General features: G+C 39.6%; 1 protein-coding gene across 1 annotated transcript; it reads left to right on the top strand.

The window, feature by feature from the left end:
• The first annotated feature begins 13,993 nt into the window (after positions 1-13,993).
• Positions 13,994-51,534, top strand: LOC126481423 (3-ketoacyl-CoA thiolase, mitochondrial-like). The gene is made up of 8 exons (XM_050105164.1): positions 13,994-14,165; positions 35,799-35,965; positions 39,508-39,639; positions 42,799-43,063; positions 46,363-46,538; positions 47,665-47,865; positions 48,033-48,187; positions 51,060-51,534. The coding sequence occupies exons 1-8, from the start codon at positions 14,147-14,149 to the stop codon at positions 51,142-51,144; spliced, it is 1,200 nt and encodes a 399-aa protein (XP_049961121.1). The 5' UTR covers positions 13,994-14,146; the 3' UTR covers positions 51,145-51,534.
• Positions 51,535-52,770: the final 1,236 nt, after the last annotated feature.

The following is a 52,770-nucleotide window of genomic DNA, read 5'->3' as shown; positions in this document are numbered from 1 at the left end:
GAAGCAAATAAAATAGATGATTTTATAGGTGTTCTTCTTCTTTTTTCTTTGATATAAAAATATGTGTGGTTGATGTAGCTCAGTCAGTTGGTAATGGGGCACTTTGTTCCTCTTTTTTGTGTGAGTACCTGACTTAGCTGCTATGATAGTGCATCTTTATGTACTCTTTATAGTGTACATATCATGGAAGCCAGTGATAGATATGTAAGCCTATGCAGGAACATCCATTTATTGCATTGTAAACATCTGCAGCCTGGTACTTATGAGTGTCTTCTTGAAAAGTGAGAGAAAATTGTAATGAATTACTCCAAAACTGGAAAAGCGTTGTAAGTTGGTATGCTTGCAGGGTATGCACATTGGCAGTGGTTCTTAAGCATTTAATGACCTGTATCTACATTTGTATTCTGGAAAAGTGGTGTAAATTTGCAGAATTTTAACAAATAGCCCCAAAACTGTAAACTGCATCCCACAGCAACTGAAAATGGCGAAAGTAATACCCCTATATAAAAAAGGTGATCAGCAATGTATGGTAACTATTGGATTGTGTCTCTACTGTAAGGGCTTTCAAAAATTATTGAAAAAGTGTTCCTTTCACAACTAACTACATTCTTTGACAAGAATAATACTGTTTCTGGATGTCAACATGGCTTCAGACAACAGTGATCAACTGAAACAGCCACTTTCAACCTGATAAACCGTGTCTTAAATGCAGTGGACAACCAGAGAAATATCTCAGGATTATTCTTGGACCTAACAAAAGCTTTTGATGTGATTGATCATTCTGTGCTCCTGAGGAAGCTTGAATGGTGTGGTGTAAGATGTGTGCTAGATCAGTGGATAGAATCATATTTGGAATATTGTTTTCAGGTAACTGAAATTAAGTATATGGAAGGAAGGAAACTCCAGGTACATCTTTCAGAACCATGTGGACTAAGTCATGTTCTTCCACCACACTCTATTTTATGTCCCTTTCTTTTTTGGTACACATTAATGATTTCCTATCACACTTTAGGGATTCTGAACCAATACTGTTTGCAGATGATACCAGTCTATTGACTGAGGGAAATAAAGAAGAAAATCTTACTGCATCTGCAAAAGACATTACAGAAGAAGTGTCTGAATGCTAATAGTTAATCCCCAAAAATCAATACTCATGAATTTTCACACAGATCATAATAAAAATGTGGCACAAACCCTAATATGTATAGATAACCAAAACATTAGTTCTGACAATGAAACTAAATTTCTTGGCATTCATATTTTGGAAAATCTTAAATGGAGCACTCATATTACATCCCTAAATTCAAAATTAGCAAAAATGAGCTATGTAATAAGAATTCTTTGCAAGAATACTAGTGGCCTGTATACTTCACTCGTGTACATTCACTGCTGAAGTACGGACCATTTTCTGGGGAAATGTACACCAGGCCATAACAGTGTTTAGGAAACAAAAGACAATTATAAGAATAATGAAACAAGTGGGCAGCAGAAAACCATGCAAAACATTCTTTAAAGATCTAACGATCTTACCCCTTCCCTGCATTTTTATACTGGAAGTAGTCGCGCATGTCAAAAATGTATACTGAGAAAAGAAAACCTTTTTCCTCAAAACAAAAGTTTCCATGATTACAGTACCAGGTCAGACAGTGACATACATGTTAATCATTGTAACACCACATTATGCCAAAAAGGTGTATATCATGTAGGAACAAAACCATACAACAGACTATCAAGACATAAAATCTCTTCCTGAACTATGGAGCTTCAGCCTACCTTCTGAAAAACTACTACTATTCAATCTAACAATATCTTGAGCAAGAAAAAATGTAATTAGTATCTTTAATTGTAGAAATGACTTAAAAATATACAGTATTTAAAATGTAATTATTAACTGCATACATCCAATATGTTATAAAAATTTGAATAATGTATGTTTGATGTTTGAAAAGCCAATAGATAAAAAGGTTTGCTGTCCAATATCCTGTGTACAATATATGTACTGAAAAAGAGATTTATATGGACAAATAAATAAATAAATAAAAATATTACAGAAAATACCATTGGGCACAATTATCCTACTGGAAATTTTGAATACCACCTGAATTTGCTGCTGCTGCTGCTGCATTTAATCAACCAAGGTCCAGAGCACAAATGCTAAGTCCTGTCTCATGAAGCTGAATACCTAAGGAGTATTGGTGTTGGGGGCCTATTGGTGTGGGAGGTTATACTGACAGTTTTGGGTCATAAATTATTGTCATTAAGATTAGGCTTGTGGCGACAGTCAACTGCCAGTAACTTCACTGGTGAAGTGCAGAGTAAATGGTCTTTGGAGACTGGAGTTCTTTGGGTAGTCCTGTCTACTACTTGACTGAGTGATACACGTGTCAGGAATTTCTGCAATGTTTTCCTTGTGTTCTCTGTAATCATATGAACCTTAATAAAAGTGTCTTACCACAATAAGTTGGAGTTTTCTGTGCGTGGCCCGTCACTATAGCCAAAAAAGCCACATTGGTGACCCCGAGTCGTGAAAATATGTTGCCATCGCTCGCTGTGTATGACCGGTTTCGCACCAGTAGACAATGTCGCAGCCTCCAGTTTTTCCGGCAGTGCAGGACGCCGCAACCGCAGAATGGACATTCGACTGTGAAGCGCAACGCTTTACTCCGTGTGCTACTAATACACCTGGAATGTTCATATCTCCGGTGTTTGCCACGCCTGGCCAGACGACTCTAACCTCTGCCGGCATACCACACCGGGCGCTGTATACATCGTCGCGGATACCTTCTATGGCATTCTACACTCGACAGAATGCTCCTCCAGCACAAGACCCTGGAAACCCCGAGTTTCTACTGCACAACATGTACCACGCGGCTGTCCAGTTTGTGGGTCCACTTGCACGGCCGCCCCCTCCTCAGTGCGGCCCACCATTTAACATGTCCCCGTCTGCAACGGTTGAAGGGATACTCGCGCCAACTGCGCCGGGCCATTTATATGCCTATCCATCCTGCCACCACATCCACACCTCAGGCGACACACCCGCCGTGGTTCTGCCCCGTCACTCAGCGCTCAATCGCGATCTTATGCCTCTGCTCGAGATTTCGGCTGCATCGGCAGTTGATCCTACCACACCTGCCGCGCGGTGTGGCCGTACAGATCCCGTGCCTACAAGGACTTGATACTACGTCTCGCCTACACAGTTAACGGATGTTCAACGCAACACATCGCCCATCACTGAGGCACAGTTCGCACCAGCGAACACCATGCAGAATCCCTGTATGTTTTGTGCCTTTCCTACAGCCCCACAAGCACTGCCCCTGGTCGTTTTCCGAAGCTGCAGCCGTTACAACTGGACAACCTAGTGATGTGATTTACCTTGATGGACAACATGTTGGACATACACAGTATGGCGGATGACAACACTCGATTTGTGTGTCTAGTGAACCGCCTGCACAACCACCCTGATCTCATCAGTGACTTGTTGCTGAACCCACCCAAGAGCAACAAATATGTCTCTGCTCATGCATTACTCATTGAACGCCTCTCTCGTCCACCAGCTGATACGATTCACAACATAATTTACGACGAGACTTTAGGCAACATAACACCCTCACAGCTGTGGCGACGCTTGAGTGCCCAGGTCAGCACTGAGATCTTGCCGAGCTTAGCGCTCTGGGCATTGTGGTTGGTGAAGCTGCCGCAAGAACTACAGTTACATTTGCTTCCACATACCACAGCATCATTCGAGGATAAACTACTGCTGGCAGACCAGGCATATGCCATTATTCAACACAGCCACCTCCCTCTGCGCAGCACAGTGCCTAATACTGCCGAGGTTGATAATCCGGTGATTATACTTCCACTGTCGGGCGATAGAGGCCGGGCGTGTGCGTATCACGGACAGTACATGCAACAGGAGCCATCTAGCGGTCAAGACCCAGAACCGCCAGCAGGTCAGCAACAGCCTCTCTCCATCCCAACCGGGCTAGCACCTGCTCGCCCCGCCTTTCCCTCGCCTGACGCTGTGGCTGGCGGGACGAGTACAGCTGACTCACGCATATGCTGGTTCCATTCCACTTTCAGGGATGCCGCTCGCAACTGCCGTCCACCCTGTGTGTTCCCAAATGCCGCACACAGGCCGCAGTAGGCGCCACAGCCCGCGGATACATGCAGGGGCGCCCACAGACGTTGCATTCCGTCAGATCCCCCACCTCACGAGGACGTCTGTACGCCTTGGATTTAGGTTTGCGCTGGTATCTTCTCATCGATACTGGAGCAGACATTAGTGTCATATCTCCCGCATTTTCTGTAAAGGACACGACACCAACCAAACTGTCCCTTCAAGTAGCAAATAAGTCGCTACTTTGTGTCGATGGTTTGGCCAAGTTACCTATTGAACTCATACCTGGCAAACAGTTCACTTGTTCCTTCTACGTGGCTCACGTCAAAGATCCAGCATTAGGCATTGACTTCCTTTTCCACTTCGGATGTCTCCAGATCTTCAGTCGGCTGCATTATTGCACCACGCCTCGTCCACTCATATTGCATGTTCAGTCACCTCTTCAGCTCCCCCTCCCCTTCAGCTTCTCGACAACTTCGACACAGCTCCCATCGAGTGCTCTTCAGTGGCGGTCAGCCTCACAACTTCCATTGCCCAGCTCCAGCCCGAACGCTCTGCAGTCGACGATCTCCATGCTCACAACACTGAACTGAACTGGGCCTTATTGTCGGCTACACAAGCCCTCACCGAGACATGATGCCTCGTACAACACCTGTCAAGCCACCACCATCTGACACCAGAGATGCAACTCATGGCACTTGGTCGCCACCGATGCAGACAGCTTCCCCGGCACATCAGGTCAGTGACTCTTGTGTGCTACCAATTCCCATTCACAACGGGCCCCGAGCGAGTTCGCCAGCCGAGCTGAACGCTATCACGAATGGCACAACACATAAAATTGTCACGACAGATGGGCCACCAGTGCGTCATAAAGCACGCCGACTGCCACAGCATAAACTACGCCTTGCTAAAGCCGCAGTGGAGGAACTCCTACGGGCAGGTATTGTTCATCCATTGGACAGCAACTGGTCCTCGCCCATACATTTAGTCCCCAAAAAGGATGGCACAGTGCACCTCTGCGGTGACTATCCTCGCCTCAATGCGCGGATGGTATTAGACAATTATCCTATACCTCACATACAGGACTTTGTGCAAGTACTTAGCGGAGCACGCATCTTCAGTGTCTTGGACTGCTGCAAGGCATATTTACAGGTACCAATGGAACAGAGTGACATACCAAAGACAGCAGTGATCACACCTTTTGGTCTGTACAAATTTTGTTACATGCATTATGCTCTCAAAAACGCGCCCCAAACTTGGCAGCGTTTTATAGACTCACTTCTGTTTAACTGCACATATTGCTACGCATACCTCGATGACGTATTAATTTTCTCCCCCTCCGACAGGGAACATGAACTCCACCTGGCCACGATACAGGACTTATTGACACGTAACAGAGTCGAGATCAATAATGACAAGTCACAACTCCGCTGCACCGCTGTCACTTTTCTGGGGTACACTGTCTCCTTGGATGGTATATGCCCCCCGCAGGAGTGGGTTGACTGCATTCGCAATCTACCTCTCCCAGTGTTGTTTTGCAAATTACGCCAGTTTTTAGGAACTGTCAATTTCTACCATCATAACCTGCCGATGGCGGCAGCAATTCAAGCCTCTTTGATTGATGCATTGGCCGGGAAACAAACCTCTGGCAGTCACCGAGCACAGTGGTCTGACAACATGGTGAGAGCTTTTGAAGACCTTAAATCAGCGTTAGCATGTGGTGTCACTCTCGCTCACCCTTTGCCAGATGCCTGCAACTCTATCACAGCGGATGCAAGTGATTTTGCAATCGATGCAGTCCTCCAACAGCATGTCAATGACATGACACAACCACTCCGGTTTTTTTCCAAAAAACTATCTACAGCTCAATGTAAATGGTCAGCATTTGACAGAATTGCGTGCAGTTTATGAAGCTGTAAAATATTTCTGCACAGACATCAAAGGAAGGAATATAACAACTATCACAGACCATCGCCCCCTCGTGTAGGCTATCTGTAACTCCGCTGCTGACCTTCCCCCACTTAGGTTTCGGCAAATGGACCTAATTTTCCAATACACAACAGACATCTGTTACATTCGGGGTTCAGAAAATGTGGTGGCTGACTACGTATCACTGCAATTTCGTCCCCCATTAATTTCGACGAAAGGGCCCACTTACAGGACAGTGACACCAAATTGCACAACCTCCAACAGGACCCAAATACTTCCCTTCAGATCGTTTCATGCAACCTACCGGGCTCGGCCAGGCCACTGTGGTGCGATACATCCATGGGCACTGCCCGGTCTATTGTTCCACCTGCGCTGCGTCGTCAAGTGTTCACTAATTTACATAACTTGGCACATCCTGGTGTTAAGGCTACTATGTGCCTGGTTACAGAACACTTTGTGTGGCCAGGTGTGGAGAGGGATTGTCGTACTTGGGCTCGTGCTTGTTTACAGTGCCAGCGCAGCAAAGTCGGCAGGCACACACAACCCAGTCTAGTTAAATTCGACACCCCGAAAGGCCGCTTCCGACATGTACATGTGGACCTCATAGGACCGTTACCCATGTCTAATGGTTTCAGGTATATCTTGCGCCTCATTGACTGCATTACATGTTGGGTGGAGGCAATACCCCTGCAGGACATCACAGTGGATTCTGTAGCATGCGCATTCGTATCCTCCTGGATATCTCGATTTGGCTGCCCTACATCCATCACCACCGACCAGGGAGGACAGTTTGAATCCCTGCTGTTTAACAAACTCTGCGTCCTCTGTGGGGTGGATAGATTCTGCACACTACGGCTTACCACCCTCAGAGCAATGCGCTGGTTGAGCAGTGGCACAGGACTCTTAAAGCGGCACTCACGTGCCATGGTGGTGAATGGTGCGACACCCTTCCCTGGGTTATGCTAGGAATATGCATGGCTTACAAGACAGACCTCCAGGTTTCACTCGCAGAGCTCCTGTATAACGAGACCCTAGTTCTCCCTGCAGAGTTCGTCAATGACGAAGCAATCGCCAACCTATCTGACCTCCCCACGCTAGCTGAGCACGTCCAGACACACATAGCTGCAATCCACACCCCTCCTCCATGACCACATACCCACCCTCGGGTGTTCCTACATTGGGCACTGGACTCTTGCAAGTTCGTTATGTTACGGGATGACACAGTCAAACCGGCATTACAGCCACCTTACTCTGGCCTGCATCGAGTAGTGGCTCACATGGACAATACTATGGACACTCTCGTCAGTGGCTGCTGGCAGACAGTTTCCCTCCAACGTGTGAAACCAGCCTGGATGATTGAGGAATCTGTAACACACACCCCCGAGTTGAGTGTTCTTCCATCAGGTGACGACCCTGATCTCACACAGACTGCCCACTCCCCTGCGCCCCACCATGACTGTATGTGCACTGAGCCTACACCTGTGGGCAACTCAGTGGTTGTGTGTGATGATACTCTACCCTCATTTGACACAGGCACTGCGTGTGACAATCCACAACCTCAGGCTCAACCACATGTTGTGTGTGACATTACCCCGTCCCAAGTGTTGGCACCCAATACCCCAACAGAGTGTTCCAGTGTTTCTCCTGAACTATGTTACTTTTCCCCCCTCCCACCCCCCCCCCCACCCCCACCCCCAGTGCCCCCTACATCCACTGTCGACGAAATTTGCATCGCAATCAACGCCTCTGAGTGCCCACATGATGAGCTTTCCTTGCAGCTCCACGAGAGATCCATCTTTGTCCTCCACATAGGGGCCACTTCACGTGGGTCCACACCCACGTCACATATCACCATTCTGCGCACAGTCCCTATCCCAAATGGGGTGGATACGGCTGATATAGCTGCAATGTTCAGCATCGACGGGATGCTCAAGATTCGTATCCCCCTCTCTGCCAGTACTGCAACGACAACATTTTCTGTGCCAGTCCAGTTCAGGTCGGCCAGTCTGCACCCCCCCCCCCCCCCCCACTAGATACTAAATAGACAAAAGAAGAGCTCAAGTGAGTGGTTTGTTTATACAGGGGTCATTAACCCTTCATCTACCATCAGGCCTCAGAGGCCTGTCCGTGATGTTTAATATCTTCTCTATTCCTGACTATACATTTCACTTAAACAAAATTTTAAGACTTTTCCTAATTTTGTCAAGTTAGTCATAATTCTGGAAAAAATGATTATGAAAATTTACCTACGACTTTGTGTCAAAGTGTTGCTGCATGTTTCCTCCCATATGGGCCTCACAGGCCCATACATTTATAAGCAGTTTTTCAACAACCAGATGTCTTTCTGTGCAGCATCTGTTATGTCACTTGCCATTGCTGACTCGTGCGTTATTCTTTCAGTGTTCAACATTTCTCCTTGTGATATGCACATGTTTATTTTGATGCATTGTTTCATAACAGTTGTCTGTGCTAAAAACTGAAAATTGTATCGAGAAGAGGACTATCAGATGAGGAGGTAAGGGAATTGCTGGAGCAGTCTTCTGATTCTGGAAACACATCTAGTGAATGTGAATCTTCCAGTGATGATGCTAATGAGGCAGATGTTGCGGAAAACTCAGAACTACACAAAGATGATGATCATGAAGAATCCCTTTACAAAGCTGCATAAGAACAATTTAGTGATAATTCTGTTGAGTGTGACTTATTGTTTTCTTGTAATGGGAATGAAATATGGGTTACAGTTCCTCAAGCTGGAGTTTCTGGTAGATGGAACAAAAAGGGTGTACTGAAAGAAAAGCAGAGACCTACAACATATTCGATTAGGAACTGTGATAATGAAGAATCTTGTTTTCTTCATTCTTCCATGTACCGCATATTGACAAAATGTGTATGCAAACCAACAGGGAAGGTTGAATCATTCAGGAGATTGGGTGGATACAGATATGCATGAACTGAAAAAGTTTCTTGGTGTTCTGAACCTGACTGGATTTTACAAGTCAATAAATGAATATATCAGTCAGCATCAGAGTGCTGAGAATGGCCAACCACTGTTCAATGAAATTATGGCTCACAACTGCTTCCATGCTATTCTTAGGGTATTGCACTTTGTCAATGCAGCAGCCCGACTTGAACATACGTCAAGTGACAAATTGGAATGAATCAGAGAAGTTTTTGAGATATGGGAAATTACCATTAGGGATGCCTATATTCCAGGATCGTGCATGACTGTGGATAATAATTGGTCACATTTCGAGTTCAGTTTCCATTTTGACAATACATCCCACCAAAACCTGGTAGATATGGAATAAAGTTCTGGGCAATTTGTGACAGTGCAACAACCTATTGCTATAAGTTGAAAATGTGTTTGGGGAAGGAGGAAGAAACCAGAGCCATGCAACCTGCAGAGATTTTTGTGAAACCCAGGTGACTGAATTTGGAAAGTCTGGAACTAAGATCACCTGTGATCTCTTTTTTATATCTCTCGATTTAGCTCATTATTTATTATCAAAAGATCTGACACTAGTCAGTACTATCCAAAAAGACAAAGGTGTACTGCCTGCCGATTTTAGTACACCTACAGGATGTGGAGTATACTTCACATTATTTGTTTTTCAACCAGATGTGATGACAGCCTCTTATGTTCCTAAGAAAAACAAAGTTTTTACCATCCTTAGCTCTCTTCATAACCAACCAACGGTGATGTCATCACAAGTAAAGAAGCCTTAAGTGATAATGACATAAAGTGCCATAAAAGGTCAGCATTGGCACTATGGACCAGAAAACACTATGCTACAATGTGATAAGAAAAACGAGGCACTGACCATTGGTGCTTTGTTTGACATGATCAATATAGGTATAATGAATGCATACGTAATTTGGAAAATGTGACATCAGACTTTCATCGTCAATCTGGCAAAGCAACTAGCAGGGGTAAAGAAGGCAATGAATTCATTAGTAGCACCAGACCCAGGAATGGCAGTGAAACCACCAGCTAAGAAAAGGAGAAGATGTGTGTATTATATAAAGAAAAAGATAGAAAAAGTCAAAGTATGGGGTAAGAGTGTACCAAACCTGTATTTTTGGAACATTCTACTATTGTCTGTAGACCCTGCACAAGTTTGCTATAAGAATAAAAGTCATAAGTAAAAGTATAAAAACTGTGTTTTTTAAAATATAAACTTTAAAGAAATAAGATTATTTTAAAAGTATTTATACCTCAAAAGTCGTTCGCATCATAAGTAGTGAAAGTAGTGTCAATTTATGTCAATTTAAACAACATGGACCTGAGAGACCCAACTGGTCGGCAATGCTATACAGATTTTCTGGTCACCAAAGGGTTAAATTAGAGCACGGCAAGTGGCCGGTCTGTTTGTATAAGAGAACAATGGACCCTTCTGATGTCGAATTAGCTTTGCTCTACTACTCACACACAAGACATGTTCAGAAAGTATGTGTACTAGATTTTTATATATATATATATATACATATATATATATATATTTTTTTTTTTTGGAAAAAATGTATTTGAAAAAAATACAGGAAATTGTTGACATAATTGTTGGATAGTTTCCCACACAATCGTCATCCCATCCAATGTATGTGATGAGCTGTAGTATAAGCTTCTTCATATCCCCTTCTAAGAACTCTCCCATCAGCTCCTTCCTCCATCCTCCACATCAGAACTTCTTTCTGCACCTGCTCATCAGTTGAAAATTTAACTCCACTCATGTGTGCCGTCAGGGAGATTAAAAGATATTAATCTGAAGGCACAAATTCGGGGGAATAGGGGGTGACACAAAACATCCCAGCCAAATGAGTCCAAGAGAGCCTTGGTGCCTGAAGTTGTGTGAAGGCGGGTGTTGACGTATAACAACCGCATTCCTCTTGTTAGCATTACCCTCCTTTTGTTTTGAATGCTCCTTTTGAGTTTTTAGGGGCTCACATATCATTGTGAATTTACAGAGGCAAAAATTAGACAAAAATGATACTTTTTAGTCACAAAACACTGAGGCCATGATTTTTCTTTTTGTGCTCGAAATTGTGTTTTTGAAATTCTTAGCAGATCAGGAATTAGTGTGATGCAACTGTGACAAAAGTACTTTTGTCTCAGGTGTGCAATGTGCCACCCACATTTCATCTTCAGTCGCAATAGAGCACAGAAAATCCTCAACTTACAATTCAAGTCGCTCAAGAAACTCGCAGGCAGTATTGACCAGATTTTTCTTCTTCTTCTGTCAGCAGTTTTGAGACCCATATTGTGCAGTTTCTGGTATTCCAGCGTTTCTGAGAGTGTGTTTTATAAGAGAGTTCTGGAGAGTTGTGGAAACATTGTAGGAATTTCATCCACTGTCTGCTGGTGGTGATCATGAACAGTTTCCTCAATTTTTTGCCCCAACTCATCAGTCAAAATGGAAGGACTTCCATTCATCTACATCTAATTGATTGCTGTTCACAATAAAGTGCCTGGCAGAGGGTTCAATGAACCACCTTCAAGCTGTCTCTCTACCGTTCCACTCTCGAACGTCGGGCGGGAAAAATGAGCACTTAATTTTTTCTGATTTCTCATATTTTATCGTGATGATCATTTCTACCTACGTAGGTGGGTGCCAACAGATCGTTTTCGCAATTGGAGGAGAAAACTGGTGATTGAAATTTCATGAGAAGATCCCGTCACAACGAAAAACGCCTTTGTTTTAATGACTGCCCTCCAATTCACGTATCATGTGTGTGACACTATCTCCCCTTCTTTCTACTTTTTCGATGTCATCCGTCAGTCCCACCTGATGCGGATCCTACACCGCACAGCAATACTCCAGAATAAGGCGGGCAAGTGTGGTGTAAGCAGTCTCTTTAGTAGACCTGTTGCACCTTCTAAGTGTTCTGCCAATGAATCGCAGTCTTTGGTTTGCTCTACCCACAATATTGTCTATGAGATAGTTCCAATTTAGGTTATTTGTAATTGCAATCCCTGAGTATTTAGTTGAATTTACAGCCTTCAGATTTGTGTGACCTATCTCGTAATCGAAATTTAGCTGATTTCTTTTAGTACTGATGCGAATAACTTCACACTTTTCTTTATTCAGGGTCAACTGCCACTTTTCGCACCATACAGGTATCTTATCTAAATCATTTTGCAATTGGTTTGGTTATCTGATGACTTTACAGGACGGGAAATGACAGCATCATCTGCAAACAATCTAAGACGGCTACTCAGATTGTCTCCTATGTCGTTAATAGAGATCAGGAATAGTAGAGGGACTATAACACTTCCTTGGGGAACGCCGAATATTACTTCTGTTTTCCTCGATGACTTTTCGTCTACTGCTACGAATTGTAACCTTTCTGACAGGAAATCACGAATCCAGATGCACAACTGAGGCGATACTCCGTAGGCATGCAGTTTGGTTAGAAGACGCTTGTGAGGAACGGTGTCGAAAGCCTTCTCCAAATCTAAAAATATGGAATCAATTTGACATCCTCTGTGGATAGCACTTATTACTTCATGAGTATAAAGAGCTAGTTGTGTTTCACAAGAACGATATTTTCTGATTCCTTGCTGACTATGTGTCAATAAATCGTATTCTTTGAGGCACTTCATAATGTTCGAATAAAGTATACATTCCAAAACCCTACTGCAAATCGACGTTAGTGATATAGGCTTGTAATTCAGCGGATTACTCCTACTTCCCTTTGTGGGTATTGGTGTGACTTGAGAGATTTTCCAGTCCTTAGGTACGGATCTTTCTGTGAGCGAGTGGTTGTTTTTAATTGCTAAATATGGAGCTATTTTATCAGCATACTCTGAGAGGTACCTGACTGGTATACAATCCGGACCGGAGGCCTTGCCTTTCTTTATTAAGTGATATAAGCTGCTTTGTTGCACCGATGATATCTACTTCTATGTTTCTCATCTTGGCAGTTGTTCTTGATTGGAATTTAGGAATATTTACTTCGTCTTCTTTGGCAAAGGAGTTTCGGAAAACCGTGTTTTAATAACTCTGCTTTAGTGGCACTGTCATCAATGACTTCACCGTTGTTATCGTGCAGTAAAGGTATTGGTTACGTCTTGCCACTGGTGTGCCTTATGTATGACCAGAATCTCTTTGGGTTTTCTGCCAGATTTCGAGACAGAATTTCGTTGTGGAGATTATTAAAAGCATCTCGCATTGAAGTACGCACTTCCATTCCTCTGTTCGTCTGAACGTTATTACTTCTGCGAGTAGGAAGAGGATCACAGCACGTGCTAGCACCTGGTGGAATTTATTATTAACATATTTCACGTAACTGGACACTACAACTTGAGTTTATGTACTTGCGATACTCGCTATGGTCAGGGGATTCCTCTCCATTCTACAACTCAGTGTTGCCAAACCTCAAAAAATAAAAAAAAACTTCAACCCATTATGGTCAAAGTACACTTACTTTCTGAACATGCCTCGTATGTTAGAACTGGCTATGTTTGTAACTAATAGATAGATATTTTGGTTTTCCTACAGAAAAAAATATTAAATATATGAACGCCAAGTTTTGGCTTATTCGCTTTCTCTACACAGACCTGCTCAGAACAGTAGCGTTTGCGATAGGAAAGCTGCCAACGGCATGGAAAGCAAGACATGTCCATTTCGACTAACGAGCAAGATCACCGGTGGTCTAGCCACATACCGTTATCGCTTTATCTGCACACCACAGTACTGCAAAGAGACGGAGAGTCAGGATTGAGTGGCCAAGACACACAATTTTAACGTGTCACGAATGTTTATTTCGGCCACTGACAGAGAAATTCCATTCTTTAAGAAAAAAATGTCTTCGCGGGTGCGAGCATCTATGAGCGTCATGTCACGCCTATATTTTTGTGGGAGTGTTTGCATTCGAGATAACAGACGAACTGCCGTCCCGCGTACCGCCCAGTGGCGGTCAAAGGTCTCCCGCGAATGGAGTATTCTTTTTTGTCTTATCGTACTCGTTACAGTCGCTTTCGTTATCTGGTGAGCAGCTGGTTTGTGGCTCTCTGAACTCAGGGGCAGACTTGCAGTATTAGCACACCTGCCACCCAATACAGGGCTGCAATTTCCTCTGCCTTGCCAAGAGAACACCTACGCCATGGCATCTCTGACACAAGGTATGTCTTATACTATTGACAACTTACTTCTGGTGGTAGCTGAATCTTATCTCGCGATTTTCCTTATGGCATGGCCTAGTACCAAATCGGCTAGAATCGCTGATACTCTAATGCAGTAAAAACACTGCCTTTTCCCAATGGACTTTGGCAGCTTAAACCGACAAGTTTCATCGACGCACTGTGTGCTAAATCGGTAGATGATGCGCCTCTCGATTTATCTGTTAAAAGCCGCGTGAACCGCACATGTAACAACGCAAACGAAGCACTTGAGATATTTTGATACGACAGCTACACCTGCCCTCCTTACGTAAGAAAATGACAAGTCCCCTACTTTCTAAGGGACATTTAGATCTCCGACTAAAAGAAAAAAACCTGAAGTAGAAAGAATTATGAAATGCAGACTACTAGCATTTAAAGTGAGAAATCATTAACAGCCAGTAAAGCAACGATCAATTTCTTACAGAAAACAATCAATAAACTGTTATATAACGATCTGCATCAACCAACGACACCTTGAAAACTAATTGTCTGCTCTGGAAGACTACCACATTGAGCTGCTACCGCCGAAGAAAAGGATTTTAAAGTTATTGAATGCTTTTTGCACTAGTGATTAGTAATGTGCTCTGTATAGCTCCAGATTCAACGACATGTTCTGTCACTCCCCGGCTCTGAAATGTCTTTGACAGTTAGAATAATGCGATTATTACAGCTGAAACAGCAAACTTGCACTCTTGTTAGCTGACATGTAATGCCTTTGTAGGCAGTGGGTAAAAGATTGGAAGACATCGAATCAAGATACCATCTTCCAGATTTGTTTATGAACTGGCTACAGTCCACGTTTAAGAGGATATTTTCCGACAAGATTCCATTACGAGGTGCCTTCTTGAATTCTTTGAACAGGTAGTGCTTTCGACATAAGTCGACTACTTAATGTAACATTAAGGTATCGAGTGAATCATAATAACAGTTTTAGGAGATTGGTCAGTTTAATGAAACTCATACCTTCACGCAACAGAATAATGAAAGCATAAACAATAAACTGTCACGGGTCACCGCGCTTGATTATCTGTACCTCACGACAGCCTGTTAACAAAAAATATGCCATTAATGGTCTAATAAATGATGATGTACCTTACAACTGATGAGAAGAAAGCAGATGGCTGATGGAATTCAAAATGTGTGTTAACTGAATGTATTACTCGACGGAATAAGCTGGTCTTCTATTTGTGAAAATAATTGGCATTTAGTTGAGCATATATTAACAAGCAGAAGTTCATCGATTCTGTTTGCGCCAACAAGTGAGGTCAACCTTTCTGAAGAAACACAAGTATGGTAAACATGCAAGTGAGTCGAGGTCAAAAGAAAAACTCGTAAATAACGTCAGTAAATCATTTATTATATGACAGACTGCAAATGGACTTTCTCTTAATTTTTAAAAATTACAGTTGTTTAATTCCTGCAAAGCAAATGGAAATAATGCCAGTGAAAAGTTGCTTAGGCAGAAAGTTCACATTACTGAAAAAGTAAAATGGAACTTCTAAAGCAGTAAAAGTTTTACAGTTTTTATTATTCGTGTCATAACCAAGGTGGGAAACAAGTGATGAGTAAGTTGAGGTGCATTATCTGATTAAATAGATCCGGACATCCTTATGTAGGCCTACACGAAATGGACTCACTAGACGTCACGGGGGGGGGTATCGTTTTGCGAGCAGATAAGCAATAATGGCAGAAAGGGTCGGTCAGGGGGGAACGTGGGCTAGTCACTGGATGTTATCAGAGCAAAAAATCTATCAGGGACATTTCAGCCTTTCCAAAGCTATCCACTTCAGCTGTTGGTGATTTGACTGTGAAGTGGAAATGCGCAGGAATAACTGCAACTAAACCAAGGTCAGGCAGATCTCACCTACAAACGGACATGGACCGTCGACCACTGTGGAGAATGGCTGAAAAAAATCGTATGATATCAGCAGAAGGAATCACTCGTGAGTTCCAAAGTGCTGTTAACAGTCCAGCCAGTACAATGACTCGGCATAGGGACCTGGGCCTGCAATCGTCGAGCAGTGCATAAGCCACAGATTTCTGTAGTCGGTGCTAAGTAATGTTGAGGTGGTGTAAAGAGAGACGCTACTGGACAGTGGATGAGTTCAAGAATGATTTGGAGTGATGAATTACGCTATACCTTGCAGTTAGATGGAGGGTTTGGGTTTTGTGAATGCCTGGAGAACATTACCTGCTATCATGTGTCGTGCCAACAGTGAAGCATGGAGAAAGTAGTGTTGTGGTAGGGGGGGGGGGGGGGGCGTATATCTCAATATCGCAGTTAAAACTGTGGTCTCCTTATTGCACTTAAGAAAATGGTAAATGCGGGAGGATATGAAGACATTTTACATCATCGTGCGCTGTGTGCAGTAGAGGAACAGTTCAGAGACAATGATTGTATCATCATGACAACACACTCTTCCACAAAACAGCATCTGCGAGGTTTGTGGACAGTAACAGTCCTAAAATGGACTGGTCCGACGAGAATCTCGGCCTGAACCCAAAAAACCGTTGGGATGAGTTACAATGTCGACTTCGCTCAAGATCACAGCATTCCAAATGACTGCCTACTCTGGTTTAGTTTCTTGAAGAAGAACGAACTGGCATTCCTCTAAAGATATTTTGACACCCCACAGAAAGTGTGCCCAGTAGAGTTTAAGCCGTCATAGAGCCGAAGATTGTTAACAGCCCTTATAAACGTCTGCTGCTACTGTCGAAGATCCCCGACAGCTCGCCTTCAGCTGCGAAGCGCTGCAGGCGAAAACCGTAACAGCTGTGACAACGCTGAGGCTTTGCCATACAGGCCTTTCAAAATCGCGTTGACGTTATTGGTTGAGGTAGACCCGCAAAGCAGCCGCACCCAGCCCACTGCAATGTACACGATACCACCGCCATCTGTATATGTGTATATCGTAATGCCATGACTTCTGTCTTCTCAGAATACTAGAATTCGAATCTACATCTACATTTATACTCCGCAAGCCACCCAGTTCGCATATGGTTCGCGGGAAGAACGACTGCTGGAAAGCCTCCGTGCGCGCTCGAATCTCTCTAATTTTACATTCGTGATCTCCTCGGGAGGTATAAGTATGGGGAAGCAATATATTCGTTACCTCATCCAGAAACGCATCCTCTCGAAACCTGGACAGCAAGCTACACGGCGATGCAGAGCGCCTCTCTTGCAGAGTCTGCAACTTGAGTTTGCTAAACAGCTCCGTAACGCTATCACACTTACCAAATAACTCTGTGACGAAACGTGCTGCTCTTCTTTGGATATAGACTGGGAGACTCAGACGTTCCTAACGGGTGGCAGGGACAAAGAATCCAGTGAAATTTTTTTAAGTGCTTTATCTGAAAACTACCTTGAGCAGTTAAACAGAGAACCGACTCGTGGCGATAACATATTAGACCTTCTGATCACAAACAGACCCGAACTATTTGAAAATGTTAACGCAGAACAGGGAATCAGCGATCATAAAGCGGTTACGGCATCGATGATTTCAGCCGTAAATAGGAATATTAAAAAGGGTAGGAAGATTTTTCTGTTTAGAAAAAGTGACAAAAAGTAGATTTCAGAGTACCTGTTGGCTCAACACAAAAGTTTTGTCTCAAGTACAGATAATGTTGAGGATCAGTGGACAAAGTTCAAAACCGTCGTACATAATGCGTTAGATGAGTATGTGCCAAGCAAGATCGTAAGAGATGGAAAAGAGCCACCGTGGTACAACAACCGAGTTAGAAAACTGCTGCGGAAGCAAAGGGAACTTCACAGCAAACATAAACATAGCCAAAGCCTTGCAGACAAACAAAAATTACGCGAAGCGAAATGTAGTGTGAGGAAGGCTATGCGAGAGGCGTTCAATGAATTCGAAAGTAAAGTTCTATGTACTGACTTGGCAGAAAATCCTAAGAAATTTTGGTCTTATGTCAAAGCGATAGGTGGATCAAAACAAAATGTCCAGACACTCTGTGACCAAAATGGTACTGAAACAGAGGATGACAGACTAAAGGCCGAAATACTAAATGTCTTTTTCCAAAGTTGTTTCACAGAGGAAGATTGCACTGTAGTTCCTTCTCTAGATTGTCGCACAGATGACAAAATGGTAGATATCGAAATAGACGACAGAGGGATAGAGAAACAATTAAAATCGCTCAAAAGAGGAAAGGCCTCTGGACCTGATGGGATACCAGTTCAATTTTACACAGAGTACGCGAAGGAACTTGCCCCCCTTCTTGCAGCGGTGTACCGTAGGTCTCTAGAAGAGCGTAGCGTTCCAAAGGATTGGAAAAGGGCACAGGTCATCCCCGTTTTCAAGAAGGGACGTCGAGCAGATGTGCAGAACTATAGACCTATATCTCTAACGTCGATCAGTTGCAGAATTTTGGAACACGTATTGTGTTCGAGTATAATGACTTTTCTGGAGACTAGAAATCTACTCTGTAGGAATCAGCATGGGTTTCGAAAAAGACGGTCATGTGAAACCCAGCTCGCGCTATTCGTCCACGAGACTCAGAGGGCCATAGATACGGGTTCACAGGTAGATGCCGTGTTTCTTGACTTACGCAAGGCGTTCGATACAGTTCCCCACAGTCGTTTAATGAACAAAGTAAGAGCATATGGACTATCAGACCAATTGTGTGATTGGATTGAGGAGTTCCTAGATAACAGAACGCAGCATGTCATTCTCAATGGAGAGAAGTCTTCCGAAGTAAGAGTGATTTCAGATGTGCCGCAGGGGAGTGTCATAGGACCGTTGCTATTCACAATATACATAAATGACCTTGTGGATGACATCGGAAGTTCACTGAGGCTTTTTGCGGATGATGCTGTGGTGTATCGAGAGGTTGTAACAATGGAAAATTGTACTGAAATGCAGGAGGATCTGCAGCGAATTGACGCAGGGTGCAGGGAATGACAATTGAATCTCAATGTAGACAAGTGTAATGTGCTGCGAATACACAGAAAGATAGATCCTTTATCATTTAGCTACAAAATAGCAGGTCAGCAACTGGAAGCAGTTAATACCATAAATTATCTGGGAGTACGCATTAGGAGTGATTTAAAATGGAATGATCATACAATGTTGATTGTCGGTAAAGCAGATGCCAGACTGAGATTCATTGGAAGAATCCTAAGGAAATGCAATCCGAAAACAAAGGAAGTAGGTTACAGTACGCTTGTTCGCCCACTGCTTGAATACTGCTCAGCAGTGTGGGATCCGTACCAGATAGGGTTGATAGAAGATATAGAGAAGATCCAACGGAGAGCAGCGCGCTTCGTTACAGGATCATTTAGTAATCACGAAAGCATTACAGAGATGATAGATAAACTCCAGTGGAAGACTCTGCAGGAGAGACGCTCAGTAGCTCGGTACGGGCTTTTGTCAAAGTTTCGAGAACATACCTTCACTGAAGAGTCAAGCAGTATATTGCTCCCTCCTACGTATATCTCGCGAAGAGACCATGAGGATAAAATCAGAGAGATTAGAGCCCACACAGAGGCATACCGACAATCCTTCTTTCCACGAACAATACGAGAATGGAATAGAAGGGAGAACCGATAGAGGTACTCAAGGTACCCTCCGCCACACACCGTCAGGTGGCTTGCGGAGTATGGATGTAGATGTAGATGTAGATGTAGATGTTCTCTATCTCCTCTGTCAACCCGAGCTGGTACAGATCCCACACTGATGAGCAATATTCAAGTATAGATCGAACGAGTGTTTTGTAAGCCATCTCTCTTGTTGATGAACTACATTTTCTAAGGACTCTCCCAAATAATCTCTTTCTTTTTAAATTTTAAAATCGTTCCGTACGCATACTCCCAGATATTTTACAGAAGTAACTGCTATCAGTGTTTCTTTCGCTATCATATAATCATACAATAAAGGATCCTTCTTTCTATGTATTCGCAATACATTACATTTGTCTATGTTAAGGGTCAATTGCCACTCCCCGCACCAAGTCCCTATCCATTGCAGATCTTCCTGCATTTCGCTGCAATTTTCTAATGCTGCAAGTTCTCTGTATACTACAGCATCATCCGCGAAAAGCCGCATGGAACTTCCGACACTATCTACTAGGTCATTTATATATATTGTGAAAAGCAATGGTCCCATAACACTCCCCTGTGGCACGCCAGAGGTTACTTTAACGTCTGTAGACGTCTCTCCATTGAGACCACCCTGCTGTGTTCTGTTTGCTAAAAACTGTTCAATCCAACCACACAGCTGGTCTGATATTCCGTAGGCTCTTACTTTGTTTATCAGGCGACAGTGCGGAACTGTATCCAACGCCTTCCGGAAGTCAAGGAAAATGGCATCTACATGGGAGCCTGTATCTGATATTTTATGGGTCACATGAACAAATAAAGTGAGTTGGGTCTCACATGATCGCTGTTTCCAGAATCCATGTTGATTCCTACAGAGTAGATTCTGGGCTTCCAGAAATGACACGATACGCGAGCAAAAAGCATGTTCTAAAATTCTACAACAGATCGCCTATAATTTTGCCCATCTGCTCGACGACCCTTCTTGAAAATTGGAACTACTTGTGCTCTTTTCCAATCAATTGGAACCTTCTGTTCCTCTAGAGACTTGCTGTACATGGGTGTTAGAAAGGGGGCAAGTTCTTTCGCGTACTCAGTGTAGAATCGAATTGGTATCCCGTCAGGTCCAGTGGACTTTCCTCTGTTGAGTGATTTCAGTTGCAGTTGCAGTGGGCAAATTGGTCATGCTCGTATTCTGGGTGCTTCCATAACCAATGTAACCAAAGCATTCGGTGTTTGAAGTGGCAACATATCGACAATTTATGCTGCATAAAGGGAATGTGGAAAACATTAAACGCTAAGTAACAACGCAGACGAAAGTGAATGTTGAGTGATCGTGGCAGAGGTTACTGAAGAGAACTGTGACAAATAATTAGAAAAAGACAGCTAGCCAAATCACTGCTGAACTGAATGTCGCACTCATGAACCCTGTCAGGACCAAAACAAGGTGAATGGAGCTCCATAAGCAGAGAACTGCAGGGTCAGCTGGAACTCCAAAACCACACACCAATGATGCAAATGCATGTAACACGGAAACAAGGTGGCAAAGCTATAAAACATGCACTATGGAGCAATGGAAGGAAGTCATTTGGTCGGATGTATCTTGTTGCACGCTGTTCACACAACGTGCATCGTCAAGGAACTGTTTTGCGAGCTCAAGTATGAATTGTCACATCTCTCCATTGGAAAACATGCAGCAGCTGGGGTTATCCATTCAGAGCCGACTGGAAGCCATTTTCAGTTTCGACGGTTTTCCTACACCGTATTGGGGCATCGTAATATGTTGTGTTTTTCTTTTCCATATTTTTGTCCACCCGCTGTATGTGATGGCACTAAGTTTCACCAGCCACCTTCTCTCACATCGTCATCATCAGCATGAACGCGACATTATTCTTTACACAAGCTAAAAAAGTCACTTTCATTAAAACAGTTAGACTTGAAGACTGCTGGCAGCAGAATTTCATCAGGCAGTGAGCCACACATAAGAACAATAAAGTCGAAATTTTCTCATGGATCCAATTCAACTGACGACAAATAATAATAGTTTTATCCATCCTCTTTCCGTTTTTGAGTTTATAATAACATTCAGTCCAGCTGGTACACCAACAATGAACAGAGAAATTTTTCTGTGAAATGGTCATTCGTAGACAATTGGCAATCCAAAGAATTCCATAAATATTCATACAAGCTCAATTTACTTTTCTATCTAAATCACTCCATAATCTGTAGTTTTCTTTTCGTTAAATCGTGTGCTATAAACTATACGTGATCAAGGAAAACTTTTTGTTGTGCATAACATTCATTCCAGAATTTATTGTTCTTCAATAAAGAGATGGAGAGAAAGTCTTCATAATATCCTCCCAACCTTCCACTGTTATGTTGCCAAGCAGAGCAATGAATTCCAAAGATCCCCAAACAAAGCTAAACCACATTTCATTCCTTTGCCATAAAATTATGTATATGTACACGTACAGACAGACAAACAAATGATTAAAATTTAAGGAAAATTGGATGTTTTATTCAAGTGAAAGAGCTCTGTAGACTCAGCAAGTCAATAACTTGTTGGTCCACCTCGAACCCTTGTGGAAGCAGTTATTTGGCTTGGCATTGATTGATAGAGTTGTTGGATGTCCTCCTGAAGGATATCGTGCTGGATTCTGTTCAAACAGCGTGTTAGATGCTGAAATGGTTGGAGGACCATGCCCGTAATGCTCTAAACATTCTCAATTGGGCAGGGATACAGCGACCTAGCTGGCTAAGTTAGGGTGTGACAAGCACGAAGCCAAGCAGTAGAAACTTTCGCCATGTGTTGGCGGGCATTATTTTGCTGAAAAGCCCAGGATTGCATGCCATGAAGGACAACAAAACAGGGCACAGAATATTGTTGATGTACTGCTGTGCTGTACGGGTGCTGAGGATGACAACCAAAGGGATCCTGCTATGAAAACAAATGGCACTTCGGACTGTCACTCCTGGCTGTCAGGCTGTGTGGCAGGCGATGGTCAGGTTGGCATCCCATCACTGTCGAGTGTGTCTCCAGACACGTCTTCAGCCTGGAATCTCATTGACAGGAGTAAAATTCTCTTTAGTCATGAATCCTGCTTCGAACTGAGCCCCAATGACCAGTGAAGACGTGTCTGAAGATGTCCAAGACAGCGGTGAGATACCAGTCTGTCTGTCGCCTGCCATATGGCCCAACAACCAGGACTGGTGGTCTGGGATGCCATTTCTTTTCATAGCAGGATTCCTTTGGCTTCATCCACGGCACTCCTACAGCACAGCAATACGTCGACGATATTCTATGCCCCATTTTGTTGTCCTTCATGGCCAGCCAACCTGGACTTACATTTCGGCAAGATAATGCCCTCCTGCACATGGAGAAAATTTCCACTGCTCGTCTTCATGTTAGCGAAACCATGTCTTGTCCAGTAAGGTCGTCAGATCTCTCCCCAAATTGAGAACGTTTAGAGAATTATGGGTAGGGCCCACCAACCGTCTCAATATTTTGATGATATAGCACGCCAGTTGAACAGAATTTGGCAGGATATCCCTCTAAAGGACATACAACTACTCTGTCAATCACGACAAGTTGAATAAATGCTTGTGTAAGGGTCAAAGTTGGACCAACACGATATTGACTTGTTCAATTTGTGAAGTTCTTTCTCTTGAATAAATCATACAATTTTTTTCTGTACATGTACATCACATCTACCGATATCTGTCCGGGGTGAGGATAAGGAGTAGGCGATTAGCGTTTAGCGTCCCGTCGACAGCGAGGTCATTAGAAACGATATATCCGTCCCATTCGGATAATTCTTTCGCGGTGCTTTTTTTTTCATTTGATGTTTTCTCTAGGCTCTCCGAGTCTACAAGCTGTCACATCACCGTCAGCTGCTCACAGACTTGAGCGACAATTCCCTGTGGGCTGGCTCTTTCTTAACATTGTAGGAAGTGAGAGGAAGTAAAAGCGTTCCTCAATTTCATAGGAAAGGTGAGAGGACTGGAGAGGGTCATTATCAGGCTAGGAAGTTTTCTGAATTTTAAACAAGTACTGCTTAAGTAATTCAATAATTTGTTTCCCATATATATTTAACTGGGAGAGATGTGTTACACAGTTTTACCCTTATGACTTGCTGGCCTAACTCTTTCAACAGACAGTTACATTACAGCAAACTGTTGTGATTATTTTAACAACATCGGTACCTAGCTACCAGAGACAAGTGCTGTCCCCTGACTTATTCTGCTTACCCATCGGGAAATACAGATATGTCACTCTCTTCCTTAATTACTCAGTTTTGTAAGAGAGGAGTACAATGCCACAACTTATTCAAGCTCTTCACAGAACTATTTGTGTTAGCTTACTGCTCGTGTTCTTCTATTATCTGACACACAGACAAAGATACCCAATTCGCCTGGTGCTTTATTGTCTAAGTCAGTTGCTCACCAAAATGGAATACAGACTTCTTTATAGAATGCTTACTTCTGCATGGCTCTTAGTTATGGGACACTGAGGCTGCACTGCTGCTCTTCAGGATCTTCGTACGTCCCCAGTCTCCAACTGTACAGTAATGGCTACTCACGATTAATTATAGTGTGATTCATGAACAATGGTGGTTCACACAGGTCGAGGCATGGACAGAGACTCCAGTGTTTCCAGTTCCAAGTGACAGCTGCTATACATGCATACATGTACTTTGTACTTGAAGGAAGCGTGTTTTCTGCAAATTATGTTTCTTGCTTGCTTATGTAGAATTTGTCGCTTAATGCGAAATAACTCGCTAGGATTACGTTTAATGCTCGCACTAGCTACGATGTTCACAGCAGAGAGCTCAGGACACTACTGAACACCCACTGACTGTGTGATGTAGGCCTGCAGAACAAGTGTAAACTAGACCGCCATCATCTGTGAGTCCAGCTATAACTGGCACCTACTCTCTGTGACCCCTATTTATAATCTGTTATTGACTACCAGTTCTGGATCTGGGTGCCTTGTCACTTATTTTATACTTTCCCTGACTGCTTTACCTATTTTGTGGAACCTCCCACCCACAGTCGGAGAGATCCTCAAATCCAGGTGGACTGCTATCACTTCCACAGTTCAGTGGCTACCGAGCCAGTATGACATTACATATGGTCACACTGCCAAGAGTGTGTCTGTATGTAATCATTTTCTCTTCAGCATGTCTGCAATGCCAGATCTGCTTCTGCCTCTACTGGTCGTGTGGCATCAGAAGCATTTGCTCACGTTAGTAAACTTGGACAGTGGTGGCGTCTGATAAATTAATAAAAAAGGAACAGCAATGACAACACATACGTTAGAAAGCCGTATGATTCATCAGTGTGTGAATGTCTATTACATATAACTTTCCACAAGTGATATAGTCATTCCAGAAGAAACATAACATGTGACAGGATTCGGTCATTGCGTTTTAAAGGAACCGTGCCAGAATTTGCCTTAAATGATTTTAGAGAAGCACAGAAATCTCTGGCTAGATGGCCTAAGAAGGGTTTGAAACTGTTCTTGTTAAAAAATTGAGTCCTGCGGATTAATCTCTGAGCAACACCTGGAAGTCTTACACTTGGACTGTTAGATCTATCTACATTTGTTTGAAATGGTGTTGATACAAGCTCTCTCTGATAATACAGAATACTAACTCCACAACTCATATGGATAATGATTGGAGCCTTGCTTTAAGAGTTCAGAAGCTTAAAATTGTGCATTTCACAAAACAAAGAAACATAGTATCCCATGACTACAATATCATTAAGCCACATTTGAAATCGTAATCATTCAATACTTGGGTGCAATACTTTGTAGGGAAATGGAACAATCACATGCTTTCAGTTGTAAGTAAATCAGGTGGCAGATTGCAGTTCATTGGCAAAATACCAGGGAAATGCAATCAGTCTACATAAGTGGCTGCATAATACAAAATACTTGTGTGACCGATTAGAGAATGTTGCTCAAGTGTGTATGATCCATGCCAAATGGGACAACCAAGGGATGTTGAAAGGATACAAAGAAGGGCAGATAGAATAGTCACAGTTTTGGATCAACCTTCTGGTAAGTGTTACAAAGATAGTGAAAGAATTGAACTGGCAGACACTTTAAGGTAGACACAAACTATTCCACAAAAAGCTGCTTAGATAATTTCTAGAATCAAATTTATGTGATGAATCCTGAAATCCATTATAATCCCTAGACAACTTGATAAGTAAATTTAATTTAATAAAATGGTTTAAAATAATATCCCCTGCAAGTGCAAATGAATCGACCAACAAATTTTTAGAACTGTTAACTGAAAATTTTGAAGCATATTGTCCTAAACACTGCAAGAAAATATCAAAGCAAAATAGTTACACCACACCACACACTCTAAAAAGCTTGTACACCCAACATCTAAGTAGAATAAGAATCATAATGCTACTCCATTATGATAGGTCTAAGCACAGTAATGCTGACAAGGAAATGGATATGAAAGTGAAAAAGATTTACAGGTCTGAAATCAAGGTAGCTAAGGGCAAAGCAAATGATGCATATATATTGAACTCAGTGAATAAATCCAAAGTTGGAGGGGAAATTATTAAAACAGAAATAAATTGTGATGATGAAGTATACCAGACACCATTTCCACTTGATATTCTAAATGCAAATTTTGTTTGTCTTCAATCAGATAACAGCATAATGGAGGATGTGAGTAAGGCAGAGGCACTGCTGCCGGAAATGAACAGTTAGCACATGGACAGCTTTCACTGGACTCGTGTAACTGAGAAGATGGTCAATGAACCAATAGCTAGGCTCAGTAATTCTAGAGCAGAGGATTACTATGATCTCTCAAATGATGCTATTAAATATATCAGAAATCAAATTGTAACACTACTGACTACAATAATCAACAAAATTTTAATGAAGGTGATTGTCCAGAATGTTTCAAAATATCTGTAGTTAAACCAGTACATAGGAAAGGAGATATAACATCTCCAGATACCTATCGACCAATATCACTTAAACCCATAATATCAACAGTAATAGAATACTGCATGCATAAACAGATGAGTCAATATTTTGAACGTAATGATATACTTACCTCCTCACAATATGGTTTCATGTCCAGCCTTTCTACAGTCAAAGCAGTTGAGAGTATGGTAGCAAAAATATACAACTGTTTTTAAAATAAAGATATTATCTGTGTAACACTTTTGGACCTCAGGAAACCTTCTGTATGGTCTCCCACAGTATTCTCATTAAAAAACGCTACCACTGAGGAGTGAGAGAAAATGCTCTATGCCTAATGCAGTCTTACTTGGACAATAGAGAACAGTTAGTCAAGGTAAATAATCAAATGTCAAGTTGTCTCCCAGTTTTGGGTGTACCTCAAGGATCTATTCTTGGATCTTTCATTTTCACTGTTTATATAAATGATTTACATGCAGTTGTACCATGAGATGCAGTGCTATATGCTGATGATGCAACACTCATCACATGCAATACCAACCTTGGAAATGTGCAACACAGCATGGCAGTGGCAATGGAGAGATGCACTACTTGGTTTGAGGCAAATGTACTGCTGAAGAATGATAGTAAAACTGAAGCTATTGTATTCAGTCTGAATGCTCCCAGTCATGATAAAAAAAACAACAGTAAAATTATTACAATTTCGTATAGATCAAAAGCTCAGCTAGGATACCCAGACAGGGAAGTTATGTGGTATATTGGCATGTGTCATCTATCTGCTGTACAAGCTGAGGAGCAGCGTCAGTAAAGAACGTCTGTTAGATGCATATTTTGTATTCTTCCATTGCCACCTGAGTTATGAAATACTATTATGGGGCAATTCTGTAGGCTCAAAATTAGTGTTTAAATGGCAAAAGAAAACAATAAGGTGCATAGCAGGACTTAGCCCATATGAATCATGTTGAGGTTATTTTAAGAAACTAAATATAATGACAGTGCCTGGCCTGTATATTTACAACTGCCTTGACTTTTTTTTAAAGAGAATCTGAGTAAATTTGACTTAAGGTGGACAGTTCATGGCCATAATATAAGAAGCAAACAAACAATTAATATGCCATATGCTAGGCTTGCAAAGACACAAAACAGTAACTAATATCTTGGTCCTGACTACTTCAACAAATTACCTGAAAGTGTCTACACAGTGCCAGTAACTAAATTTAAAACCAATCTTTCGAGGTGGATGAAAAGTAAAGTAATTTACTCTGCTCAAGAGTTCCTTGCACATGTGACAAATGACCCATTCTCCTTATGAGAATGAGCAATAAATTAACTGAAAAATATACTATTTTATTACTGTTTCATGTACTTATTGTTAATTATCTGTTTGATTATTTATCTGTCAATCACTGAACTATGTAGTTCATTTATCTTGTAATTGATCTGTTAGGAATCTTTTTGTTGTCATTGACATTTGCATAAATATGTATTGTGTCCATCTTGGATTATTACACTGTAGTTAGTGACATATGTCCAAGTTTATATTATTATTATTGTTATTATTATTCTGTTAACACTGAGATGCCAGCTGCATTCAAATATGCTCAAAGGTGTAATAAAACATTTGTAGTGTGCTACATACTGATCCCATATAGATTGCAAAGACATGATATGACTAATTACAGCATGCACAGAGCACATTTAAGCGATCACTCGTACATGAATGGAATGAGAAAAAGCCATACTAACTGGTATAATTTCGTACATGAATGGAACGAGAAAAAGCCATACTAACTGGTATAACAGTATGTACCCTTTTTCCTTGCATTTCACAGTGGTTTAAAGAGTATGGATGCAGACGTGGAACGTAGCTTGTGGTAGTTTGTTCTCCAGAGTTGCAGAACTACAAATTATTTTTATTTTTGAAATGATTGTTGAGGTTGGAAATAATAAACAATAACATCGTGCATTATGTTCTTATTTAGCTTTCGAATATGAACAACAACACTGGTGATATGCACCAAACTATCTCACTGCATCAGGCCAAAACAATACTGGGCCATCTTGAAAATATGCACATTTGTAGCTGTCCAAGTGTCTGCTTGCTACAACAGTCAATAACATGCCAAGACTATCTTCACAACTATGCACCTTCATCTGAAACTACTTTTTTTATTCCGGTGGCTTGTGGCGTCATTCCCATTCCCACTGCTAGAATTGTGGTGTATCCTTATAAACAGAATTAAGTTTCATACAGACCTACAGGATATATCATAACTAGTTGTGTAAATGCATCTCTCTGAAAGTACAAGATATAGAAGCAAAAGAGTCTCAGCAAACATAGGCCCACAAATGGACCATTTGCGAGATAATTGCGACTTTGTGGTGACTAGCCACTGCTGACTTGAATTGGTACAAATGTCATCCCAGTTAGGTAAAGGTAACAACATTATACAACATTAAGAAAAGTTATAAGACATGCTTTGGTAGAACTGCAGGTGTGTTGAAGGAACACGACAAAACTACATGACAGTACATCAAGTTTACAGGATGTGTTCAAAGTGTCATCCTTGTACCCCGGTGCAGACCTGTACCCATCACTGTAATGAATTTTTGAATGTTTTAAAAAACATCTGGATCATTTTGAAATTCTTGACAAGCATTAACAAATCTCTGCCCTAATTGTTCTACTCTATTATGCGGAGTGGTGTACATTACACCTTTAAGGTGGCCCTAAACACAGAAATCCATGGTGTTAATATCAGGTGATCTTGGAAGTCACGGAACAGATTCTCATCACCCAGTCCATCTTCACCATATTGGCGCATTAGATGTTGTTCTACCATAGCAGCAAAAAGTGCCATTGCTCCATCATGCATGTAACACATCATCTGACGTTGCTCTAAGAGTATATCCTCAAGCAATCCTGCAAGATGATGTCACAGAAAAGGAAGGTAATTCCGTCCTTTGAGCTTTCAGGTAACATGTGTGAACCAATAAGATGATCACCTTGTACCCCTGACCACATATTCAATGAGAAATCTCACTGATGCAGAGACTTTAGCACAGCATCTGGGTTGGAGTCTAGACAACTCCAAATGGGAGAATTGTGATAATTAAATACACCACCACGAGTGAGCCCTGCTCCATCTGTTAATAAAATGTTGTTACCGGACGTAGAGTTGCCTACAACTTGTTGCAACCACTGACAGAACATTAGTCTAAGGCCAAAGAGCACACCTAGGACACTGAACTCACTGGAGGTGGTACAGGTACATTGTGTTGCGATGCAGTAGTCATCAAATACTACTGTGGCTCATTCCAGGAATATGTGTGGCAAATTTCTTCGTGGAGGGTGCTGGGGAGTGTTCAACAGTTTCCAGCACCCCATATTCAAGCACAGGAGTAATTTGTGCATGTCTTACCATTCCCATAGCATATGCAAAGCTCCCAGTTTCTCAGAGGCGCTGATGCATCCCTGTAAATGTTTTGACTCTTGGGCTGCTTCTTGGTGCAAGTGTGCAGCCTCCCACACAATGCCATTAGCCCTGGCACACATGTAATGCAAATATGCATATTCCTCATCACTTTAATGTTCCATGTTACCACCAACATTCGTACAACACAGCACATGCTCTACAAGCAACTGGCGTGAGGGGCACTCACTGTGTACTGTGTTTTCATATCCACTCTGTTTACAACTCCACTCTCGAAAGTGTAAACTGTGTAAAGCAGAGAGTGTTCTGTTACCTTTAAAATTTTTATTCAACAAATTCCCAAGATTAATTTTACAACAAATATTCAGCAGATTTATGTGCCACAGTTTAAATTTTCATTACAAAATGTAATATCTATACTGTTCAACACCAAGGAGAACCAGAATTTTTATTCAAATTTTTATCCAACAAATCCCCAAGATTAATTTTACAACAAATATTCATCAGATTTATGTACCACAGTTTAAATCTGCAATACACAGTGTAATATCTATACTGTTCAACACCAAGGAGAACCAGAAACAAATTTCACAATTGAAAGAAAATAAAAAAACAACAGATCAAAATTCACAATTTTATAAAAGTGATACATGCTGGGTATCCCAAAACAATAACAATATGCTTAGTAAAACACTTTGAAATACAGCTAAGACCAGTTACACAAGGAGTGCAGTGCAAACACAACAAGATACAAAAATACGGTAGTTACTCTTATATGGAACTTATTTCAGATTGTGCAAACCAGGTGGCCACAAAAGCAACTTCAACCAACAAACTATCTGACAATATGTGACAGATACCAAAACACCTCCAGGTACCACAACTGGCCACAAAAATTTAAAATTCCTTAAGTAACTTAAAATTTATTTTTAGAGCAGATTCACTGGAACACATTACGGAAAAGAAACAATCTTATGACATATTTAAGTGAGAAGGAACCAAACCAAGAAAAGCATACCAAAAACCAATTCATGATGGATATGTTGCCACTAACTATGCGTACATGCAGAGATAACAAGTACAAAACATGCGCAGTGTGCCGACCAATATCTCTTGGACAGAGGCAACGTAATTTTATTACGAATCTGCAGAACACACAGTAATTAAAGGTCAGCCTAGTAATGGCAAGAAATGTTGCCCTAGAAGTTGCTGCTCTCTCTTCAATCAAACACACTACTTGATTACATTTGGGAGAGAGCTAATCACCAGTTGTCATGGAAAGTTAGAATAGCCATGTCTGATCACACACTCTCACAGGCTGAATCACTGTCTCCACTGTTTCCACGTAGGAACAAGCTGGATAGGTAGCCCTACAGCAAACTGTGCCCAATGTGACATAGCACAGCTGTTCAGCCAACAAATTCCTCTCACTGCCAGCTGACTCGACTGTGGCTGCCCAGATGTACTTTTAAATCCATACGGTCAACTCTTCCAATGGTATCCCCAAGTTCCTTCTTGTACTTTCTCATTTTGGTGACTGCATCATTCTTCTTGCACTCTTGCCAGCTGGTCTTGTCTGGCACCTGATAGTGGTGTCCATGTTATGGTACACCTGACAACAACACCTCCTGAAGAAATTTCTAACTGGTAGTTGCAGCACCAATAGCTTGGTTTTCGAATACCTGTGGCTCAGTGACGTCTTATGATGGCACATCCTTCTCACCTCAATCTTCAAGGACTTTGCGTAGAAGTTGGCTGAAAAACTCCCACACACCATTAAGTAACATGAAGACAACCATGGCACACAGTATTTACACACATCAGCCACCCAGCATCTCAAAATCCAGAGCACTAACAGATCCTACACTACCAATCTTATCACATACATAGATATACACTGTCCACCACTTCGCACCTCAAAATCCAGAACACTAACAGATCATAAATGACAGGCCTTCTCACATATTACATAAATATACAGTCCAGTCACATTATTGTGACCACTGCCTATGTTTGACGTCAATGTGCAATAATCACTTGCAGATGGTAGGTGGCAGTGCTAGCAGTGGAGGGTATGAAAAGTGTTTCTGGGGATGCAAAAAACAGTACAATCATTGTTGTAATGTGGAAACAGAACAATTTATCTGATATCCAAAAGGGCATAATCATTGGTTATTGGGCCAATGGTGGAAGCATTTCCAAAATGGCTAAGTCTGTAAACTGTTTCCATGCTGCCACAGTTAATGTATACTGTACATGGCAACATGGTAGCATCCAAACTCGGCACTGAGGCAACTATGGTGCACCACAGGCCATAGAGGATAAGGGTGAGCAATTGCTGTGGAGATGTGTACAGGTGAATAGGTGTGCAACTGTTGAATGGATGGCCACCCAGATGAACCATGGGGTTACCAACAGTGTCTCCTCAATGAATGTTCAGCGAACATTGCTGTACGTGGGTCTCTGCAGCAGGCACCTGATTCATCCACCCATGCTGACTGCTGTTCATCAGTGACAAAGGCTAGAATTGGCACGCCAGTGCCACAGCTGGACATCCTCTGAGTAACAACAGGTAGCCTTTTAGGAAGATAGATGGCCATTTATGTGTATAGTATGAAACATCTGAAAGCTAAAGCCTTGTAACAATTTTCAGAAGGGTCCAGGCCAGAGGGCATTCCCTTGGTGATCTTCTCACACTGGAAGGCTTAATGGATCAACACACATATGCATTTATCCTTGGGAAGTATTCTATCTCTGCATGCAGTTTGTTTTTCCTCATCATGATGGCATCTCCAAGCAGGACAATGCAACATGTCACCACACATTTCGCAGTGCACATGCATGGTTCAGAGAGCACAGGATGAGTTTCTGCTCTCTCCTGGCCAACAAACTCCCTGAATTTAAACCCGGTTGAGAATCTGTGGGACCACCTCGATCAGGCTTTTTGTGCCATGGATCCCCAACCCAGAAATTGAGCGCAACTGGAGTTGGTATGGTTCCACATCTGTGTATGTACCTTCTAGAACCTCACTGACTTTCTTCCTACACATCTTGCAGTGGTTCACACAGCAAAAAGTGGTTATTCAGGTATATGGCAGGTGGACACATGAGACTGGACAGTGTACAACATACTTTCTGTCTCCAGCTTATTACAATTAGGAAACAATCCAATTCAGATACAGCTTTGTCTGAGAAATATGGACTCTACAAATACAACAGCTCTTTGGATCACTCACTAATAGGATAACTGAGTGATGAACCTCACAATTTCAACTGACAACGGCTTGCCCATGACCTTCTTGGCACCTTTGTTTACCATGCCAAAATACTTGACAAATATTTTATCTCCTGGTTTCAAGGAAATGGGTCGTTTCCCCATATATAATGTTGAGCAAGCTTCTCATGACTAATTTTTAGGATTTTCTTTGCCCATTGCCAAATTTCTTGAATTTGTGCTGTGTCAACCCTCTCTGGTAACAGATCATTTAAGGCCCATAGACTGGAAAATGGTGAATTTAGCTTGAAGGCAAAAATAAGGGTAGCTGGAGAACCTGGTGCACACCATGAGCAGTGATACTGAATGTATAACTTAACCAATGCAAGGAAGTGTCCCACTTACTGTGTCATCTTGGTGGGAAGTGATCAACACTGCTCATAAATTTCTGTTAATTTGCTCTACAAATGAGATGTTTGGGTAGTAGGGGGTTTTCATAGTATAGGCTATCCCCATATGAAAATAGGAGTTCATAAATGCAGCAGAAGTAAAGACTGTCACATTATCTGATACAATGGCACTAAATGGACCAGACATTCCATAGATCCTTTTCAAACAGTTTATGGTTGTTGCTATGCTAATGTTCCTTGTGGGGAGAAGCCAGCAAAATTGTGTACACATATCTTCATATGCATATATGAACCAGTTTCCCTCCTTTGATCTAGGAAGTGGGCCAACATAGTCAATATACATTTTGGTCATGAGGATCAACTCAACTTTGGAAGACAGCAACCCCCACCAGGTATTCTATGTTGATTTACTAAGGCAACAAACATTGAATTCCTTTACTAACTTCTGAATCAGTGTCCAATCTTTTTCAAATAAACCTCTCAAGAACCTTCAGTCTGGTGTTAAAAGTTATCTAAGCATCCTCCCACTGGTGTTTCATGAAAATACTTAATTTCACGTGACACCAGATCCAATGGCAATGTATTTTTTTTTTTTTTGCGTTGATGACCTTGAGCTACCAGCATAAAACATTACCTCTTACAAGATATGGCTTAATGGTCTTTGCCTTTCTTAAATGCATTTTAATATGGGCCAGCTCAGAGCCTTTGTCTTGTTGCTGAGCAATGTCCCTAAAAAGAAGTGGTAGCTCCTTCAAAATTGGGCATACCACTTTCCCCAGTTCAATTGCAATTACTTGCACTTGCTCACCATTATAAGTATCTCCCTTGCTTTCATCACTGAACATTTGCCATAGGCCGCCCACAATAGGGGAAAAGGGATGCAGTTGGGAGATGCCAAATGATAAGTCGCTTGGGTGGGAAAATGTTTTTGCACCCTGAGGACTACACACATTGGCCATCACCATGATGGCAAATGTATATGACTTACATTTTGAAACAGTTCCACAATTTCCTTGTTTGCCACACTTGACCTTATCTGTCTTTCTTTCTGTTACCTAAAAAATATTGTCCTTCTAGTAGTTGGACATGTATGCCAGCTGTTTGGGGAGGGAGAGGGGAGGAATATCATAGAACATAGGGATAAATTTTCCAATATTCCAAACAATTCTGGTAGATTGTTAGGGAATATTAATTCCTAACCACCCAAGAAATGCTGAGAGAGAAATCGTAATGATCAGTCCTGATATAAAATAAAATTAAAGAATAGCACAGAGGAGTATACTACTTTCCAGTTGAAAATAAAAAATATTTTAACCTGTCTCTTTATAGAGACAGATCTTCATCAAACAGTGGATTTATTTCAGTTGATGAGACACAGATAATCAATTTCTGTGACTTTGAAACATATGAAATAAATCTGCTGGATGATGGAAGTAAAATCCTCCAAACAAATAGTATGAAGAATTACACATGTGACTGGGTATGGTAATTTGTATTTTCAGTTGATATTCATAACACTCACAGTGAGCCCTAAGCTGAAAATTTTGTATTTAAATCAACACTTCTTGTTCTTTTTTTTAATTGCTGAAAAAAGAAGTTCAGATTTACTAACAAATATCTCTTTGAAAGCACAAGGAAATGATACTCCATGGTCATTACATGGAATTACATTCCACACATTAGATTTGTTTTATGAATCAGTCAGAAGCAACACTACCACCATTCATACAGGTTGTACACCAACTCAAAAGAACTTATGAGAAATATAAAAACAGCAAATTTGTAGCACAAAAATCATGAGTGAATAAGTAAGCCTACTCTCCAGTTGACAGAACACTACATTATATACTGCACAACAAGAGCAATCTTTGTGTCATTGCTACCATTTAATATAATAATTAGCATAATTGTGGAAAAGGACATGCTTCTAATGCAGTTCATAAGTTTTTTTCCTGCATTGTATTTAACAATAATACATACAGTTAACAATGGAAAATTGAATAAAATAAATTATCTCAGATTTCTTCTCACAGGAATTTTTATTGTTGCTGCCAAAAGAACACCATTTGGAACTATGGGTGGGAAATTTGTTCAAAAGAAAGCGGTAGAGCTCCAAACAGTAGCAGCAAAAGCAGCAATGGAAGCTGGGAACGTCAAACCAGAACAGATAGATTCTACAGTAATTGGACATGTTCTGTCTGTAAGTGTTCAATGCTTGCAAAGATAATTTTTTGTGCCTCGTGGAAATACGCATGTGATTGTAACTTGTCATTACCATATTAACAAAAAGTTAAATACATTTTCACAAAAATTTAGACTTGCAAATTAATTTCACAGTAAGATGAAAATATTGATTTCAAATCTCTCACTTTTATATTAATTTTTTCTTATTTGTAAAGAGATGGTGATGGTTATTGGGGAGGGGAAGCAAAAGACAAGATAAGAAGAACTGTCAAGGTCTTAGATAATAAGATAGAATCTCATGCAAAGCTTAAGAGAAAATCAAATGTAAAATTTTTGCAGTTGGATTTGAGATACTCTTATTACTTTCAATGATACTCCTTGCCTCTTACTACTGTTAATGATACTCCTTACCTTTTACTGACTAATGAAATGCAGCATGCTTGTATAACACCCAACTGAAGAAAGAGCCTTGTTTGAAAAATTTTAAAAAAGTATTAGCTGCCAGTTCAATGTAATTACAACTATTTTTGAAAATGTGGCTCTTAATATCTGTCACCAATACTGGAATTTTACACTACTGTTCATGAACTGCCCTTTACAGCCCCAGACTTTGAAATGATCATCAGTGTCAGTTGAAACCAGTTGTCAGTAATAAAAAGTTGTGTTTCAGGTGATATTTGTTCATTTATTTGTCTTCAGATCTCCTCAAAACAGTTTAGCTTTCTTGTTTTCGTCTTATCTTCCCTGGATACTTTTTTAAATAATTGAAATCCATTTGAATCTTATAATACACAAGGGATGTGTAACTATTTCTATTACTCATAGAGATAGATAAAATTGGTCATTCTTACCTTCTTCAGTCTCATTTTGAAGTCTCAAAGCTCAAGTATGACAGCAATTATTCTCACTGTAGTAGTCACTGACCTAATAGTCTTTTCCCATAACTTAAGGTTTGAGTATGGTCCTCGTCTTTGGACTCTTGTAATTCAACTGGACTATCCATTGTAATTTTATCTTCTAATGAATTAACCTATAAATTACTTATCAAATAGGTCTAACAACAGATATAACAGAAATTTGATAATTCTCTTGAAATGAGCAACTGACCTAGTGTCTCCATTGGGTATCTCACACAGACTATTAGAACAAGGTAAGAGAGATTAGGAATTGTATTGAGATATTCCCATTATCATCATCACCTTCATAATCATCTTATCACCTTGGCAGATCATTCCACAATGTTTGAAGGGTCAGCTGACAAGGCTTCTCCATGAATTATGGTTCTTATACTTCTCTCCCTCTTCGATGTTGTCCCATGTATGTCCTCTCTGCCTGATGTCAGATTTCAGCATATTCTTGTATCTTAGTGTCGGTCTTTCTCTTGGTCTTTTGTCTCTGGGTCCCAAGTCACACTCTAATCTTGGTAGTCTGTTAGAATTCACATGTCATATATGTCCACAGCATCTCAGCCAATGTGAGGTTATTTTGCTTCACAGTCATGTCACTGTTACCTTCATTGTCTTCAGCCTATTATCAGACATTCTTATTTCGGATTGAATCACTCCATGTCACATGCTCTGTCTGAAACTCTTCTAACTGCCTGAATTCTGGTAATGTATTTACTTTCAAGGTTCATCTTTCACAACCATATAGCAAAATGAACATGTAATAGGTTTCATGGATGACCCTCTTACAATTAAATGGTGCTTTGTTGTTCTATATTAGATCTTTAACTGTTTTATAGAAGTTGTTACTGCTTGAATTCTGTGAGTGAGATCTTTGACTATAGAACCAGTATTGGTGACAAAATGATAGGTCACCTGTAGCTGTTTCCTCTACATTTCAACATGTCCCATTGGTTGCCTGTGTCTTTTCACATCTATCACCTCACTTTTTTCCTGGTTGAAGATGAGGCCATATACTTCAGCAGCTACTGACTGAGAGTTTGTTTGACCTCGAATGTCTTCTTTAGAGTCATCCCACAGACATATCTCATCAGCAAACAATATGGCTTTCATTTTTCCATCCCCAGGATTTGGTATACATTTGTCTGGATCTTGTATGCTACAGTGACAAAAAGAATAGGACATAGAACAGCACCTTGCCTTAACCCTTACTTCATTCCAAACGTTTAGGTCATTCTCAAGGGTGTTTTGACTTTAATGTGTCTTCATATAAATTCTTCGTCCTGTGTACCATGTCAGCCCATATTCAAATTTTCTTGGGCGTTCTGCATACCTTTTCTCCTGTTTAAAGCATCAAATGCTTTCTTTAATTCAGGAAGGATAACCACTGGTCTCAGTGATGTTCGTAGTATTTTACCATTTATTGGCAGAGAGCAAAAATTAAATGAGTTGTTGATTTTCCCTTCTTGAATCCATAAAGTTATTCCAAAAGATTTTCTTTAATAAGGAGTCTGATCTTATACTCTATAATTCTTTCACAAAGTTTATCCACTTGAAATCTGAAAGTGATATGTCTATAGTTACAACATTTATTTCTATTCCTCAAAAGTTCAGATTATGGTGCCTATTTTGCAATCCGTGGGTACATTTTTCCCCACCTACATACACAAATGTAGGAGGATAGTGTTGCTGAAATTGGGGCAAAGTTCCCTGCACCAGTGGCTTTCAAAATATTGATGTAGATGGATATCAGTGCTATAGGTATCCATAACTATACTTCATAGTGGTGCCATATCTTCTTGACAGAAGTGTCTTTATTTTTTGCCTACACAGTGATTCTCAATATACACTGACATGGAAACAGGGGAATGTTTCTATTTATGTTTGTGTTATCAGAAAGGAGAAGCAGAAATCTTCCACTCCCTTTCCATCGCTCTTCCACCAATTCTTCTCCCTCTACAACCAAATCCACGGTAATAAAAAATATAATAAAAATAAAAAGAGCCTTGTTTTGAATAAAAAAGAAAACAATAATAAAGTTTTTCTTAATTAAGGTATTACAAGTATTTATCTCCACACTGATAAATTACAGAAAGTTTCAAAAGAACAGTATCTTTAAATTGTTGCAAATTTATTTTCATCAAGAAAAGCAACAGTAACACAGCATCATAAAAAGGCAGAAGCAGACACTTAAATTGAAACTGCTCGCGTTCAATGGGTAATCAACATCATAGGCAGACAGATGCACCAAGAGTCTGCATCAGTTACATGCATGATGAGAATCTCAGGAGTAAAATAAAAGAAAATATTCTGATAATAATAAAAAAATTGATGAACATAAATTAGAATATAGGTAAAAATGATGGGGATATCCACGTTTGGGTTTTCTTAGAGTTCAGTTTCAGCATGTCAACCTGAAATGTAATAATATGTGTAAAATCTGTAGTAATCATAAAATATGTAGTTGAATGTGTAATTGTGGCAATTTGTTTTAAAAATAAGAAGCTAAAAATAGTCATACAGCTTTAAATGTGCATTTCAAATTACTAGATACTTCTAATTTAATTGTATTGTATAGGGTAAGAATATTATACATATTGGCATGTTATGTTCAAAATTACATTACAGGTGATGAACAAATCTTATTTTACAGGTTTCATCAGCAGATGGAATACTGATAGCTCGACATGCTGCTTTATACAGTGGTGTCCCAATAGACAGGCATGCCATGAGCATAAATCGGCTCTGTGGATCTGGTTTTCAATCCATTGTCAGTGGCGCTCAGGTGAGATGATGTTTATATTATGCCCTAGACATTTGTAGAAATAAGAAACTAGTATATTTTGCGGGCTCTACAATGAGCAACAAGAATTTGTGTAATGTAGAGAACTGAAAAACTTGCACAGACTTCTATAGAGTCTTGCTTTCTTTTTGGAGTATATTTATTCTGTATGTCATTTCACAAGTAATGATAAAAACCAGTCTGAAGTAAACTGCAGAAGGCTTATACGTAAACAGAATGGAAGACACAAAAAAATGTAGCCTTTGCTTCTTTGTGTAGGTGGGTTTCTATATTCTGATGGAAAAGTCTTTAATGAGTGCTTACTGGTGCAGTTCAAGAGGACAGGGATCCCACAAAATTTCTTTGTTACCTTCAGCTGTCAACTGACTGATATGCTGCACACAGAAACACACAACATAAAACCATTTCTACCAGCTTTTGCCCTTTGTCTAGTAAACTTGCAGCAGTACACACACCCACATACGACCCCACAGACACCCAAACTCACACATCCGTGGCCATAGTGAGACTCACTGTGGCTACAGGTGTATGTGTTGGGATGTCTGTGGTGTTGTGTGTGTGAATGTGTGTACATCTGGAGAAAGAGCACGAGCTTGGAAGATAGTATAAATAGTTTCCTGTTGTGTGTTTCTATGCAGCACACAGTCAGATATTGGTGAATCATTGCATTTCCTTTATTTTACATATTATTCCACCCATGAATTTTCACTGTTGTTATTCATTGTTACCTTTGTACTTCACTAATCAAAGCAGCAATGCTCCACAATTGCTTAATATGTATGGGAATTGGATATACATCCTGGACTCCTTCCTGCCCTTCTCTGTGCCCATTTCCTTCTCCCTTCTCTCTTTGTCCATTTCCTCCCACCCCTCCCCCCTCCCCCCGCCACTCTCTCTGCCAGTCCCCTCTTCCTCCCTCTCTATGTCCATTTTCTCCCCCTCTTCTCTATTCTCTTACCATGTCTCTGATCTTGAGCCTTGTTTACTGCTATTTTAAATGGAACCTTGACTGGGAACTGATATCACTTATAATGAAAGGGAAGATCGGTTGTAATAATTGGTATATGGGGTATGAGAGACACCTCTCCAGTTGCTGGATTTGTGACACTAGTAGTTACTATGTCAGTGTTTTGCAATTTTAATCTACAAATGGATAAGATTACGAAGTCTTAAATGATTCAGATTCTGTAGTAGTATTATAACTGTAAGTCATTAATACAACTCTCCTGTTTTCAGTAAAACTGACAACAAGGAAGACAACTGTAAGCACATAGTGTGTATAGCTTTAGATCGAAAATATATACAAAGAGAAATAATAATACGAAAGAAACAATTGTCTAATGGTTTACATGCCCTCTTGTAGTAGTTGAAACTGACTGCAAGAAAGAAATTGAAGCCATACATTTTTACAGTAGTATGAATTAGCCATATCTTATCTGATTAATTAGATCTAATAATAGAAAGTCTATATCACTAGAATAGCAGTAATGATGTTCTTCGTTAGCAGGTCTCCATTCATATACTGCACTGATAATAATTGTCCTTTGCAGTTTTCAACTTACTCGTGTAACTGAGCAAGAAGTAGTACTGTAACTTGAGAAGCAGTTTGTTTTCCTTCCTTCCACCCCTCCCTCCCTCGCACCCTCCTCCCTTGGTAAAGTCATTTGCAGTATTATTTTCACTTAACTTACAAAAAATGACATATAAGGTGTTAATTTTTAATTTCCTTTCATTACTGGCAACATGTATGTACAAGTTGTAAATTCAAGAGACTGACCTTTGCTCATTTTCAAACAGTGGAAACAAAATAAATTCTGCAGTAGAATTCTACATCGAATCATGTATAAAGCTATGTTTTCCAAATTAGTAAGAGCTTATGCTATTTCCTTTTTGGTACATGATGCAAACAATCAATTTTTCATTGAAAAAGCTTAAGTTTATCCACTTAAAGGCTAATCCAATAACATTGACAAATTTTAATTTAAAAATTAATTTACTCTGATGTATGAAGTTCATCAGGTCCACAATCATTGTGGATATATAATTTTTATTATATATACATTTTTCTCTTATTTTATGACTCCAACAAAAGTTTGCATAAAGGAATCAACTTTAATGAAAAAATATTTCATTTATTTATTTGTTGTTAGCCATCATATGTTGAAACAGACAATTTTACAAATCAAATTCTACAACATATTTAACAGTCATCATCTTAATGTTAGAAATTTGCTTTATAGATGTCAAATTGAAGTGGTGCACTTGGAACTGGTAAGTAAACTATAAAGAGACTATGTTGTACAAATGCCAAACTTTGCATACCCTTAAACAGTTCATGGAATACACAATATTGAATTTTTATTTCCTTCTTAGCTTAATTTTGACAGTAGGTGACAGGTTAGAACAATGCATGGGGATGAGGAGCTTTACTATGTACATTAAAATTCCTTAGCACTATACACACACTTACCAACTAACAGCTTATGAAGGTGGTCATCAAAAACGTCACTGGTAAGTCTTCCATTGATGGTGGTAGCTTGTTATATAGCTTCATGCCATTCCAATAAAGCAAAAAATATTGGAATTACTTTTATCTCTTATGTTGTGTTTAAAAATTATAATTTTTGGAAACAAGCTTTCACGAGAGCAATGAGTGGAAATATATTGTCATGTTTTTTTACTGTGAAGAAAGTGAATGAATTTAAGGAACTTTCTCCAAAACTAGAGATGTCAGTAGCAGATTAAACGTACTATATGCATAGTAAAATGCTTAACCTGTTAAAATTTTTTGTATTGTTACATATTATTTGCACATATAAATTTTATAATTTTTGATGTAGACCATCCACCAGCAGCTGGTGAATGGGGTAGACTTAGTAATACAGTAATAATGTACGCATAAAAGTAATAATGTCCTTGAGGAAATCTGGCATAGTGCGTGATTACTGACTGTGCAGTATTGATACTGGTATCTGTGACAGAATTACACAATGGCTGTTTCAGTCACCCTAGAAAAGTAGTCCCTACAATCCTAGGTATCAAAAACTGAATCAATATCTTTTAGCAGCACATAAGTGTCTTAAATTAATTTTACTGTATTGTCCATCAATGTTTTAATACCTCAAATAATTCTGCTTTCAGAGCATACTTGTGGGTGAATCAAAAGTGGTCTTAACTGGAGGAGCTGAAAATATGAGTCAGACACCATATTTTGTGCGTAATGTCAGGTTTGGAGCACCTCTTGGAACCAAAATTGAATTTGAAGACTCCTTCTGGGCTGGTCTCACAGACACATATTGTAATTTAAATATGGCTATGACAGCGGAGAACTTAGCTGTAAAGTATAAATTAACCAGGGAGAATGTTGACAAGTTTGCCCTTCGATCACAGATGCTTTGGAAGAATGGTAAGCCTAATCAGCAGCCTAGTACTTTTGGCGTGTGTGTGTGTGTGTGTGAGAGAGAGAGAGAGAGAGAGAGAGAGAGAGAGAGAGAGAGAGAGAGAGAGAGAGACTGCCTTTATTTCTCAAGTACAGCAAAAAACTGAATCGGGAATAAATAGATAGAGAAGAAAATCAGCAGTATCATTTTCAAAGAAACTATCCTGAGATTTGCCTTAAGGGTTTTGAGAAACTACAGAAAACCTAAATCTCAGTAGTCAGATAGGGATTTGACCCACCGTTTTCTTGAATGCAAGTCCAGTGTGTTACCACCATGTCTTCTTCATAGTTAAAATGCTTAAGCCTATGAATCATCTGGTATGAGGTGATATAATTTTTTTTAATGTTACATTGGAATAAGGTCAACACTTCTAAAACTTGTACCACCTTTAATCATAATAATTTTTTACCCTTCTTCCAACTGAGTTAACATGGTTGTTAGCAGTTAAGACACACATGAAAATGCCTTTGCTATTTCCTAAACTGAGGGCCATGTTGAACAATTTTCCCTATCCAATCCACTACTACTATACATTCCAGCACACTCATTTGGGAAACACAAAAATAGGAAAGTGAGATCTGTGATAGAAACAAAGACAGATATAGATCTTTATTTTGTACTGACATGACCATTATCAAGTTTTCAATCACAAGTACTTCCCTTAGACAAATCTAGGCCAATAGCAGCCAAAATCCATTGCTGAAAATGTTGAACATCAAGGACCTGACTCACTTGGACTTTAAGTTTTCAACATAAGCACTTTCAAACTCAACATTTATCTTTAGCGTTTTCTCTGTCTTCCTAGCACTTACAATCTTTTCATCCTATATTTTCTTATAAATATTCTCTAATTAAAATGTTTATAATTATCATGTTTTATACATCTTCTGTGTTTGAAGGTACATGCTTTTAAGGGGCTCCGGAACGCCCTATACTTGCAATGTTAACGCTTATAAATTACGTCTTTCCTCACAAAGTATTTGAAGTAGGAAATTGAACTTTTTACAGATTATTTATTGAAATATGGGCTACAACTTAACACAAGGATTTTACAAAATTTTAGTTCAGTTATTAAAGATGATTTTTTTTTTAATTGTAATGAAAATTTTTTCAATTGTAATGAAAATTCACAACAGCTATGACAGCGGAGAACTTAGCTGTAAAGTATAAATTAACCAGGGAGAATGTTGACAAGTTTGCCCTTCGATCACAGATGCTTTGGAAGAATGGTAAGCCTAATCAGCAGCCTAGTACTTTTGGCGTGTGTGTGTGTGTGTGTGAGAGAGAGAGAGAGAGAGAGAGAGAGAGAGAGAGAGAGAGAGAGAGAGAGACTGCCTTTATTTCTCAAGTACAGCAAAAAACTGAATCGGGAATAAATAGATAGAGAAGAAAATCAGCAGTATCATTTTCAAAGAAACTATCCTGAGATTTGCCTTAAGGGTTTTGAGAAACTACAGAAAACCTAAATCTCAGTAGTCAGATAGGGATTTGACCCACCGTTTTCTTGAATGCAAGTCCAGTGTGTTACCACCATGTCTTCTTCATAGTTAAAATGCTTAAGCCTATGAATCATCTGGTATGAGGTGATATAATTTTTTTTAATGTTACATTGGAATAAGGTCAACACTTCTAAAACTTTTGCAAATTGTTTATTTATATATTCAAAAATATACAGTTTTTTTGAAAAAGGCTGTGTTAAATTATGCAGAAGGTACTGTGTAACATTTACTGAAAGTTTGAGACAAATATGTTTGGAAGATCCTTAGAAAACATGTAATTAGTATGACAAAATAAATGTTTTGGGAATCGAGCGACAAGGATTGGATTAACTTTTTAGTGCATTCCAGGTCCATAGGATGGATTATCTTCATCCTCTGCAAACTCCTCCTCCAGCTTCCTCTTGTTCCTCCTCCTGTTTACTCTTGCTTGTATTTCTAGACTCTTTACAGCCCTGTCTGCAGCCCGAAGGCGTTCCTTGTCTAAAGCAAGCATCGCTCGTTGTTGTGTTCGTAGATTTTGCTACCATTTTCTTCAGTTGCAGTTACTGCAACACTGTTCCAAAAGGTGGTCATGTATGAACACTTATCACATTTCAGTTGTATTTCATTAGCAAGTCCTACGTGCTTTATTATGGAGAGTTCCAGATCAACTTCACTACAATGAATACATCTTACACAGTTTGAAACAATTCCTTTGAGAACCGACATATCAAATATTTCATTCACATTCGATTCGCCCATAAAACATTCATAGTTTTCACTCATTGAACCAAGCTTCTTCTGTGAAATATTTTCTTTCCCACTTTGACTGCTATGGGCCGGTGCAGGTGTAGGTTAGGTTCACTCACTTGGTTATCGTCTTTATTGTTTACAGTAATAACGCATACCTTTGGCTTTCCAACATTTATCCTTTTCTTAAAAGCCTTCAGAGGATTTCTAATAACTTTACTTTTACTCATTATTATACTTCAACAAACCAGAGACTCGAGAAACAGAATTAATTAATCATATTTTCGAGATAACGACAGAGTAAATAAACATGAAACAATCGACAATCACACCAGCGATATATATCGAACCATCACAGGTTAGCCACAACACATACCTTATCTCACATCACTAAAATGTACCTGATGAACACGGACGTTAATAATAACACCATTTGACAGCAGTTTAACAGCGCCACAGTGGGTCACGCCCATGTAGAACACATTTCAAAAAAAATTTAAAAATAGTTTTGGTCTTCGGAATTGAATAAATTATATATCTATTAAAATGTAATAGTCTGCAGATTCAGAAAACGCAAAAAAGTAGAAATTGAACTTTTCATGATTTTGAGCCTTTCCGGAGCCCCTTAAGATGGGCTAAAGACTTTACAAGATTTGTATCTGTTTTCCGTATCTGAGACAAGATTTTGAATATCCCTATTAATATGAAAAGGTTTTTATTGACACATCATTTACTGGTAGACTTTTGCTGACTTGGGAGAGCAAGCATTTCTAATGCTTCAGACAAAGATTTCAGTTTTGAAGGCCTATCAAAAATTAAAAGTTGTGTTCAGGGCAAAGAGTGCTGAGCTTTGTATGCTAAACAAGGAATCAGTATACTTACTCCATTGAGGTATTGATCATATGAATATCTAATATTCCCTATATAAAAAGAGTTTAGGATATGTATGTATGTATACACTGAGTGTATGGAGCCAAGAGCCAATTTAAACTTACTTTTAACTTGAACTGTTATGAAACTCTTTTTGTTTATTACAGCCAATGAAAAAGGTTACTTTAAGGAAGAATTAGCTCCAGTTACCATAAAAACAAGGAAAGGTGAAGAAATTGTGAATGTTGATGAGCATCCTAGACCATTCTCCACAGCTGAAGGGCTAGCAGCTCTTCCTCCAGTTTTTAAAAAAGGCGGAGTTGTTACTGCAGGTTCTGCATCGGTAAGAGATATTGGTTCCCTGCAAAGTGTTTGATACTACTCCCATTTACGTTTCTATAAACTTTGGCAGCATCTGTTGCTATTGCCAAAAGAGCAATGATAACGTTTTGTATTTTACTTGTGCATATGCTGTTCATTTGTCTCATAACTAATTTTTTTGCCTCAAAGAAGCCATCAAAGGAAGTAGGAATGGCAGTTACTTTGTTTTATTCATTGAATGGAATAACTGATTTAGGATCAAAATTTATAAACTGATGTCTGTCCACACTAAGTAATAGGAAGCATCATTCAGAGGAAAGGCTAGCAAAAGTTGATTTCATTTGCGAAATGTTGCAATGACACACCTGCATACAGCTCTTTGGTAAAGTTCTGTAGCTGATCACCAGAAGGCTGTGTCCATCATGAACCATAGTATCCTACTGGTATTCGGCACGTGTTTTACGTCCAGTGATCTTGTTTTTGGGGTTTCTTAGATTGATTTAGAAAAATATTAAGATAGTTGTTTTCAAAACTATTCTGACAGTTCCTACCTCTGATGTATGCCTTTTGTAATGACTTTATCATAAATGAAACATTAAGCACTAGTCTTCCCTTTTTCTTTTTTGTAGTATCAGGTGAAATCCAACATTAACTAAAGATAACAAAAATACTTTATATGTTTCGAAGTTTTTGCTGTTTGAAGGTTGCTGCTCCAGTTACATGCACCGCATTCTCATATTTTGCAATAGTCCTGTATCATGCACAAACTGAAACTATGTCTTTTACAAGCTGGATTTGATTAGAATAGGTGTGCTGATTAACACTGTTCCCTCACAATTCGTTTTCCTAAGAATACTCATCATTGCACATTTTCATTTAGTGTATAGAAACAATATTTATCCACAAAGATTTAATGAATAAATAAACAGCAACTTATTTTTATGCCTGACCTAAATGTATAGGCCTCTTCTCATAAATTTACTTTATGTGATACTTCTGGTGCAGAAGCAACTCTGAAATATACAAGAGAACACGGTCATCATCAAGTGTTACTGAACTTCTTGTTTCTCTGTTACTGGTTGATTTAAATATATATTTTATTAAGATGATACTTATATTTTTATTAACTTTCCTGTATCTATTAACAGGGTATATGTGATGGTGCTGGAGCTGTGATAATTGCCAGTGAAGAAGCTTGCAAGGAATATAATTACCAACCTCTTGCCCGCCTAGTTGGTTACTCTGTTGCTGGAGTTGATCCCAGCATAATGGGTATTGGTCCTGCACCTGCAATACAAAATCTGTTGAAGGTTTCTGGAAAATCTTTAGCGGATATTGACCTGGTTGATGTGAGTAGATTTCAAGGGAAAAAATGTTAACTATGTTCTTTGGATCAAATTATTGCATATAACCTGTGCACTGTCTCTACCAAGTAATAATTACATGCACTTTCAAACAATCAAACTGCCTATTTACTTAGGACTACAGAAAAATAACTGTCCTTACTGACTTACAGATCAATGAAGCATTTGGTGCCCAGGTAATGGCCTGCCAGGAAGAACTGAAACTAGATATTGATAAACTTAATGTCAATGGGGGTGCTATTGCTCTAGGTCATCCACTTGCAGCATCAGGGGCTAGAATCACCACACATATTGTACATGAGCTCAGGTAAATTATCTTTAATTAAGGATACAATTATAAATCGTGGAAAAATCGAAATTTTTTATGACTTTATTAAATTCTATAGTCTTTCCTTTTACATTGATATATACATTACAGGGTTTCAAATGAAAAATGGCCTATATATACCAAATTTTAATGTTATGGTCACATATGCCGCCACACCCCCTTTATTTCTGTTACAGAAACTAGTATTATTTAGAAAAGAACTGTGAACATTCTCTTTCCGGCAATTATAGTATGATACATTGTATATGTTGATGACAGTGCAGGTTTCTAGTGGCTGTAAATGATTATCTTTGCTAGTATTTACTTTTGTTTCGCTGAACCAGTTTGTCCACATGTTAAAGGATGTTTGTTGTCAAAGTGCTACATATATTTGTGGAAGTACATATGCTTTAGTGTGCAATAAATACGAACTATGCCACACATCAAGAAATTCAATAAATGGAAATTCTGTGGTAACCAGTTCACAAAAAAAGCAAGCCACACTGTTGAAAGTAACCTACGTATCAGTTCTTCAGGGAAGAAACTCCCACATGGCACACCTCCTGGTGATTCAAATTTTTGTGTTAACAATGACACTGTTTGTGGTGGATTTGTTGTTGTTGATGTGAACATCTTATCTTCTTTGATAAAGGAATTGGCGAAATGTAAACAATGTGATGCTGTAGGCTGCCTGAAAATAACTGAACAACAAAGTAGCAGGGAGGGTTTAGAATCAAAATTAGTTGTTTTGTTAGATTCTGCATTAAATCTACCTTGAATTTGACTCAAACATTGTCCATAATTCATACGATGTGAATTTGAAGTTAGTGGATGCAATGGGTACAATAGGAAAAGGAAAAAAGACTGCTCAAATGTTTTGTGGTTTGATGGCCCTTCCTCTTCCTCCCAGTAGGTTCAGCAAGTACATAAAAATACTTTTAGGTGCCTTGACGGTTGTGTCTAAAGCATCTATGAAACGTGCAGTAGAAGAAACTGTAAATATTAATGGAACCAGGGACATTCCTGTTGCACTCAATGAGACATGGCAACATCGAGGACATCATTCCTTGAATGGTGTTGTAAGTGCTACTTCTCTGGAGACTGGAAAAGTTGTTGATGTTGAGTGCTTATCTAAGGACTGCCACACCTGTCACGTTAACAGTGAAGGACATATTGAACATCAGTGTTCTAAGAATTATGAATGTTACAGTGGAGGAACTCTAAAAATTTTTCAGACGTCAGTGCCCATTTATAACGTTAGATATACGAAGTACCTAGGCGATGGGGACTCTAAAGCTTTCAATAAAATTAATGAGTTCAATGTTTTTGGTGTCTTGTATTTTACTGAGAAAAAAACTTATTTATTCTCAGTAAAGATCAGGTGCTGACAAAAAGTGGTGAGTTTGGTTTTCAAATACTTAGATTTATTTCTGAATCTGGAAGCACTGTTTACACAAGAAGTCACTTGACCAAGGAGCTTCTAAAAACACCTAAGAGTAGAAGTGCGAGTGTTGTGACTCAAAATAAAAATAAAATTTTTTTTTAAAAAACCTGCCCTAAACATAACATTATGCTCATATATGATTAATAATTTGACACAAAACTTCTTTCTAAATACGTTAATAAAAAGAATTTACTTTACATGGTGATACCTTCGTAACAAAACTGGAGTGTTGCGGACATGTGCAAAAGAGGATGGGTGCAAAACATGGCGATACCTTGGTAACAAAACTGGAGTGTTGTGGACATGTGCAAAAGAGGATGGGTGCTATATTGAGGAAGCTACAAAGAGAAATGAAAGGGAAGTTGCTATCTGATGGAAAATCTCTGTCTGGCCGAGGCAGTATTTTCTAAGAACTACTTGACAAATGTACTTGCAGAAGAGCATGTTACATGTACAAAATCACATGAGTTATTAAAGGTTTGTTCCTACTAGAAGGTATATTGTGGTGTCCTGTGACCAGTTCAGAGCAGCATAAAATTTTATTTTACTTAAGGATGAGCTCATACATACACTTTTTAGGTGAAAATGAAGATGTTTCCAAGTTCATTTTCATAATCATGTAATGTCCCACAAGATTCTGTGAATGGACCTTTGATTTTACTAGCTTACATGAATGTTCAGTACTAAGTTATTTAAGTCCTCACTTTACACAGGTGACACTAGCGTTGCTACAGCTGCTAGAGACTCAAAAATATTCAATTCAAAAGCTGAAGAATATCCCAGGTTGTTCAGTAAATGCTACAGAATAAATGGATACAAAATTTCATCTATGTGACAATCACTGTTATGATGTCTTGTGTAAACTCCTCTGCTTTTCTTTCAATTAAAAAAAATTACATGCAAATGGCACATTAACTACCTCAACATCGCTAATTCAAGTTCCGTATTTACCAAGTAAACGTGAACGAGTTCTTATGGAATACCTGCTATGCCTTTTCTTACACTCACCTCACTTATGCAATGGTTATCAGACTATTTCTCTGAAGAGGAAAGAAGTTTTAATTGATATAAGAAAGCACTGGGGAGCATCTGAGGAATATGATGAGACTTGCAAATTTTGTTTTAAAACACTGAAAATATTCACATCCACTCTCACTTGTTTCATGCACAAGAACGAAAACCAGCAGAATAATAGATGGCAGCAAACATTTATATTTAATTATTGTTACATGTATTTTTATAGGACCCATCTGTTATAATTTATATTAATATCATTATAATTTATATTAATATATATAGTAAAAATTTCTATATTACCCTTAAGATTTATTGTATAAGTACATGTGTATAAGTGATGCCAATGACTAAATGAAAGTGCTTAAACATGAATAAATAAACAGTCCTAAGCAATCCAACCTTTCTTTTCAGGAGGAGGAAAGCAAAATATGGAATTGGATCTGCTTGTATTGGTGGTGGCCAAGGAATTGCTCTCTTGATTGAAAGCATACACTAATAAATGTTTTTTTATGAGAAGACTGAGGTGATAATTCAAAATAATAATTAACTTTCTAGTGCAAATGTTGTTAAAAATGCATTTTGCACATCCAGTATTACTTCATTTCATACGTTTATAGTAAGAAATAAACTACTATGTTATCATCTTTACTGAACCTTCTTAAGTTCCAATGTGAAAAAAGTGTACATTTCTTGAGGTATATAATTGTCAAAATTTTATTTAAATATTGTAGAGAGAACTTTAAGAGTTATTCTGGATATACACTGCTCTCATATGTGTGGTTATTTCTTATTAAGAGAAAACTTTCTTGCTGCTGTAAGGTATATGCTCTGTGCTAATGGAATAGACAAGTGTTCTTGCTACTATAATAAACTATTTACTATAAAACCAGTTAAAAAATTTGCTCTAAATTAAAAAAGACAAGTAATTTTCAGTACAACTCCCATTATGACACCTAAATTCAGAAATTTCTTATGTTTCGTTCTTTAGAGCATAGCTTCATTCAGTGTTGAGTTACATTATATTTTTTACAGAACAAGGCAAATGCTAGTTATAATACATAAAGGCTACAAGATGTTCTCAACATATTGTCCAGTACATTTGAAGTTTGTTGTTATCTGCCTCACACATTCCTCATGGACTTTAACCAACACATGTATCAGAATGCAAGTGCAAGAATCAACAGTCTGTTCCATAAGTTGTGCAATATTTCTGATTTTTACGGCATTCACAATTTCCTGCATAGAAATCTGATGGACTTAAATACAGAGAAAATGGCTGCCACTCCAATGGACATCTATGAGCCATCCATCTCCAGAGAAACTGGTATACATGAGTGCCCAGACAACTAGTCCATAATGAGGTGGTGTACCATCATGTTGGAAGAAAGTTAGAAATGTCTCATCTTCAGACAACAAAGACAGCTGGACACCTTTATCTAACAACTGCAGATAACGGGCTGCTGTTAGTGTATCCTGTATGAAGAATGGGCCAACAATATGAGAACCTGATTTCCCAAACCAAACCATCAATTTTGATGTGCCAATTACCTTTGACAGTTTCATCCAGCAAGGGCTTACATCTGATCAGTATCTGTGATTCTGTTTTTCACTTCTCCATTCACACAGAAATTAGCATCATTTGTAAACAGCGCATCACATGGGGAAATGATGATTTCATCTAGCTTGCATGCCACCCATTCTGCAAACTTCACCCAGTGATCTGGAGATTTGGTGAAATTTGCATTTGCGTTTTGCAATGGTGTCATTTATGTGTGATCAAAATTTTCACTGCTGACGTATGACTGACCTCAGTTTCCTGGTATGCAGAAAACATTGTGCTCTGGACCCTTACTGAACAATTCCAGTGTAGCAGTTCTTGTTTCATCCATGCAGCTTTTGGTTTGTTTGTGACAGAGCAAGTTTAATGGAATTTCACAAGAAGTTCCAACATCACATTGTCATTAACAGGTGGTCTGCCTGGGTGGAGTTGGCTAAAACCCTCTGCAGGGCATTCCCAATGCATTAGGTTGTATTAATGCTATCAGTTTTCACGTCATTTGTAAGAAAGAAGCCTCAGTCATAAGTCAAGGATGAACAAAATCATGCTCATTTGAAAGGCACC

Source organism: Schistocerca serialis, chromosome 5, assembly GCF_023864345.2.
Source record: "Schistocerca serialis cubense isolate TAMUIC-IGC-003099 chromosome 5, iqSchSeri2.2, whole genome shotgun sequence".
NCBI classification, from domain to species: domain Eukaryota; kingdom Metazoa; phylum Arthropoda; class Insecta; order Orthoptera; family Acrididae; genus Schistocerca; species Schistocerca serialis.
Note: the sequence above shows the minus strand (reverse complement) of the source record. Positions and strands in the feature narration are given on the sequence as shown.

Excerpts from the sequence above, each read along its gene's own strand:
- LOC126481423 (XM_050105164.1), top strand. Across the intron at positions 35,966-39,507 it reads TAATTGGACATGTTCTGTCT|GTTTCATCAGCAGATGGAAT; the intron begins GTAAGTGTTCAA and ends CTTATTTTACAG. Across the intron at positions 47,866-48,032 it reads CGGATATTGACCTGGTTGAT|ATCAATGAAGCATTTGGTGC; the intron begins GTGAGTAGATTT and ends ACTGACTTACAG.